Source organism: Muscardinus avellanarius (assembly GCF_963383645.1).
Source record: "Muscardinus avellanarius genome assembly, chromosome: 10".
NCBI classification, from domain to species: domain Eukaryota; kingdom Metazoa; phylum Chordata; class Mammalia; order Rodentia; family Gliridae; genus Muscardinus; species Muscardinus avellanarius.
In genome coordinates this window covers 112,807,828-112,876,191 of record NC_137796.1, presented here as the reverse complement: position 1 = coordinate 112,876,191, position 68,364 = coordinate 112,807,828, and the positions used below count along the sequence as shown (strand labels likewise).

Below are 68,364 nucleotides of genomic sequence, written 5' to 3'. Positions count from 1 at the left end.
AGCCGCTTATCGAGCTCTCCCATCCGCCCCATGAGGAATCAGACTTGAAGTTCAAGGTCCTTATGGCTCCACTGTGGCCCCTGAGCAAACTTCTGACGACTGACCCCTGGTGACCCCTGAAGGGTCAAAGGCTGACCCCAGCTGGTCCCCTCGGACAAGCATCTGGACCCTGTCTTCCAACTCCACTCTTTGGAGCACCTTTTCCCCTGGGCACTGCGTGGGCTCCAGGAGGCTGGGCTGGGCCAGGGCGTGGCATGGAGGCTTTTGCTGCCAGGAGGGCTGTGTCCACTGGTGCCCTCGGACCTGGCCCCGCCGCCACCTTCACCGCAGGGAGCCCCAAGGGCAGCCCACATGCTCACCCTGTGGCCAGGGCCCTGCTCTCCCAAGGCTCGGTTGCCTGGGGACAGAGGTGGAGGTGGACCTGGGTGGGTGAGGACATGGAGCTGGGGGCCTGCCGGGACATGGGGCACTGGGCCGTGGTCCCTCCTCGGGCCCTCACAGGACTCGGTCTGTCCTGCCTGACTCTGACAGGTGTGGTGACCTAGATGACCAAAACAGGAAACCTAGGCTCACCAGTGAGGTGCCAGCCCACACCAGGCATGGACCCAAAAGCGCCATAGATGTGTGTTTGAGAAGACACCCAAATGGTCCCAGTATCACCAGTTGGACAAACAGTGTGGAATGTTACTCAGTCATGAAAAGGAACAGAGTGCTAAACCAGGCACCACAGGGAGGAGCCTCGGGCGCGTGCTGAGCGCAGGATGACAGACACCAAAGGGCGCCGCGCACCAGGATGTCGGACAGTGGACTCCAGAGACAGGACGCGGCTCAGGGCTGGAGAGACAGCGAGGGTGACCGCCAGCGGGCACGGGTTTCCTCTGGGAACGTTCAGGAGGCGGCAGTCACAAAGCACTGGTGACAAGCGCCAGGGGAGCGAGCTTTCTAAGGGCTGGCTCCAGTGATGCGAATCTCAACCCAGGGCAACATCATCACGCCGGGGCCCAGAGGACCTGGTGGGCGGCCGCCCAGGCCACTGGCATCACCGTGGCAGAAAACCTGACCTTCCCCCAAGGGTTCAAGGCCAGGCGACGCCTGGGGAGGCTGATGGCATCCAAGGTGCCAGGTGGGTACAGCCACCAACAGCCGGGGTTCGTCCAGCCGGGTAGTGGCCGGGCCCAGGCTTCCCAGACCAGGAGCAACTTCAAGTTTAGAGACACACAAGTCCCTTGTCAGGGCCAGGCCCCTCCAGCTGGGGTCCCGGGGTCCCGAAGCCCCTTGTCAGGGCCAGGCCCCTCCGGCTGGGGCCCCGGGGTCCCGAAGCCCCTTGTCAGGGCCAGGCCCCACCGGCTGGGGCCCCGGGGTCCCGAAGCCCCTTGTCAGGGCCAGGCCCCTCCGGCTGGGGCCCCGGGGTCCCGAAGTCCCTTGTCAGGGCCAGGCCCCTCCAGCTGGGGTCCTGGGCAGGCTGGGGTGGATGAAGAGCCAGCTGGCCGCCAGCTCTGGCTTCCTGGTGCCACTGGAGAGGTGTGGATGGGCTGGCAGGGGCCGCTGGAGGGGCCCTGGATGGGGGCGGGCAGCCACCCAGGGAGCAGCCTGGGAACCCCGAGGCAGCAGCCGTGCTCGGGGCCGAGAACTGAAGCTCAGAGGTGGAGCTGACGCAGGACCCCAAGCCCCCACCTCGCTGTGTGGGCCCGTGTGGGCTTACACACCCCTGCAGGAGCATAGAACACGCTTGTCCCTGTGCACGTCTACACAGCCAGGGCTCAGGCACGCCGCCTCCAAGCCGCACGCTAGAGAGATTTTCCAGGCTCCAAAAAGCGCTGCCCAGCCAAGTGCAGGAGGGGCCCCCACCCAACCCGGCTGGGCCGGAGCCCAGACACGGCCCCGGAGGGGTCCTGGGAAAAGCCCAGAACCCCCACACCCCACGCCCCCAGACAGCCGCACCTGGACGCTGCACAGCAAACACCCCCTGGAAAGTCGGCCGCACAATGTCCCTTTTCAGCTTTGACTGACGGCTGTCAGGCCTCATTAATGGTCAGCCCGCCTGCTGGGCAGCAGCTCTGCCTCTGCTCCTGAAGCAGGTGGATCCCAGGGGGAGCCAGGGGCCTGGGCTCAGCAGGCAACGGCCCGAGCTGCCCAGGAGGGCGCAGCCACAGCACAGCCTCTCGCACAGGACGGTGGGAAAGGTGTGTTCGAGGGTGCGGGCACTGGGTCCTGAGCTGGGGGGCTCCCTCCACTGGGGCTCAAGCCAGGGGCAGCCACCATTTCTCCCCAGACATGGTTTTCTGATCTGTGCTATCACTGGTTATAATAACCACAGGTTATAACAACCACAGGTATGGAGGCTCACCTGCTCCAGACACACCTCAAGTCCAGACGCACCTGACCACAAGGTGAGGCCTCTGTGGAGCCTGTTTTGCAGGTGGTAAACTGAGGCTCGGAACTTCCTTCAGCCATGAGCTGTGCACCTGGCCAGGCACCGCTCCAGAGCCTCACGAGGCCGAGCATGTTAGAAACCCAGGATGGGCATCTCCCGCCACCTGCCAGCCCTCCGTGGGCAGGAGGCCAGGTGCCCTACACAGTGAACAAGTCTCCTCCAGGCTCCCGCCAGCTGCCAGCGCGTCCCCTGAGGTTCCCAGGAGGCCGTGGGGCGGCGTCAGCACACTGCCAGGCTCTGAGCTCCTGAAGATGACACTACTGTCACCAGCACTGGGTGATTGTCTGAGAAAGAAGCTGTCTTGGCTGATCTGGGTCCCCCGAGAGTCACTGGTGGAGTCCTGGGCCCAGGATGGCAGGACGTGGCTGTATTAGGAGCTGGGGCCTTGGAGAGGGGATGGAGGTAAAAAGGGATCTTTTACCTCTGGGAGGAACCAAGAGGACTGTGCCTCCTGCTCAGAGTCAGAGTCATGGCCCCGCGTGGGGTGGGTGGAGGGCACCCCGGACGGCACTTCTCAGCCTGCGGGTGTATTCCCAGCCCCTCCCATGGGGATGCGGCCCCTCTGAATCCTGCTGAGCCTGAGCTGAAGCACAGCAGGGACTCACGGCTGGTCCCTCCCCATCAAACCTCAGGATGCACACGAGGAAACCACACGGTGAGAAGCAGTGAGAAGCAGCCGGTGGGCAGGCTGGGCGGAGCCCCGGTGGACAGGCAGGGCAGAGCCCGGTGGGGAGGTGTGGAGGGCTCCGCCCTGGCTTGGGGCAGCCGCAGCTCCCAGAGGAGTTCAGTCCCCAGGTTTTCTCCCCTTTCTAGAAACCATTAATTAAACAAAAAACAAAATTTCCCCAAGGTAAGGGAGTGCACCTGCATGGAGCCAGGCCATTTCCAGCCCTTCACAAACACTCCGGAGCCTGCCGTGGCAGGCCGGCGTGTGTGCGGCGAGCCACGAGGCCCCACAGGCCCCTCAGAACGCTCTCAGGCTGGTCAATATTGACTCAGAAGGAAGGTGGCGCCGGCCAGGCTCATGGTTGAGGGAGCTAGGGCACCGTGGAGCTGCAGAGAGGAGCCGGAGGCTGGCCCACCCAGACACCCTGGCCAGGGCAGGACGGCCATGGGTGGAGATGGCGGTGGGCAGACGGGGCAGTGGGCAGGGGTGGGCTGTAGGCAGGGGTGACCCTGGGTGGAAGTGGCCATGGATGGAGATGGACGTGGGCAGGGATGGCAGTGGACAGACATGGGGCGGTGGGCAGAGACGGCTGTGGGTGGAGATGGGGCCATGGCGGGATGGGTTGTTTGTGGGCTTGGGTCTTGTTCCCTGCAGCATGGCGGCCAGTCCGGCCCAAGCTCAGCATCTGCTGCTTCCATTTGCCACATGGTGGGCAGATGACGACCCTCTGCTCAATTGGCAGCAGTGTGGGGGACTAGACCCGGGTCCAGAGCAGGATGGGGGAGCGAAGGCGGAGGCTGGAGGACGCCCACTTCCTTAATGAGAACATACCCCCAGTGACAGGGACTGCCCTGTTCTCAGCCCTAGTCCCTCAGCTGGCAGCGCACAGCCAAGCGTGGTGGGCACTGCAGATGCTGCCAGCCCTACTGGCCTCTGCACGCATGCTCAGGCCGCAGCTCCAGGCCTACTGGCCTCTGTATGCATTCAGGCCGCAGTTCAGATTTCCTTCTCCAGATGGGAGGTGCCTGGGCCCTCGGGGGTAGAAGGCCAGGCCTGGGGCCCAGGAAGGCCGGATCCCATGGGCAGTCCACCAAGCCAACCCCCCAGGGCTCCTCGTACCTCTGGGAGCAGCGCGCAGATCTTGATGTGGCCTGGGAGGCCGAGGGAGCATTTCTCAGCAGCTCCTAGCCTGCTTCCCTCTGAGCCCTGCGCACACGGAGGGGGCCCTCGGCTCCGGGCAGAGAAGCGGGGTCCTCGGGGGCCGCCCTCCACTCATGGTGGTATGACTCACGCTGGCAGGGAGGCCGAGCCTCAGTTTGGCAGATGACTCCGTCTCCACCAGGAGCCTGAAATAGTTCTTGGTGTCCAGCACAGGGAGGAGGGTGTGGCTCCCTGAAGGACGGACGTGCCCGGATCCGTGGCAGCCGGGCCAGGCCCAGGTAACCGGAGACCAGCCAGGGGCACGCTCAGGGTCCGTGTGCAGACAGTGGGGTGGGCCGCCGACCATGCCCACAGAGCCTCATGCCCTCTCACCCCGCCCAGTGAGCAGCCTCCTTCCCACGGTCCTGGGAGGGACCCGGGCTCTGCTGGCCCGACTCCTTGGGGTCCCCAGACCCTTCCACCAGGCCCGCATGGTCTGGCGAGACTGGGTGAAGTTGCCACTCCCATGCCAGCCTCGGGGTGCCCTCAGAAGGGCAGGGACGCACCCGTGGTGTGGGCATGAAGGGGGCACTGGGCTGCACAGTGGGAGCCCCGGCCATGCTCAAGGGGGGGCCACCCAGCTCGGTTCCAGTCCATGTGCCAGTCCTGGGGGAGGGAGAGGCGGGGGCAGAGCGCTGGGCTGCGAAGGCTGTCCTGTCCTGTGGCGGTGCCTGGGGACAGTGACCCCACATCACAAGGCGCTGCCCACCAACAAATGGAGGCATGGAGTTGACCTGGCTGAGCACCGGAATCAGGCTGCAGAGCTGGACAACAGCCATGGGGTGGGATGGGTGGCCAGAGAGTGGGACGCACGTGGGCAGGACAGCACGTCCTCCAGCCACGCAGGCTTCGTGGCTCCGTGAAACCAGCCCGGGCCAAGGCCATCTGCTCGGCAGCTGGCTGTGTATCCTCGTGGCTGGAGGAAAAGCTGGGCCGGCTCCCTGTCTGTGACAAGGCCACTGGGCTCCTTGTGTACTGCCGGTTGCAGGGCTGGTGGCAAAACAGGACCCCCGCCTCTACCAGAGAGAGCCTTGGGTTGGCAGCCCAGGGACTCTTCCCACCTGGTGGCCCCCTTCCTCAATGAGAACATACCCCAGTGACAGGGACTGCCCTGTTCTCAGCCCTAGTCCCTCAGCTGGCAGCGCACAGCCAAGTGCGGTGGGCACTTCAGATGCTGCCAGCCCTACTGGCCTCTGCACGCATGCTCAGGCCGCAGCTCCAGGCCTCCTGGCCTCCGCATGCTCAGGCCGCAGCTCCAGCCCTATTGGGCTCTGCACACACGTCAGGCCGCTGCTCCACGCCAGGCCAGGTGCAGTACGGTGCCGGCGGAGCCACATCCAGTGCCGGGCCTTTACTGCAGCACTGGCTCGCTGGCCAGGCCTCCCCAGCCAGCGCTGACCCACCTTCAGTCAACTTCTGAGCTTCACGTGCAATTTGAAAGGCTGCGTTGTTGCAGGGTGCCCTGTGGGAGGGACCCCATGGCCTCACATGCAGGAGGAAGGCCTTGGTGCTGAGGCCATCCGTCCCCCAGTCAGTAGCACCAGGAGCCCGACTGGCAGGGCTCGGGGCTGGGGGGGGGGGCAGAGCAGCCGAGGCCGGAAAGGATGGAGCAGGAATAAATCAATTGGAGAATCGGCCATGGGCGCCCATGGCCGTCCGGACCCCAGGAAGCACGGATTACCGGGCATCGCCGGCTGCTTTTCCCAGGCGATTCGATAGCTGAACAGCTGCTTTGGGTCCAGGCGAGTGGGGCTGCGGCCAGGGGCACTGCAGACCTGGGCGGGGCGGGGTCTGTGGGCGCGGAGCTTGGCCTCGTCCTAGTCACCCTGACAGGCGGTCAGCGCCGGGCCCCAGGGCAGCTGGCTGTTGCCCATGCCATGCACGCCTCTGCGAGCCGTTACTCTGGCGCAGCTAAGGGTGCTGTGTGAGATGACGAGGGGGCACGGGTCTTCCTCGGACCCCCATCCTGGGCCTTTGGTCTCAGCCAAGCTCTGCCTAGGTCCCATTGCTCATGGGGCTGGGGGCCCAGCAGCCAGGCCGGCAGCCCTGGAGCTCCACACAGCACTGGAGGGGGCGGGCAGGGGTGGGGAGGAGCTGCCGGCCCCAGGAAGCCTGTGCAGGCGGGGCCTGGTGCAGGCAGGGGCTGCCACGGTCTCAGGACCAGGTCTGCCTGCGGGCCGGCTGGGGAGTGCTGGGGGTTCAAGATGCAGGCCCACCCAGCCATGTACACTCAGGATGGGAGTGGCCTTCCGGAGCCTCCTGTCCTCCCCTTCCATTGCCTCCTCACCCATAACTAAAGGGCTCTGGTGGCAGGGCTGGCTGGGGGCCCTCAGCTCCGGCGGCCGGCAGGGCCCCAGGCCTACTGAGTGCCAGCTCCTCCCTGGACTGGGTGCAGGGTACTAGTTGTGGGCCTGGAGACCCTACGTGCACAGGAGTGGCTGCAGCCCGGATTTACGTCCCGTGTGAGGTGACTGCAGCCACCTCCCCACCTGATGAAGTGCAGTGGGGTCCCCGCCCATGGCAGGCTGGGCACAGGTGCTTCTGGGTCCCCTTCGCCCTTCCTTGTGTCCAGTTCTGTGAGCAGAGTGGATGAGCCTACCCTGTGGGTGGCCCCAGCTGAGCCTCAGTTTCCCTGTCTGTGAAGACGTGGACTCGGCCTTTGATGCAGACCATGTGGACTGTGTGGCGGCCTCAGCTGGGCCAGCAGGACAGGATGAGTGTGGTCCAGCTCTCGGCGCCCAGGCCGAGGCACCAGGCAGCAAGGACCCGAGGTGAGAGTGCAATCCAGGTCACCACCCCAGGCTAGGTGGTGGACGGCTCCCCAGGGAGGGCCGAGCCACCATGTGCAGCTGGGCCCGGCCGAGCGCCACCCAGTCTTGCTGGGCCTCACTCCACCAAAGCCCAGCGCTCAAGGCAGCTCACTGTGCCGGCTCTCTAGAGCCATGGCCATATGGCCTCATGGGCCCATTGCTGGCTCAAGGCAGAGGAATGCTCTAGAAGAGCTTCTGGGGATGAGGTCCCAGGGGTCAGGACCCCAGAGAGGCTGGAGGTAGCTGGTGTATAGAAAGGAGCCCACGCTTTGTGGCAGAGAGGGTCCGGCCCAGCGAGGGAGACGGACCCGAGGCTGGAAGCAGCTCCCTCTGGGAGGCTGCTCAGGGGCAGTGGTCGGATTGTGTGTGTTGGGGCCAGGCCCATTCTCTGTGGCCAGGCGCTGCCCGCCACCCGAGTTTGCTCAGCGCAGCAGGAAAGGCCAGCCACTCGCGAGGGGTCGGCAGAGGACAGTGGCTTCCAGGCCCCAGCGCAGGATGGCAGGCTGCCCCAGCCGGCTGGGGTTCCACAGACCCCCACAAGCCGGGTCCCCAGGCCCTGAGCCCTGCTGGACACACAAAGAGCTCTGTCCACCCCAGCACAACTAGCCTGATGAGAGGCGGGGACACAGCCCCTCCTGTCTGGAGCAGCCGGCCATCTACCACCGCAGGCGCCCACTGAGAGGTGTCCCACAGTGCTTCTCTTTTATTTATTTATTTATTTATTGATTGATTGATTGATTGATTGATGGTACTGGGGTTCCTGGAAACCCTTCTACCTCTGGGTTACACTCCCAGACCTATTTTATACTTTTATTTGGAAACAGGGTCTCTTAAACCAGCATGGCTGGCTTCAAACTGCATGATCCTGCTGTCTCCGCCTCCCAAATGCGGGATTACAAGCGTGCACCACCACGCCCGGCTTCTCTTTATTTTTTTAATGTGTGTGTGTGTGTGTGTGTGTGTGTGTGTGTGTGTGTGTGTTACTGAGGTTAGAACCCAGGGACATTCTACCTCTGACACCCTCAGCCCTATTTTTTATTCTTTATTTTGAAACAGGGTCTCACTGAGTTGTAAAAGGCCTCACTCAGTAACATGCTGTCCATGGACCGCGATCCTCCTGTCTCAGCCTCCCGAATGCTGGGATCACGAGCGTGCACCACCACGCCCGGCATTTTGGCTTTTTATTTTGAAACAAGGTCTCTCTGAGTTGCTGAGGGTCTCGATAGTCGCTGAAGCCCTGAAGGTGCCTCCTCCTGCCTCAGCCTCCCAGCTCTTCCTGGCTGTGACGAGCACTTCCGTGGCCATCAGCGAGGCTGAGCCTCCTCCCGGGTGCTTGGTCGGCTCCTTGCACAGCTCCCTCGGGGGAAGCCAGTCTGAAGCCTTGGCCTGTGGCTGGTTAGGTGGTCTGTCTTCACCGCTGAGCCGTGAGGGCTCTTGGTATTTCCTGGATACTAGTCCCTCGTCAGTAAATGACAGGTGGAAGTCTCTCCTGTCCAGTGGGTTGTCCTCACTTCCCCGACGGTGTCCTAGAAGCACGAAAGCCTTTAACCTGGGTAAGGTCCAGTTCCTCCTTTGTGGGGGGCACAGACCGTAGGTGCGGGAGCTCAGGAGGCTGGAAAGTCTGGGAGGCCTTCCCGGAGGAGGGGCCGCTCCTTCCTGACGCCGAGCATCACTCCCTTCATTGTGCTGGGGGCCCCTTGGCGTGGAGGTGGGAGCCCAAGGCCCCACACCGCAGGTTACTCCTGCCCCTGCCCTCTGAGCCCCTCCTTTCCGAGCCGGCCCAGGCAGGGAGCACACAGTGATTAATTTTGACACACGGAAGCCGTCTTACACTGGAGAGAAGCTGGTGAAATAGGATAAGGAGGGGAGCCGAGCCAAGAGCAAGCGGAGGAACCCCGGCAGCCCGCGGGCCTGGGGCGGCGCGGGAAGGGTGCTGGGCGGCCGCATCATGTCCGCAGGCGGCGGGAAGATGGGAAGGCGCTCGTGCCCTCTCGCGACAGACTGATCTGCGCTGAGCTCACTCCATTCCGAGGATTAATTTGGAAACAATTAAAATTCTGTGCAAAACAAGCGGAGGCTGGGCGGCCCGCGGGCTGGCACGCAGGCGGCCCTTTCAGCACCAACGCAGAAATCTAATTAGCGCGGGATTAAGTCGCCGCAGCCAGCGAACAGGGCAGTTCTCGGAGGGCAGAGGAAAGCCCGGAGGGGCGGGCGAGGAGGCCCAAGACAGGCCGCGCCACTGGCCCCCACGGGCAGCCCCTGGCCCCTTGGCCACTGCCCCGGCCAGGCTGCCCCTTCCCTTCTGGTGGCGCACGCTTGTAAGCCCAGCATTCGGAAGGCTGAGACCAGAGGATCCCGGTTCGCGGATAGCCTCAGCTACTTAGCAAGGTGCTTTGCAACTCAGTGAGACCCTGTTTCAAAATAAAGAATAATTAAAAAAAAAATAGGGCAGGGGGTGTAGCTCGGAGGTCGAATGCCCCTGGGTTCCATCTCTAGATTTGAAAAAAAAAAAAAAAGAATAAAAAATAGGGCTGGAGGTGTAGCTCAGAGGTAAAATGCTTCGGGTTTCATTCCCAGTACTGCAAAGAAAAAAAAAAAAGAGTAAACAACGGCAGGCCATGTGGGTCTCAGCAAGGGCGTCTGGGACCCTCACTCTGCTGGACCGCTGCACAGCTCGAGGTGTGCCTGGCATGTGGAGGGGACCAGGCTCAGTGCCCCTGGTGGCCCCCTGGCACAAGGGTGTGTCCTCAGGGCCACCTGCGGTCCGGGTGCCTGAGGGTTGTCCCGCGGGTGGGGCAGCCACACCTTGGCACCCTGCCCCTTTTGGCTTCCTCGGGTGTGGGGTACAGACCCCAGCAAGGGGGCGGGGCAGAGGCTACATTCGGCCGCGACATGGTCCCTGGGACAGGAGGTGATGAGTTTGCTCGAGTTTGGGCCCAGGGACCCCAAGCAGCTGTAGCTGCGCCACCGAGGGGCTGGGAGAAGGCAGCCACTGACCCTATTCCCAGAGAAGCGCCCCAGACTCTGGGCCTCAAATCTCCACACACCTCCTGGGTGTCCTCGGCGCAGAGCAGAGGGCGAGCAACACCAGGCCTCAGGGTGCCTCCGCCAATCTTTCTGGGCAGGACAGGTGCAGGGGAGGGCTGAGGAGGCGCAGGGGAAGACCGTCCAGGATACACGGTGAGCGGCTCACCACTCCAGGCGCCCAGAATCAGGGTGGCTGCACTTCCAGCAGAGGGGACAGGGCCTGGTGACGTCCTGGCAGCCAGGGAAGGGAGGTGGGGTGGCAGGCTGTTGAGGGGGGCTGAACCCCAGCCGGCCTCAGGTAGCCGGGGTGGGCGGCCATCCGTCTCCTTGCTAATGGGAGATGGGCGGCACCCAGGGGCAGGGCAGGTGGGTGGAGCCCCAGCCTGCCATCCGGAAGGGAGGAGGAGAGGCCGTCCCAGCAGACGTGCCCCCAGTCAGAAGAGAGATCCCGGTTCAGAAGCGGGGGCCTCAGGGGAAGCCGCTCACGCAGGGCCACGTGGTGGCCAGAGCTGGGCTGGCAATTGCTTTCTTTGGCCTCGCCCGCCACTGACCTGGTGACCCTAGCCCAGGAGGAACACCAGGAACTGGAACATCAAGGCCCCAGCAGGTGTGTTGGGGCTTCCCACGCTCCCTTGCGCGGCTGCTCCCCGGGCTCTTGGGGACCTCGCCCCATGGTGACCCTACGGGGGTTTCAAGGTAATTGAGTAAACTTCTGCTTCGGGTGAACTCCCCACCCAAGGCGGGAGCGGGGCTTTCCTGGCTGGAAAGCAGTGCTTGGTAGGAAGCTGCCAAGTGACCTACTGGGCCACTGAGGGGACAGCGGGGACAGTGGGCATCTGCCGGGGGCTTGCTGTGGAACCAGGCAGAGTGGAGGACCCGAGGGACCTGGCCTCCTTCAGGGCCTCCCGGCCCGGTGGGTCCCAGAACTTGACTTGCTGATTTGGGCCACATTCGTGGTCACTGATCTCATCAGGAGCGTGCCAGCCACTGGTTCCTGCCTCCCCTGGTGGAAAGGGGGGCCTCTGAATTCCCCCTGGGCTCCGACACCCTGAGAGCAGGGACCCACCCTGCTCCAGCCCAGCTTCCTGGGGCACTGACCACACCCCGTGAAGTTGGAGCAGGGTGGAGGGGTGCACGGCACCGCTGCACTGTGGAGACCATGAGGACCTATCCCCGGCACTGCCGGTGCTGGGCCCACTGGGTGCCCTGGCTTGTGTTGGCAAGGTGCAAACTGGCCTCTTTTCCCGGAGCGGCTTGGGGACCAAAACAGGGGTGGAGAGCCAGGGCAGTGGGTGCCGGCCCCGGGAGCGGTGGAGAGCCAGGGCGGTGGGTGCCGGCCCCGGGAGCGGGTTGTTTCCTGGTTTGCCTGGAAAACTCCCTAGGAATCCACTTGGCCAGTGGCCAAGACTCTTCTATAAGACCTTCCTTCTACTTCCAGAGAGCAAACAAGCCAAGCCCCACCCGGATAGGCCCTCGGGATTCCCTGGGTGACTCACTGTCCCCGGGCCCCGGCCTCCGGCTGCCGGGCAGGGCCACAAGCTCCAGGATAAGTCCTTCTGCCCAGGCACTTCTCCTGGGCTACAGCAAGCCCAAGCTGGGCCACAGGTTCCCGTTTCCCAGGAGGTGCAGGACGCTGGGGCCTGGGGTCCTGACCCTGGCGGGTCTGGGTGTCAGCACTGAGCCCCCATCCCCCTTGGCCCTGGGCGGCTCAGGGGTGGATGCACTGCTAGGATGGTCCTGAGCCTTGGGTGGCCACTGCAGTGCAGCCAGAGAGCTGTGCCAGGGTCCCTGGGCACCACAGCCTGAGGAACACTGGGCCCTGCCTTGTGGGGTGCACAGAGGATAAGTTGCACCCCGTTCCTCAGTGCCTGGACACACAAGTCCTCCCCTTGGGACCCTCCGCACTACCACTTGAGGTCGTCCCCCTGAACCGAGTCCATGCCCTAAACTGGGAGGCCGGGTGGAGTGATGCTCAGGGGCGGCCCTGCTGGGGTCCTTGGGAGTCCCTCATCCTCCGCCTCCGTCCCCACAGCAGGGGAGAGCACATCAGTGGGGAGAGCAGTCTGGGGGCCCTGGTCTGAGTCCAGCCCCACAGTGCCAAGCTGGGGCCACCCGCACCAGTGGCCAGGCTCCCATGCCTCAGTTTCTTCCATAATTTATAAAGAAGAAACTATAAGCTGGGCGTGGTGGCTACGCTTGTAATCCCCGTACTGGGGAGGCTGAGACGGGAGGATTGCGGTTCGAAGCCAGCCTCAGCTACTTAGTGAGGCTCTCGGCAACTTAGTGAGACCCTGTTTCAAAATTAAGAATAAAAAATATGGCTGGGGGTATATCTTGGAGGTAGAATACTCCTGGGTTCAAACCCCAGTACTGCAAAAAAGTAATTTTTTTTAAACTATGAGCTATATAAACTATAAAGACGCAGGGAAGTGGTGGGAGAAAGGCCTTTGCCCAGGCCGGGGTCAGTCACCATGTGCTGAGAGACCCAGTCACAGCCAGACACCATGACGTCTACCAAGCAAAGCCCGTCCAGGATCAGGAGGGGCCCTGAGGGAAACGGGGCTTGGGGTGCTGGCTCGCAAGCACCCGCAGTGCCCCGCTCCAGCTCTGGAGGAGGCAGTGCCGGCCTTCGGCTCCTCGGTGGGAAGTTCCCGGCAGGCCAGGGGAGGGGCGCTGCCATCCGGGAGGTAAAGCTACCCCCAGGCTTGAGGGCTTGGCTGAGGGCAGCTCTCAGGCCCGGACACCTGATGCCCCCGAGAAAGCCACCTTCATGGACGGCCTGGGAGGCCCACGGTCAGTGTTTGTTTAGACCCAAAGGGTCTGGAATCTTCCTTCCCACCTTTCCCCAAACCTGGTCTATTTAGAAAACCAATAACAGCAATGGTGCGGCGGCAGCCTCTTTCTTTTCAGATGGTCAGAACCACATCCATCCCCTGGTTCAGTGCAGCCTGTGGAGGTAGCACGGAGGGGCCGCAGAGGCGCTGGAGCCGGGGGGAGCGGGGCTCGGGCCAGGCACCCGCCCCGGGCGTTCAGCTGCCCCAGGCCCGTGCCGGCTGCGAAGTGCGGCTGGTCTCAGAGTGGACTTGAGCCCGAGCATTGTGAGGGAGGTCACGGGCAGTCGCGGGTGTGCGGCGTACATTCCCAACGCGCTTTCCAGTGAGCACGGATGCACGCTCACTTCCGAGATCGGTGCTGGCTTGGGAGGTGTCCCCTTCGCCGTGTTTTTCCTGGGGAGGGGGTCCCAAGGGGACAGATTTCTTTTTCTTTCTTTTTTCTTTTTTTGGTACTGGGGGTGGAACTCAGAGGCATTCTATCTCCGAGCTACACGCCCTGCCCTATTTTTTATTCTTTATTTTGAAACAGGGTCTCACTGAGTTGCAGAGGGCCTCACTCAGTAGCTGAGGCTGGCCGTGAACCGCGATGCTCCTGTCTCAGCCTCCCGATTGCTGGGATTGCAAGCGCGCCCGCCACGCCCGGCTGAGGGGAAGAATTTCGAAGGACGGTGGCAGTGAGGGCAGCAGGGCCGGGCTCCATCGCTGGGCACGCGGCCACAGCACAGCCAGCGAAGACCTCGCTCCTCATTGGTGCCATGCAGGCAGCGCAGTGTAATAGACATCACAGTCATCAAGTCCAAGGATATCAGCGATTGTTGACGTTTTTATGAGCAGGGAAGCCAGGGAGGTGGGGGCTTCCACCCGCCAGAGAGCAGAGGACCAAGAGCCCAGCCCACCCTCAGGAGGGGCTGGTGACGCAGGGCGGCAGGCTCCATGCCTGGGGTCCCTGGAGCAGGGGAGGGAGAGGCGGGCACAGCGCGGGCATCCCCCAAGGGCCAGTGCCACGGCCTCCACCTCCTCCTGGAGTGATGGGGCGGACGCTGGGGGAGGAGATACAGGAATGCCAAGGCGGCCGGGAGTGTGGCTGTCTGCACCCTGGGCCCGGCAGCGATGGGCTCCTGGCCTCCAGGGCTTCTCTGAGTGCGTATCCACAGAGCTTTGGACAGAATCACATGCCCGCTGTGGCTAGGGCCGCAGGGAACATGGCGCAGGAGCACCTGGGGCCTGTGCCCAGGGCCAGTGCTGCAGGCGCTCCTTCCTGGCCACGTGGGGACATCCCTGTCTGAATGGGGGCCCCACAGCTCCAAGAGGCCCCCCTCTCAGCAGAAGGGTTGAGGGCCAGGGGTGCCCTAAGTCCCCATGGGAGGTGTTGGCCTGTGGGCAGGGCTGGGGGCTGGCAGGGTGGGGTGGGGCCTGGGCAGTGGGCACCTTGCTGCCATCTGCTGTCCCCGGGCGCCCTGGACTTCTGAAAGGCTCAGCTCCTCGACTGTATCCATGGCTGCGAGGACAGCCGGGTGACTGCACAGGCAGAGCGGGTGCCATTCCTGAGCTCCGGAGGCAGGTGTCTGCTTGCAGAACATCCCACCTGCAAGCTCTGTCTGTCTGTCCACTTGACAGAAAGCAGATGGTCCCGCTTGCTTCCCAGAGCTGAGGCGGGAGCACTGGGCCGGAGGAGCCTGCACTGCATTCGGAGGCACAGGACTGTTCCCGCCCCCAGAGTGCGCTTCAGTTCCCGCGACGGGTGTCTGCACAGCCACAGTCCCTGGGACCCTCCCCGCAGGAAGCCCGCAGCCCACCAGGCGGACAGATTAATTGCTTCCACTTAACGGGCTCCTGGAGCCCGCACACCTGAGGGCAGCCGCCTGTCCCCATATCGCCTCCCTGCCCACTGGCGCAGAGCACCAGCCTCCCTACCGTGCACTCTGCTCACGGCTCCCCTGGCCGCTCACCCCCTGCTCACTGGGCCGGCCAGCTCCATGAGAGGCTGCGGGCTGGTGGGTTCTGCCCCCTCTCTTGCCCCCAGTGGTCCCAGGGCCCATCTGATGAATCCACTCTTGCTCTGGCCCAGGACCCCAGCACCACCTCCCCTAGGCCTCTGTGGGCGATTCCCCAAACCCCCAACAGCCACAGTGTGCAGACTCAGGCCCTCGGGCACCTCCTGGGATGCTGTACTGGGCTCCCCAATTCCTATCCATCCAGAACCTCAGAACATGACCTAGTGTGATCAACATCTGCAGGCCATGACACAGACACGCAGCAGGGCACAAGGGCGAGGCCCGCCTGGAGCCGGGAGGGCCGCCCTGCCCAGCCTTGGCTCTGGGCTCCTGCTCTCTAGGCGCCCACAGTCTGAGGCCTGCCCACCGGTGGCACTGGGTGACAGCAGCCCACCTCTGCCCTGTCCCCACGGCTGCTCCTGTGCACAGACCCTGGAACGGGCCCACTGGGTCGCAGAGAGAGTCATGCCACGGCTGCCTCTGTGGCCCCATGAGTTGGGCTTCTGCATCTGAAAGAGGAGGGGAGGCGGTGTCACCATCCCTGGGGCGCAAGGCTCAGGGCTGCTGCTGGGACTGGCTCAGCATCGCCCATTAGACCCCAGCCCCCAGGCCCACACAGGCCGCTCCTGGCGGAACTTGGTCCTGTGCGCAGCCGGTGCGGGCCCTTGGCTCTCCTGGCCTGGATGGGCCTGCACCCGTCCCTCCTGGAGTCAGAGGCCCTGACAGACGGTCCCCTGGCAGCCGCCAGCTGTGCCTCCTGTTTTAAATTGCAGCCTGGTTGGGTTCCTGCTGCCCCCGGCCCCGCCCGTGGCTCGGCTCCCCTCCGGCTTGGCGGCCCGGAGCGCCTGGCCCCCGAGGTGCTCCGGTGCTCTTTCCAGCAGGCGTGGGCTGGGTGGAAATGACCTCAGAGGGTGGAGCGGCCGGGCAGCCTGGGACACTTGGGGGCTGCCGAGGCCCGTAGGTTCCCACGCCTCGGGCCGCCTCCCCGCACTGTGCCCAGGTCCCCGGGCTCCATGATGAAGGGCCCTGCATCCGCAGCCCATCAGTGGCCTTGTGGTGCCATGTACCTCACATCCGGCCCGTGGCCCCTCGCTGGTGCTCAAGAGGCTGGCGTGGGCTCTGCCCCTTGACCCAGGCCCCAGCGAGCAGGAGGCTCGGTGCCCAAGTGCATGCAGGGCGCAGCGGCCACTCAGGCTGGGGGACATGGCCTCAGGAGCTGAGCTCTGGGAGGGCCGGGGCCGACTGGCTTTAGGATAATGGGCGGGTGGCAGTGCTCAAGATGGCCTCAGGAAAGGACCCTCCCCAAGGTGGAGGGGCCAGAGGGAGCGGAGAGACCAGGGCGGAGCACGCAGGAGAGGTGCGGCAGCTTACCATGCCACTCCCTTGGCCAGAGGGACGTGGGGGGGTGGGTAGGGCGGGCCCTGGCAGGACTCCCCCTCACTGGGGAGGAGCCAGAGCCTGGGTTGGGGTCCCTGCCCCCATTCCTCCTTCTCTCCCTGGGGCTGTGGGGTTGAGGGGCGCAGAAGAGGGGCTGCTGTGAGGGACCCAGTGAGGCTCCCGGGCTTCGCCTCCAGCCACAGTGCTGTGGACGAGGAGGCTCGAGGGCTCGGGTGTCCAGCCTCAGGGCCCTGCACCCTTGTTTGGGGGCAGTGTGGGGCAGACTGCCTGTCCCTACTGAGCCAGCTCCCCGAGGCTGCCCAGGTCTGGTGGGCTTCGGGGTTAGGGCTAGAACAACCCACTGATTTAAAGGGCAGGCCAGGGTGACTCGTGGATTCTGTGAGCCCCCAAGCAAGGGCCAACGGTAGGCCTCGCTCCCAGAATGGTGGTTCTGTCTGAGCGATCCTGACACCTGAGAGAAGGGAGTGGAAGACTCCATCTGCAGCCCCAAAACACTGCCACCCCGGTCTGTTAACTCCGTCCATCCATCTACCCACTCGCCAGCCCATGGCCCCTAAGACACACACATATACCTGCTCGCTCACCATCTGCGTACACCTTCACCCTCCCGTCCATCCATCCATCCATCCATCCATCCATCCATCCATCCATCCACCTATCCGTACATTCACCCACCATGCACATATACATAGATCCGTCCTCCTGCCCATCTCTATATAAAGACACACATACATACATTCACCGCCCACCTGTACATACATATGTCCACCCACCCCACCCATCCATCCACACATCCATCTATACTGATCCATCTGTCTGCCCATCCATTCATAAACACACACATACATACACCCACCCATACATACATATACCCATCCATCCGTCCATCCATCTGTCCGTCCACCCATCCCCTCACTCACACATACATACACATATATACACACCCATCTACCCACCCATCCATCCACTGGTCCATTTTTAACCCAAGAACCCATCCATCTACTGGTCTGTCCATCTGTCCTTCTCCCTGAAAGCCCGACCTTGGGCGAGTGGTGAATGGGAGGGAGCCCGGCTGGGCCCTGCCCCTCGCGGCCTGCTCCCCAGGGCCTTGGCCCCCCTGCCGGCCGCCAGGCAGGCAGCCCAGCCTGCAGCTGTGAGCTCCGGGTGGGAGTCTGGACCTTCTGGCTCCTGTTCCTACAGCTGAAAAGCATTTCCAGTTTATAGCGATGTAATTGCTCGCCCCTCCTTTGGACAGGGCAGACGTGTTGCTGGTCCAAGCTGATTCAGAACAGAGAAAAGAGGAGCTGGACACGGATGGTTTGGGCAGGGGTGTTGGGCAGGGGAGTAGTTGCGCTAGGCTGGGGGCAAGGTGGGCGGCGTCTATGCCCGCGGCGTAGGCGAGGGCTCTGATGGTCTGAGGACATGGTGCCGGCCTGGACAGGGACGTGTTGCTGAGAGGCCGGGCGCCTGGGCCTGAGCAGGGGGTGGGCTTGGCCAGACCGCTGGCCAGTGTGGTCAGGCTGCCAGAGCACTGGGAGCTAGTGGGGGGCGCTGGCCCGGGGTGAGGCTGGGTTTACAGCTCCGGGCAGGCCATCTGGGAGGGGACAGGCAAGCAGAGCCTGGCCCTGAGTGGACACTGTGTAAGGGTAGTGACTGGGCTTAATATCCACTCCCCGAGGCCTCTCGGGCCAGCAGGGCCAAAAGCGACCCTTGGGAGCCGGAGGGGCAGCCTGGGGTTTGGGAGCTGCAGGACTTGGGAAGGTAGGGACTCTTGGTGGACCTTGGACCCGGTCAACATCAGCTGCACTGTCTCGTCCACCCGTCTGGCGTCCCTGGAAGTGCAGGCGGGGAGACCAAGGCTCAGTGCCAGATGATGGACAATGGTGGGGCCACCTTCTCTGCTAACCTGGGCCACCACTGCGACAGAGCCCAATGAGGAGGTGGGCGGCCAGCCCTGGCCAGAGCCCTGTCCTGCGGGCCTGAGCTGGACACTGGCCCCGGGTGCAAGCGAGCAAGGCAGTGGCCTCTCCCACCTGGTCACGCGGCCATGCGTGCGCCGGGCGGCGGCTGGGCATCCCGCCCGAGCGTGGGCCACAGGGCACAACGGGGCCCTGTCTAGAGCTGGGTGTATGGGTGTGGGGCAGAGGAGCGCTCAGGGGTCACGGAGCGCCTCCCTACCACCCACCCGCCCACCGCCCACCCTTATGGCTGGAGGCTGGGAGCAGGCAGGGGGCAGCTCTCAGCCAGCACCTCCTGCGTGCCACCGTCCACTGGCCTCTGCATTCACGGACTCGTCCTTTCCTGGAAGAGGACTGTGTCCGGGCCCCAGCTCTGGGCTGCCCAGGCTGTGATGGACTCCCGCAGGGGACACGGCTGAGACCCCACCGTGCTCCTCTGCACTCCCAGCAGCTGCCCTGGTCTCACAGAGGCCCGGGAGCCGCTGCTCAGCAGCTCCCCAAGAGGTGCCCCGCTTCCTCCTCGCCCCTGAAGGGTGTGTTGTCTGGGGCTCACCCTGGGTGGGGACAGGGACCCCCAGGGAGCGGGACATGAGGAGGCCGTCTGCCACATCTCTGCAGGAGTGTCTGCTCTTTGCAGTCTCATGGGGGAGGCCCAGGAGGACTCGCCTTCCTCCACGGCCCACAGGCCCCTGAAAGGAGGGCGTGAGACCTGTTCTGGGGAAAGCTGACCCTGGATTCGCTCACCCCATGCCTGCCATGCACCTTTTTTTTTTTTTTTTTTTTGGTGGTACTGGGGTTCCTGGAAGCCCTTCTACCTCCGGGCTACACTCCCAGACCTATTTTATATTTTTTTATTCGGAAACAGGGTCTCTTAAGCCAGCGAGGCTGGCTCCAAACCAGCGCGCTCCTCCTGTCTCCGCCTCCCACGCGCGGGGCTCACAAGCGTGCCCACCGCGGCTGTCTGCACTCTTTAAAGTCTCGCCCTCGGGATCTGGGGGCTCAGAAGCAGCGAGGTCCCTGCAGAGGCCCCATGCCCTTCCAGGGTCACGACCTGCTCCTGGCTCCGCCTCTCACTGGCCTGCCTCTGGGTCCAGTTCTGCCGGGGCACACACCTAGGCTGTCCTCTTCCCCTAACCCTGGTGAAGGCTGGCCCAGGACGAGCGCAGCCACGCACAGCGCCATGGCGAGCCGTCGCACGGTGGCCATGGTTCCCTTCAGACTGCTTGGCCACAGTGCTGGCAGCACCAGGAGCGTGCAGTCTCCCCACTTCCCAGGCCGAGCCTTCCCTGCACACTGATAATTCGGAAGCTTCTCCTCCATCCACCCTGCCAACCTCAGCCTGTGCGCTGCAGCCCCAGACGGCTGATCCCGCCTCCGAGGGCTTCCTGGAGGGGAGCCGGGAATTCCGGAGTTGCTGGAAAGGAGGAGGGATGTGGAAAGCAGACAGTGAGCACAGAGACAGGGGTGGCGAGAGGTGCCCCTCCCGGGCATCTTGCGGGGGGCCAGGGGATCTGCGGCTGAAAGAGAGCATCTGCCTGGAGCCGCCTCCCAGCCCCCGGCCCCCTAGGGTGGCTTGGGCCCGGCCTGCTTTGGGGATTTGGGACAATTATGTACAGTGGTTTGTGGTTTTTCTTTAGTAATTGCCAGTTACCAGGCTGGGACTGCAAAGAACTGAAGCCTGAGGTGCGAAGGACAGCACCTGAGTGGGGTGGGGAGGGTCCTGCTCGGCCTGGCCCACAGCGCTCGCCGCTGCAGGCTGGCTCCGCCCGCTGCTCCTGGACCCGCCCAGCCGGCTGGGTGAACCAAGCCAGCTGCCTCTGTCTCTGGGCCCATGCCCCCCGCCCCCATCTGCAAGCCCGCCAGCTCGAGGCACCAGCCATGTCTCCCTCAGCAGGGCCGCCCTGATGGCGTCTGGTTGCTGGGAAGCTTCGTCTTCAAGGTCCAGACTCAGAAATCTCTGGGCTTCTGTGTCATTTTTTCTTTGTATAAAGTGTTAAAAATTGTTAAAACCGGACATGGTGGAGCAGGCCTGTAATCCCAGTACTTGGGAGGCTGAGACAGGAGGATCGTAGGTACTTAGTGAGACCTTCCAAAGTAAGAAATAAAAAATAGGGTTAGGGGTGTAGCTAGAAGGTAGAATGCTCCTGGTTCAATTCCCTATAACACACACACACACACACACACACACACACACACACACACAATTAAAAATGTAGGACATGCTTATTGCAAAACTCTTTTGAAAAAGCAGAGAGAAAGATTTCTGCCATCCCGGGCACCGGGCGCGTTTCCCTCCAGGTGGCCTTCCTGGGGGCGCAGGTAGGATGGCTCGGTTCCATGCTGTAAAGCAAGAATGGAATTGGCTGTCTGGGACCCCATGGAGCAGCCAGCCACCAGACAGCCCCAGTGACATGAGCTGAGAAGGGCGGCCGATGGGAATCCGCCCAGGTGACCGAGTGGAACTCCGCAGCTGGGCCCTGGACACCACCTTGGCTGGCGCCCTCCTCGCTCAGGTCACTTGCTGTGGAAGACGCCCAGGTGGAGAGCCGGGGGCCTTGGGGCCCGCCAGGAGCCTGGGAGGAGCGCTCTCTGTGAGCCGAGCAGGGCCTTAGGGAAGTAAGGCTTAGGAGAGGAGCCTGGCCCGCACCGGGACCTGGGCCTGAGCACCTTGGAGGACGCAGGAGGCTCCCAGCCCGGAGGGAAGGCCACGTGCGCGTGTTGGCCCCACGCCGCCCTGGGAGACTGGAGGGGCTTGGGTCTCCCCGGGCCCGGGGGTTGGACCTTCCCTCTGAGACGACAGCCCGGCCTGAACCGCCGCCAGGCTGGCCCCACCGCAGCCCCAGCGTGTAATTAGGGATGTGGGGCTTCACCACGAGGACCACAGGGCCCCCGCCAGATGAGCCGGCCATGAGCCCAGCTCTAGGGTAACACTGAGAGATGGTGCCGGGTGTAGAGACGCCAGCCTCTGTCCAGGGCTGAAGGGTGTCTACCCTGCACTCCAGGCCACGCCAACGGTGTGTGGGCCGGAGGGGTCTCCACTACACTCGGACCACGCCAACAGTAAGTGTGAGGGCCAGGGCATCCTCCCCTGGGCCCTCCTCGGCCCCAAGGGCCCCCACCCCCTCCCTGGGGTCCCTGGCCGTCCTCGCTGGCTCCCGGCTCTGAGGCCTCTCTTGGCCCAGTCCTTGGACAGGCCTGCGATCCCTCCTGGGGCCAGGCCTGGTCATGGTGGGCGTGTGGCTGGCTCTGGCTGGTGTCCGGGAGCATCTGCTCTTATGGAAGATGCGGGGTCTCCAGAGAGGCCTGCTATGGAGGGCGGCTGGGTTGGGGGACAGGCCTGGGGTGGCAGGAGCTGGCTCAGGAACTGGGGGCCTCAGGCAAGAGGTTGCTGAGACGCCGTCGGCACATGGTCCTGAGCGCCGTCTCTCCAGGTGATCGAAGACATTTTTTGCTGGGCCCTAGATCAAACAAATTTCGGTGACCCCGCAAAAGTTCCACCCTGGAGACTTCCAGGGCCTATTGGAAACCCAGCTGAAGTACCCAAACGGTCACCATGACACCTGCAGCTGACCCGGTGGGTCCAACGGGCACAGAGGGCCTCTATCCACGGCCCCCTCCTGGAGCCTGGCCACCCTGAGGGCGGCACGCCCAGCCCCATCTCCCCCAAGACTGTACCCACAGGGGACACAGGAAGCAGATGGGTCTGGATGAGGGACACGCACAGCTGGAAAGTCCAGAGCACACGGGGCCCTGAAGCTGTGAGGCAGAGTCACCAAAGAACCAGGCAGGGCCATGCTCGGTCGCCACAGGCTGGCAGGACTTGGCGCTATGGCCCTGCCTGGCCAGGGGCCCTGGGTCCTCCGAGGTCTCGCGGACTCTCCCGCAGATGCCCCGTGCCTCACTGGAGGTGATGTGTGCTGGTGGGCGCTCAGGAACTGACTTAGAGCTGCGGAGTGGAAGGCACTCCCTCCACCACCCCAGGATGCTCCGACGGCTGCCCCTGGCCTCCGGCCTCACCTCCACCTCAGTACAACCTGGCACATCGGGCATCTCTTTTATTTCAGGCATCCTATGTGAACAGTCCCTGATCTCCAGGACCCTAAGGTGGCGGCCGTACCCCAGCCTCAGCAGAAGCTTCCTGGGGTTTGGCTGAGTTGCCATGGCCATCAAGAACCCCCAGGACTTCCTCAAGACCCTGCCTTTCCCCGCAGGGGTGTGATGGCCTCCGAGCCTCAGCGTGAGGGATATTCATTCATCCTGAGCAGGACCCGTACTGTATTTCCTGACAACGGCCATTTAAGACGTCCCCATCCTTGGCCAGCTTCTAAGGGTCACCGGCCCAGAACCACCTTCCAGGGTAGGGCCAGCTCCTTCGGCCAGGCACACCCGCCAGCCCACCCCCGGCTAGCGCTATTTCCTACCTGGGTTGGTGCACAGTGCGCTTAAGCACTCTGAGATAGTTAATATATTTATCCACTATGTGGACTTCTTTATGGTGCTGGGAATTGAACCCAGGAGTGTTCTACCTTCGAGCTACACACCCTCCCCCAGCCCTAGTTTATTTTCTATTTTGAAACAGCATCTCAATAAGTTGTTGGAATCCTCACTAAGTTTCTGAGTCTGTGCTCAGACCTGCAGTCTTCCTGGCTCAGCCGCCCGAGCACTGGGATTATAGGCATGTTCCACCGATGCTGACAACTACACGAATCTTTTTCTTTAGGATTTCTGGTGTTAGCGTCGTGCTTAGAAAAGTTTCCCCAGCGTGATTTTATTATAATATTATCTTTCATTTTCTGTGTGCACTTAGAAACCATGTTCTGTTGTTGTGAGTGGTGTGAGGAAGGGATCACACTACCCTTGTATTTATCAAACAGACCACGTCCCCAGAGCGGTCATGTCCGGTCTGTTCCTCTCTCTCCCCGCCGAGCCGCGGTGCCCACGTGCGTGGTCTGCTTAGTGAACTCCCTGTCCGCTTCCATCAGCTCACATCAACCTACAAAAATGAACGTAATCAGCCTGGTTATGCGTGACTCCAAAGCAGCTGGCTAATTCGGTGAAGAGAATCAGGCACCAGATGTTGGGGGATCGTGTAACCCAAGGGCCGGTTCTCCGTTTTCAGTGTTAGCCGGGGATTCCAGCCATCGCTTGCTCGCTGACTCGCCCAACAAACACGTGTTTAATGCCTACCCCGAGTCGGGCGCTGGTCTGGGCTGTGGGGCCAGCGAAGCCTGGAGCTCTGGAGACCTGCACACTCTGGAAGTCAGAGGTAAACACACACATCAGGTCATTTCTTTTTTTTTTTTTTTTTTTTTTTTTTGGTGGTACTGGGGTTCCTGGAAGCCCTTCACTCCGGGCTACACTCCCAGACCTATTTTTACATTTTTATTTGGAAACAGGGTCTCCTAAGCCAGCACGCGCGGCTGGCTTCGAACCTGCGCGATCCTCCTGTCTCTGCCTCCCAAGCGCGGGGATTACAAGCGTGCGCCACCACGCCCGGCTCATCAGGTCATTTCTGTGAGGGGCAGGTGTTACGGAGAAAATGACACAGTACACATGGGCCGGTCAGGGAGGGCTTCCTGGAGGAGGCTGCCTTTTTGTTCAGGTTTGATGCCAAACTGTACCCAGCAGGGTCTTCTGTAAAACTCCAGGGACCAGCCCTGAGCTGCCAGCCCTTGCAGGCACTCTTGCAGGTGCTCCTCGGTGCAGTGTGGTCACCGGGCAGGATGTCCTGTGGGTCCGTTTACAATCACACAGAAGAAGCTCATGGGCTGGAGAATCTTCTGGAGAAGCAAGAGCTGATGTCTGGGCACAGGACAGGGCAGACCTGCAGCAGTGAGGGCCCAGCCCAGCCCTCCCCGGGGCAGCCAGGTCCCCACAGGGTCCAGCCCGCCGAGACCCCATCCCGTGCAGGAGGCTTCGCACCCAGCGGGGGCCAGGGCCGCGGGCATCAGGCTGCCCCTCCCCCAGAGCCATGGGGCTGGTTGGGAGGCTGGTAATTGGGTTCTGGCTGTGATTCGGGCCTGGGCTCCAGGGGGAGGTGGTTTGTTCGGCATTAAGCCTGGCTCCGCTCCGCCGGCTGTGGAATTCCTCGTCTGATCCGTCTCCAGATTGGCCCAGGAAGAAATTGAGGGAGAATTGATTGGTGCCAGGTTATGGCAGCACTGTCCCTCGTGACAGACGCCAGGCGACCGCGGCGAGCCCCTGGCCTGTGCCCCTCCCTCCCCTGGGGTCCTCGGCTCCGAGGCCCTGTCCCCTTCCCACCCCAGCCCCTGGACCCCCAGCCAGCCTGTTGGCGCCTGGGGAGGGTCGACCCTGGACGGTGAGTCTCGCTCCCCCAGGATCACACACACCACCAGAGGCGGGGCCCTGAGTCTCCTGGGGTGACACTCATGGGGGGGGGGGTCCTGCCTGCCAGCTCCATGCAGGCCCAGGCCCTGGATGAGGGCACCCAGTCCTGAGCCCCCGGGATGTGGCCGCAAACCCTGTTCCAGGCAGAGGAGGGGGAGGGAGGCCGACCCTCCGGGCCTCAGTCCTTGCTCGCACCCCCCAAGCCCCACCACGAGCTGCTGCAGGGAGAGGAGAAGAGGGCTTCCCAGGGAAGGTGGCCCCAAGCTGTGCCCAGGAGGCCAGGCAGGAGGGGACAGGCGAGGCCCGCAGGTCCCTCCCTGGGCTCCCTGTCCTCTCCAGGCCCTGCTAGACAGGCAGCCCGGGGCCAGGCACGGAGGACAGCGCCCCCACCTGACCGGGAGCCCAGCTCCCCTCAGTAAGTTCCGGGTGCCGGCCGGGCCCTGCCTCACTCCGCAGGTCCCTCAGTCACGGACGCTGGCTCCCCCTGAGCGCGGGCGGCAGTCAGCCCAACAGGCCAGAATTGTGCAGGGCGCCGCTCCGGAGCCGCCGGCCCCAGGGTGGCCTCCTGGCAGGCGCAGGCCCAGGGGCCGCGGGGAGGCCTGGCCCAGATGCCAGGAGGGAAGAGCGCTGGCGGTTTCCCACTCGAAGCCAAGCCTTGGCCCGCTCCCCAGGCTGGCGGGCAGGGGCGCTGCGGAGACCCCACCCAGGGCAGGCGGCGCGGGAGGAACCTCGGAGGGGCAGTGTGGGTCCCCAGGAGTGTCTTCCTGGAAGGGAGGTGACAGCAGGCTGGGCCCATGGCCGGGCGTCCACACACAGCCCTTGGGCGTCCACACACAGCCCTTGGGCGTCCGTGGTCCCAGCCTGTCTTCTAGACTGCTAACCGGGCCGGTGGGCTTTGCTCAGCTCCTGAGGCCGCGGTGCCCGGCTCTCGTGGGGCAGGGATGCTGCCATCATGGCCTCACATCGAGGGCAGGCGCTGGGGTCAGCGTCATGCGCTCTGGTCCCAGGGAGCGTCAGCCCAGGCCTGGCTGTGCGGCCTGCGGTCCTGGCGTCGGGCCAACAATCCTCTCACTCCCTGGGTCCCACCCTGTGCGTCAGCGGCCCTTGGGCCAGAAGCCCCTTTCTGGGGATCAAGGGCGCAGCCTGCAGGGAGCCCTCCTGCCGGGCAGGGACCCCCGTGAACCTGGCCAGCCTCTGGCTGCCGCCCATGTCACCCCGCTGGCTCCAGCTGTCCTCACCTGGTGCTGCCCCCGCCTGCACCCCCGCCAGGGTGGGGTCAGGAGAGGAGGCAGGGCCAGCCCCTCCCAGAGCCCCTGCCCCACAGCTGCCAGAAGGGAAGACTGCGTGGACTGGCTGGCTGGGCAGGGGTCTTGGAGGAAGCCGGCTGCCATGGAGATCGGGGAGGGCAGGCTTGGGCAGCAGGGCACTTTTCAGTCACGCGGTGACTCGGCCCCAAGGGGAGAGCAGCGGCCACGCAGCGCCTCCATCTCCCCGGCACCCACAGGCCCGCAGGCCTCCACAGACGGGAGGCCGAGGCGCGGAGAGGATGCCTGCTGTCCATGGCTGCAGGCGCCCCATGGCGGCTAACCTGGGCTGGCCCTGTCCACCTCCTCACTCCAGGGCTGCCCTGGCCTCTGGGGGCCCCTGGCCAGCCACTGCCCAGGCCGCTGCTCTGGCGCCCACGTCCAGGCGTGGCCGGGCCTGGCCAGGGGCCGCCTCACCGCATGCAGTCCAGCCTGTGGCCCTGACCACGCCGGCCGGGCGGGCGGGCTGGGGAGAATAGGCGCCTTCATGCCTCAGCCTGGCTGCGCTGCCCGCCCGCCGTGCCCGCCGTGCCCTCCTCCGCTCGCGCGGCTGGCGGCAGGCCTCCCCGTGCGGGACCGGCCAGCCACCTGCTGCCCACAGCCGCAGCCGGACAATGGGGCCCTTGTGAGCGGGCGGCGGGCAGCGCCCCCAGCCACCCCGGGCTCTGAGCCCCGTTGTGTGGGGTGGCCGCCCTAGCTGGGCAGCACGGAGCCAGCCCGGCTGGCCCCGCCTGGCCTGGGCCAGAGATGCAGGCTCTGCCCCCCAGAGCAGCCCCTGCCCCTTGGGAGGAGGCACCGCCTGCCTGGGCCCGGGTTCCCTGGACCAGCAGCCTGGAACTGACCTGAGCAGTGGCTGGCGGGGCCTGGGCACCACCACGCCTCCTGGCTTCACTAGGGACCCCAGGAGGGTCCCAGGAGACTAGACCCTGCCCCATCCTGGCAAGCCTGGAGCTGCCGACCCAGGGACCAAGCCCCGGCTGCTGGTACCCTGCGCCAAAGTGGGGGGCTGTAGCGAAATGTTCTGGGGGTCTCCCCAAACCCAGCTCATCACTCAGAGTGATGCCCACCCCAGGGCTCCAGCGAGTTGGCATGCCCGCCCACGGCTCAGCTCGGCTTCTGGGGTCCTGGAGGAACACAGCCCGCTTCCCCTACCACCGGGCTACTCAGCGTGGGGGGATGTCATCAGTGTCCCCCTCCACCTCGGGACATGGGCTGTGATCCTACAGGGTCAACCTGAGCCGTCCCTGAGTCAGAGAAAAGAGGGACAGAAGCCAGGCACACGCTGGTAATCCTAGTACCTGGGAGGCTGAGACTGGAGGACCGTAGGTTTGAGGCCAGCCTCAGCAACTAATGGAGGCCTTCTGCAACTCAGTGAGACCCTGTTTCACAGAAAAGAATAAAATTAAAATAGGGCTGGAGGGGCTGCTCAGAGGTAGAATGCCCCAGGGTTCTATCCCCAGTAACACACACGTCTATGTGCGGCCTCCTGTCCTCTGAGGGCTTATTGCCTGCAGGAGGCTGCTGTCTTCCTGGGAGAGTGAGGGCGGAAGGGCTGAGCAGAGCAGTGAGATGGGAAGAAAGATGAACACCTGATTCAGCCTGAAGCCATTTCCCACTTTATGACCCAGAAATGTGTGCTTCTCATTGAAGTCAGACAGATTTTGTTGTTGTTGTTGTTGTTGTTTTGGTGGTACTGGGGTTCCTGGAAACCCTTCTATCTCCGGGATACACTCCCAGACCTATTTTTGTTTGTTTGTTTGTTTTAATTTAGAAACAGGGTCTTTTAAGCCAGCGCGGCTGGCTTCGAACCTGCGCGATCCTCCTGTCTCCACCTCCCAAGCGCGGGGATCACAAGCCTGTGCCACCACGCCCGCCCAGATTTGGTGTTTCTTTACTTTGCCCCAGAGGTCTTTGGGTGATGAGTCGATTCTGGGTGGGGGCAGGAAGAGCTCGGGTGCTCCGTCCCCTTCCCTCAGGGACCAAGTTTTAGGACTCGGGCGACCCCCAACTCCTGTGGTCTCCGTGCACACACTTGGGGTCACCGGGCCCTTCCTCCAAAAGGACCTGGAGGTGAGGCCCTGTCCCCAGGGCAGCCGGCCCTGCGGCAGGGGCTGGCGAGTCTCTGGGAATGGCATCCTGCAGCCGGGCCGCCCAGGTTGGTCCAGCAGGGTCTTGGTTTCCGCCCTGAGGCCCCCAGGTGGCCCAAGATTTCTGTCAGAGCTGACCACAGCCTCGGACCCAGAGGACAGAGCAGGCAGCGGGGCAGGGGCCCCAGGCAGCAGGCTTCCCGAGGAAGGGTGGGCCACCTCCTGAGACAGGCACTGAGGGGCACAACCGCTGCTTTCCAAGAATGACACGCTCTGTGGCCCGTGGGCGCAGGCGGGGGTCTGGAAGAGGAGCGGCCCAGAGAAACAACAGCCCCGCATGGGCCACTGCGAACCTGCGGCTGAATTATTAAATCCTGCAATAAAATACATGTGTTTGGGACCATGCAGAGCGCCGTGCACTCGGCAAGGTAAAGCCGTCAGGTGTGGGGGCCCCAGGAGAACCAAGGGCCAGAGGGCCCCTGCCTGCCTCGGCGCGCCCTGCGCAGCTGCCCGGGAGGCTGCAGGGGGACTTGGTGCACGCAGGAGGAGCTGCCCAGAGGGAGGCAGTGGACCAGACCTTGGACTCTACCGGGCCGAGCAGGCTCCGTGTGGCCTGGGGACGCGTCTGCCTGTCCTTCAGCTCTGAGCGCAGGGGAGGACCACGGTGGGGAGCCCGGGCGGCCACGTTTCTCCTCGCCCCGCCAGCCAGCCGAGGCACACACTGTGAGACTGGTACACAGCCTTGGTACACAGCGGGGCCGTCACCACTAATCACTACAGATGGCCTCACAACCACCAGGCAGCAGGGCTGTTCACAAGTAAACCCCGCCCGCGCTCGGCCCGTACAAGGTCTTTCCTCCTCCCAGAATGCCCAGCTATGGCCCTACACCTACTGCCCAGAAGGCCCGGCATGCCCACCTCACTGTGCCGTCCCGGAGGTGAGCCTCTGTGCGGGGGCCCGTCCAGGCCTCGGCGTGGCTGGGTCTGCGCCGCACGAGTGCCGGGACTGAGGCCTCCTCAGCCTCTTGCATAGTGTAAGAGAGGCACGACCAGCAGCCCACGGAGACTGAGACAGGAGGACCACAGGTTTGAGGCCAGCCTCAGCAATGTGGCAAGACCCTCTTTCTTTCTTCCTTCCTTCCTTCCTTGCTTGCTTTCTTTTTCTTTTCAGTACTGGGAATGGAACCGAAGGCATTCTATCTCCGAGCTGCACCCCTGCCCTATCTTTTATTTATTCTGAAACAAAGTCTCACTGAGTTGCAAAAGGCCTCACTAAGTAGCTGAGGCTGTCTGCAAACCGTGATCCTCCTGTCTCAGCCTCCCGAATGCTGGATTACAAGCATGTGCCACCATGCCTGGCAAGACCCTATTTTATATAAATATAAATAGGGCTGGAAATGTCGTTCAGAGGTAGAATGCCCCTAGGCTCAATCCCCAATACCAAAGAAAAAAAGAGGCAGGACCAGGACCCCGACTCCCCCAGGCCCCAGCTCCCCACCCCGGCCCAGCCCTGCTGCCCCAGCTGTGGTCTGGGTGATGCACCTTGCTGACCCTTGGGGTCAGGATGGAAGCCGAAGGCCGCGGCCAGAGCAGGGGTCGGGGGTGGAGCCGAGGCCGGCACAGCTGGTGTGGGAGGGCCACTGGGTGTCCAGGCTGGGCTTCCCGGGTGCCACCAATGGGCCTGCATTGCTGGGACGAGTGACCCCAGGCTGGGCAGTGTGGACGCCAGGCCGCGCCCCCTCCTGGGCCTTCAGTACCATCCCAGGGCCCAGGGCTGTGGTCCTCGCGTACCATCCCAGGGCCCAGGGCCCTGCCTCTGCCTGCCGTCACATGCTGGACTCCGCACCTCGCCATGATGCCAGGTGCTGGGTTTAGGGCCGCCCCGGGACCCAGCGACCTCAGCTTGACTCAGTGATTCTGCAGACCCATTTCTAAGGCCGTGCTCTGGGCTCAAGGTGGAGCCAAATGGTGGGGGACTCCATCACCCCAGTGGGAGGCAGCTTCATGGGGGACCCCGGTGCCCCGATCCATCCTCTGAGCGGGGTCTCAGGCCATAGCCCTGCCAGGGCTCCTGGCCCCTCCAGGCAGCTGGGAGCTATGCAGGGAGCGGGCGTTGCTGTGGCGGGGCCTGGGGACCGGCAGGGGCTCTGGGGAAGGCCCATAGCCAGGCTGCAATGGCCACCCGCCAGGCTGAGGCTGCCTTAGGAGCAGGAAGCTCTGGGCTGGGGAAGGTGGGCACAGAGGCCGGGAGGAGGCCAGGGGAGGGGGCCAGGGAAGCTGGGAGAGGGCAGGAGGCCAGGAGGAGGCTAGGAGGGGTGGAGGCACCTAGGAGCTCAGGGGCTGCGGGAGCCTGCGGGGAGGGCAGCAGCCCCCCAGCGACAGACATGCGCAGATGGCTCGAATGGCTCCTCCTGGCCATGGCTGGAAACGGGTGAACTGTGGCCACAGCCAGAGGGCCAGTGAGGACAGCGACCTCAAGGTATCACCCCAGGAGGGTGGCGTGGGGCAAGACGGCCTGCCTGGCCATGCGCTGCGGCCACGTGGGCTCCTGGTGGCCGGGGCGAGGACACTGCTGCCTGGGGGATTCCAGGGCAAGGCATCCTGTCCCGGCTCTCTGCTGGCTTCCCAGGGGGAGCTGGAGCAGCCCCAGCCCAGGCTGCCCACAGGATCGACCTCAGCTGCCCCCGGCCCAAGGACCCCAAAGCCAGTCCTGGCCCAGCCCCACTAGGGATAGACAGATGAGGCGGGTCCTCGTATCCCTGGACCAGGCCTTGGCTGGCTGGCCGGGCGGTGGGGGGGCGCACCTGCTCTGGGCAGGGGGGGGCTTCCGGGCCTGCAGCTGTTGGTTCTGAGAACAGACGTGGCCCCCCCACAACAGCTGGGCCGGAGGCTCAGAGGCCAGGAGAGCCCAGGCCCAGGCTGCCGCCCCACAGGGGATGGTCACAGCAGCTGCAGATGCTCGGGGGATGGGGATGAGGAGGGACGTGGGGTGGATAGGGCCGGGGTCCCCCCCAGCCAGGCAGTGGATGTGCCCCTCTCCTGCATGGCCCCAGTCACGCTGTGCACAGACCTGCCCCCCAGGACTGCCCATCGTGTGACCACACCCACCCACCCTTCCAAATCTCTGCTTAGCAAGCACCACCCCGGCCCTGTGCAGAAGCCCCTACCCCACGCCTCTGCACCACACCCTGCCAGCAGGAGCGTGCAGGGGCCCAGGGGGGCGAGGGGCCCCTCGCGGCACCAGGTTGACTCAGCACCCAGCAGGGTTGGGCTGAGAAGGAGCCTAATGCCTGGACAAAGCACAGTCACCATGGCCCCTTAGCGGGTCCATCCCGGAGACAAGGACACAACAGCATACAGCCGGTGCTCAGCACCTGTCCCAGCGCATCAGCACGGCAAAACATGGCTACCCTGCCTCCTGTGGCCTGAGCTTGGGAAGGCGGGCAGCACCCTCCCCGGGGCCCTGAGGGGCGGCGGCGCCCCCGCCCAGGCTCTGGCCACAGCAAGGCAGGGCTGACCCCGACCGCAGCAGCCGACACACAGGCAGCAAATTCAGCCCAGATATTGGGTGCTGGCCAAGCGGCTCCCGCAGAAACGGATCCCCCCAGGGCCCCCGCGCCCCTGAGGGCTCCACGGGGGGTTGGACAGTCCAGGCCTCTCTAGGGGCCACCTGACCTCAGGGAGGGACATAAGAAAGGTTACCACCTGCAGCGGCCAGCAGGGCCCGACTCTAGCACTCTTTCCCCTCAGAACCGTTCGAAGTCGGGCGTGGTGGCGCACACCCTCAACTTGGGAGGCCGAGACAGGGGGGTCGCAGGTTTGCAGCCCATCTCAGTAACTTGGAGATCTTGTTTCAAAATTAAAAAATACAAAGGGCTGAGGGGGTAGCTCAGAGGCAGAAACCTGGGGCTCAATCTCCAGTGACAAAAGAAAGCCCATCTGAAGAGGCCCCACACCGCTGGGCGGTGCTCAGGAGGGGACAGGATCGCCCACACAGGGCCTGGGTGCCAGGCGCTGTCCGCCTGCCCACCTGGCCACAGTCCCTGACAGCCGGTTCAGCGAGGGACAGGCTTGCCACTGGGCCAAGGACGCCCTGGCCGGCGACGCGGGGCCAAGTGGCCGGTTTGCCGGGATTTGGAGATTGTGAGCCAGCTGCTGTGGCAGGTGTAGCCGCCGAGCTGCAGGCCCCCGGGCTGCGGGTGGGCGGCTGTAGGCTCGGGCAGCAAAGCCAGTGGAGGGCGGGCGAGCTGGAGAGGCAGGAGGGTCTCTGGGCCATACCCGCACCCCAGACGCAGACTCAGGTCAGTGGCCACTGCTGGGCCCTGGGTTTGGCCTGAAAACCCAGGGTTTCTCTTCTCAACATAGAGAGCAGGAGAGGAGAGGGAGAGAAACCCCCTCTCCTGATTTGGGGTATGAGCCAGGCCCACACCAGGCAAGGGCCCGGATCTGTGCACAGAGCATTTTTGAACAGCGCGGGCGCCCCCCAGTGGCCAGTGCCAGCTTGCTCTTGGCCGTCACGAGAGCTGACAGCCCGGGGATTAGGAGCTGCACAGGGGTCCTCAGAGTGGACCTCAGAGGCGATTCCGAACACTCCCTTGATGGGTGAAGTCTGGGAGCTGGGGTTGGGGGCTGGGGAGTCTGTCCAGGCTGAGCCCCACACTTTGGCCTAGTGAGGATCTAAGTGCCCGGAGCGGGAAGGAGACCACGTGGGCGCCTGGGCTGGAGTAGGAGCTGGTACCGGCATTGGCGGCCACACCAAGACAGGAGTGCCCTGGCCCTCAACGACCAGCCGCCATGAAGGCGTCCAGCCTGAGGCTGGGGCTAGGGAGCGCTCGTCGGACCAGTAGATATAGTTCCATATCCCTGGCCCCTCGCCCGCCCACCTGAAGGCCCCTGCTGGGCAGGCCCTGAGAAACGGAGAACGGAGCACACCGAAGGCCCACGGAGCTGAGGACACAGGTTCCCAAGAAGACCTAGTGTGGGCCTTGGCTGGCTAGAGCCACGGGTGCCCATACGTCCTGGACCGTAGGCATGGCCAGTGCTGTGGGGCTCAGAGCCGGAATGACCAGCAGAAGCCACACAGCAGCAACCTCGGACCCCTGGATCTCAAAGCCTCTGCCCTCGAGGAATGACCGTGACTGGAGGAGACATGGCCCATCCAGCCCCAGACCCCATGTCATCGGCCAGAGGTCCTCCTCCTCGAACGGCCCTTGACCTTCCTCTCAGGCTGATCTCCCCTTCCCATCCAGGCTGCATGCAGTGACTGCAGTGGACACCAGATGGCGCCAGAGGCCGGCGGGTGCCTGCGCTCTGCCCCTCCGGAGCGATCCTGACCCTGGAGGGCCTGTCCTCTTCAGGACCCCAGAGGCGGGCCCTGCACCTCAGGCCTCGTGCCCCTTTGCTGCAGGCAGGTCTTTTCAGGCTATTGTTGGGTTTTATCTCCACATTTATCTCATCGTCTGTCCAATTGTTCTGTGACTACCATCTCTAGGTCACGGGCCACTGTCTGTGGCTGCCCTCACGGGGTGGGCTCCTCCAGGGTCCGGCATCCCTGGCGGCCAGGCGCGTGTGCCCTGGGGACCTGGTGTCCCGGTCTGGACCTCACCCGCACTGACTTGCCAGACCCGCGGTGTAGTGGTGCGAAGCTGCAGACCCTGCCGCTTCTCAGCTGCGTTGCTGCAGGGAGGCTTGTACCTGCCCTGAGCCTGCCCACACCCGGCCAGGGTCCTTATCAGAAGGCCACCAACAACGGCATCAGGGTAGAGCCAGGCCCCGAGTGGGCACGGTGACGGAGGCCATAGTAGAGAGCCCCAAGGGCTGCGGCAGTGCCCAGGCTGGGAGCAGAAGGGCCCGCCCAGAGCCTTAGAGAGCGCAGACACCCACCTCGGTGCCAGAGCCAACAGGCCGGGCACCAGCCCGCGAGGCCCTCGGAACTCGGCCCCTCTGTCCTGGAACCTGTGATCCTCCTGTCTCGGCCTCCCCGATCCTGGGGTTACAGCCGTGCGCCACCAGGCCCGGCTCTTTTCACGATCCTTTAAAGTCTCATTTTAGGGGCAGGGGGCGTGGCGGGAAGTTTGAAACTCCTTGCTTCGGGGAGTTGAGGCTCGAGCTGGTGTACGTACTCCTAAAGCTGGAGTTGGGCCCGGCATCCTCCTCTCAATCTTTGCCGGGCCCTGCCCCCGCCCCTACTGGACATGGGCTCAGCTAAGAGCGTCCCACTCACTCCCGCGCGGCCACCGCCACACAAGCATCTGGCTCGAGTAGCGGACCCTCGTTCTCCTAGTGCCGGTATCCAGCGCACTCCCATCCAGGTGGAGAGCTCGCCACAGCTAAGCCTACCAGCAGGAGAACAGCTGGAGGGTCCTAAACAGGCCCAGGACTCGGATCCCCGCTCCCCTACCCTTGGCATTGCGCGGACGCCTATGAAGACAAGCAGCGCAGACCTTCAGAGTCTACTGGTGAAACAGCTCAAAGAAGTATTTGAGACAGAAGCCGCCAAATCAAATCTTCCCCCAGAGCCTGTTGTGCCCCTAGCACCAGCTTCATCATCTGACCTGGACTTGCCTCTGGATACTCAGCTATCCCGTGAGGACCAGAGGCCACCTTGGAACCAGACTGAGGTCCCCTCCAAACAGGTATTTTGCAAGGAGGAAGCAAGACACCCCACAGAAATCCCTGTGGCCAGCCAGAGCTCAGACAAACCGTCGAGAGATCTTGAAACTCCCCGATCATCAGGTTCTAAGTGCAATAGACGGAAACCAAACAGCAAGGTACTAGGAAGATCTCCCCTTACCATCCTCCAGGATGACAACTCCCCCGGGACCCTGACACTGCGGCAGGGTAAGCGACCTTCTCCCCTAAGCGAAAATGTTAGGGAACTAAAGGAAGGAGCCGTTCTTGGAACTGGACAACTTCTGAAAACTGGAGGACAAGCGTGGGATCGCGGCCAGGACCACGACAAGGAGAATCAACACTTTGCTGTGGTCGAGAGCTCGGCCCTGCCCGGGCCCCTGGACTCACCAGGGCCTGTGCTGTTCTGTGTCTTCTCGCCCCTTTTTTCCTAGGGAGACCGAGGAAAGGCTTGTTTTCTTTACTGCCTCCTAAACTACCAATGCTGGGACTTGGAGCTTTCTTTGCTAGGCTATCTTTGTGTCTTGTGTATTATATATTAAAGGAAGTGATTTTAAATAAAAAAAAAAGTCTCATTTTACAGATGAGGCCACGGAGGCAACCTGGTGACCCTGCTGGAGGCCACAGCTGGCCAGGTAGGGCCAGGCCCCTGCCGCACGCCTGGCCTGGAGCCGCCCATGTGTATCCTGGGCTGCCCACAACCCGCCAACCCCCGGACAGCAGAGCAAAGCGGGGCCAGACACACAGCGTGGTCTGCCTGGCCTGGGACCCGGATCTTGTCTTTGATCCCCGGGGGGGCCCGGTGTCCCGCCACAGTCCCCGTGGGCAGCAGGGGGCTGGCGTGTGGAGGGCTCGCGGTGCCCTGGGGGCAGTGGACCTGGCGTGACTGGCCATAGGCAGCACAGGTGCCTGTCTGGGCGCCTCCACCTCCTCCCCACGGTCACTGCGGACGGTGAGGCCAGGCAGCCACGCGCTGCTCCGCGTTTGCAGCTGACTTGCTCTCTGACCGGGAATTCGGTCTCCAAATGCCCCGAGACTTCCGGATGGAAAATTAAACAAGCCACTACGCCATGAATTGTAATGCATTAGAAGGGACAGCACTCCACCTACGTCCTGCGGGTGAGACGTAAGGACAGCACTCCAACTACGTCCTGCGGGTGAGATGACTTCTGTGATTGCTGTAACAGTTGACTGATGTGAGCTCATCAAGGAAAATGCGCTCTTTTGATTTGCCTCTGGGGGAGATATTAGTGGCTTAAGTGAGTTTTGAGTGAGTGGACGTGGAAACACGTCCCAGTGGCCCAGCAGCCCTGAGCGGCGCTCTGCTGGGGAGACCAGGGCCCCCAAAAGCACAGGCTTCCAGATGGGGCCAGCCCCTTCTGAGCCCACCTGCCCCTTGGGACCCCCGAGCCACGAGATGCGCTGGTGGGCCTGGAGGTTGCCCTGGCCAGGGAGGCTGTGCTGGGCAGGGGTGGGGCCCGGGCCCGACGCCCCAGGAGAGGCCACCTGGGTCCTGACGGCGGGTAGGGGGCAGAGAGAGAATGGCTCCGGGCTCCCCTGGGCAGGAGCAGCAGAGGGACCTCTAACAGGAAGGCATCGGGTTCCGGTGGGCTGCTGGCACTCCACAGATCTTCTCTGAATGCTGTACAAACTTGCAGATGGAGTTCGTGGTCTGGGATGGAAATGGGCTTCCAGGGCCAGGCCTCCATGGGCAATTTCCTGAATGCAGGGGACAGATAGCCCTGGGTGGGTCTGGCCGGCCGCGATGACCCCCTGGCGGCTCCAGGTCGATGTGAGGCTGTGGACACGGAACCCACGCAGTCTTCCCCTCAGCTGCCTCTGACATCACTCGGGGCTCTCACAGACGCAGGCGCTCCCTGACCGGGCCCTGGTGAGGCCTCACTGTCTCCATTGTCCTTCTCTGGTCCCTCGGGGCACTTGGAGAGGAGGTGCTGCAGGGAACCCAAGGGTCCCAAGGCCCACCACCCCAGGGTGGCCCAAACCATGCCTTCCTTCCTAAAGCCTGGGTAGTCGGGTAAGCTGCAGTTAAACGTGACTCCCATTTTAACACGGGAGGCGCACCCACGGAGCCAGCGCGCACCTCTATCAACCAGGGCGGGCCCCACAGAGGCACGGTCTTCAGAAGGCTCTGGAGCCTTCCTCAAGCAGGATGGTGGGCAGAGACGCAGAGTGGGCCCTGCTCCCCTATCAGCCAAGGTGTTTAGTCCACTGAGCCTAAAAATGTAGTGAAAATCAAGGTTATTTTTTTGTGTGTATGTGGTACTGGGTATGGAACCCAGGGACATTCTACCTCCCAGCTACACCCAGCCCTATTTTTTATTCTTTATGTTGAAACAAGGTCTCACTAAGTCGCAGAGGGCCTCACTAAGTAGCTGAGGCTGGCCGCAAACCCTGATCCTCCTTTCTCAGCCTCCCAAGTACTGGGATTATAAACATGCCCCACCACACCTGGCTAAAAGCTAAGGTTTTTAAAGCTACATTCAGTGAGAATTAGGCTAAAAAGCCAGCAGCTGAGCCTGGGCGCCAGTTCAGGGAGCACTGGCTAACCAGTCCCCAGGCTGGAGTCTGCAGGGCTGCAGTCTCTGTTGGAAGCCATTAAGGTTTTCCCTAAAAGAATATTTCTGACTCAGCTGACTGTCCTTTGCCCAGAGTCAACAAGGTTTGGGGTCATGGAAGGTTCAAAGTAAAAGGTCTGGGAGACGATCAGGTGGTGATGGCAGGAGGGTGCTGGCTAACCTACCTGTAATGTATGTGCTTTGGATTGGCCTCTATTGTATTCCGGTGGTGACAGCACGGGGATGCTGATTGACCCGTAGCTTTATAAATACCCCAGGAGTAGGGGTCGGCCCAAGAGAGATCGTATTGACCTAGAAGTAGGCGTCGGTCAGTAGGTCAGCCCGATAGAGAATACTGACCCTGGAGCAGGGGTCAGCCAGTAGAGATAGTAGGCTGGCAAACCCCCCCCCCCACGTTAGAATTAAAAATTCCTTCATCCTCACGCCTCTCTTTGGAACTCGTACTTTTGCCGGCTGGCTCCGGCAAGTCTCCTCTGCTCCTGGGGATACTGGGACCCCACAGGGCTTAGACACCCACGTCCTCCAGCCGGCCCTGAGAGGCGCCCGGTGTGACCATCCTCCTACTGAGAGGCGGGATGCCAGCCGGGCAGCGCTGACCCTGCAGAACACTGAGCTCCTCTGACCGCCCCTCCCCGCAGGCCAGCACGCTGCTGACCGCACCCACTGAGACAGCTATGCACCAGACTCGGAGAAAGATGCCACAGGGCAGCGGGGACCGCGGCCCGACTGAGCTGTGCGTGGATTTACAGGAGGAAGAGATGCATGGGGACTGGCCAGGGAGAGGGTGGTGGGAGGAGGGCGAGACCCCCAGGGCCACCCAGTCGGGGTGTTCCAGGTGAGAGGCGCCAGCCTGTTGCTGGTGAATAATCACAGGAAGACTGATTGGCTGGAGGGAGGTGGGAGCCTCTGCAGGCAGGGTGGGGGCAAGGCTGGGCCCCGCAGTCCCCAGAAGGAGGCGTCATGGCCACTGTGTGGGCCAGCTCAAGCGGGGGTCCCCACGGGAGGGGTCTGGGGCTCGTCCCTGGGAGCCCACGGACTGCTGTCCCGTTGCCATGGCTCCCGGCAGCCGCTAATCCTCGCGGTGCTGGCCTGGACCTCCGCGGTGTCCCCTGGCCGCTTCACCTCGCTTGATCCCCGGGGCGCGGGTGAGGCAGGACGGCGGGCAGAGACAGCCAGGCCTCCTCTCTGGCCATCAGGGGCACAGGAGACCTCTGTGGCCCAGGCGTCCTGCCCGGCCCAGGGCTGTCCCCTACTGTGCGCGGGACCAACCCTCTCACAGGACCTGCACCCAGGGCACCAGAATCTCTGGCCCTCTTGGGAGCCAGAGACAGGTGGGGTCTGGGCAGCGGGGAGGAGGGCCGAGGGAGCCGGAGCCCCAGCAGGGGGATGGGCAGGAGGAGGTGGGGCCGAGTGGGTTCTGGAAGGATCCTTCTGAGGGAGCAGCTACTGTGGGGGACCGGGTGCCCAGGCATTTCCAGAGGGTCTGAAGGGGATGTCCTGGGAGGCACCCTGATCCATCCCCCAGCCTCCCAAGCACCCGACCCAGCCCAAGGCTGCCCCCTAAGGAGGGCAGGGCTGGGAGCCTGGGCTGGTGGGAGGGCGGGCCAGGGCCTGCTCTTGGGGCACGCTTCTCCCTACGGACCTACCCCTGCAGCCCAAGGCTGGGCTGGAAGGGCCTGGGGGGCCCTGGCTGCCCAGAGATTGAGGGTCTCCCCAGGAGAGAGAGGAGGAGGACGCAGCTTCCCGACAACTTAGCCAGCGGGTCCCTTGCCTCGGTTTCCAGCTGTACGGTGGGGCACTGGGCTGGCCTCTGTCCCCTGGTCTAGACATGGCGGTGAAGAGGTGTGGAGGGACCTGCGTAGCCTCTGTGGTCCCCAGAGCCCGTGGGCTGGGCTGGGGCCCAGGTGCCCTGTCTCCCATGCTGGAGTCAGGGGCCCCCCAGGTGGAGAGGGCCTGAGTCCCTGTGCCGGCTCCGTCCCTGAGGTCCCAGCTCCTGAAGACCCTGCCCCATGGGCATCGAGACAATTGCCAGGTGAGAATTAAGACAGCCAGGCAGGCTGAGGCCCACGGAGGCCTCCAGAGGGCGTGCCCCCCCCAACAGCCGCTCTCCTGCAGCTCTGCCGGCAGCTCTCTTCTGGTCTGATGGGGCTGAGGGGCCACCTACGGGCGGAAGGGCTGTGAGCAGGGCAGTAGAGGGCTGCAACGGAGCTGGCCCATGACAGCGAGAGGCGCCCTGCTGGGGCTGGCCAGGGCCACCAACTGCCGCGTGGCTCCCTGGCCCAGCCACGTGGCTTCTCTGCCCCAGAGCTCTTGCGCTTGCTGTGGTCTGCCTGGGTACCCTCCTGGAGTCGGCCTCGCCTATGCCTGCTCCTGTCTCACTGCCTGCTTCTCTGTGACTGTATTTATCACAACCTAAAGTCTCCTACAGTAAAGACATTTGATTTCTGGCCTCCACTGTGCGCTGAGCCTGTAGGACAGGTACTGCTTTCACCTTGCCAGAGGTGTGTCTGTAACTCGGTGCAGCTAGCTCCCGGAGTGCTAGGAACAGCGTCTCCTGCCTAACTGCAGAGAGGGTTCAAACCTGCCGGTGTGTGGGTCAATCAGACCGGGCTGGTGCTCCCTCAGGCCTGGGAGGCCACGGGGCTCCTGGGAGCTAGCTGCAGAGTCCGGCTGGTTTTCCCAATTCCTAACTCTGTCTGGCCTCCCACCAGAATGAGGGGAGGGTCTATGCAGCCCCTTGGGGTTGCTGGCCTGGGGCTGGGAGGAGGGACACTGGGAGCCTTTCTGAATACAGTGTGGCTGGGAGGGGTGCTGGGGTAGCAGGGACCCCACTCGGGGCCTCAGGGAAACAACGGGCTTTGAGGCTGGGCCTGGCGGTTCTGAAGCTCCTTTTCTCCATTATAACACAATCCAGCTGGGCGTGGTGGCGCACACTTGTAATCCTCTCACTTGGGAGGCAGAGACAGCAGGATCATGCAGGTTCGAAGTCAGCCTTGCTGGTTTAAGAGACCCTGTTTCCAAATAAAAGTATAAAAATGGGTCTGGGAGTATAGCCTGGAGGTAGAAGGGCTTCCAGGAACCCCAGTACCACCAAACACACACACACACACACACACACACACACACACACACTCACACACACACTCACACACACACTCACACACACACTCACACACTCACACACACACTCACACACACACACACACACACACACACACTCACACACACACTCACACACACACACTCACACACACACTACACACACACACTCACACACACACACACACACACACACTCACACACCACACACACACACACTCACACACACACACACCACCACACACACACACACTCACACACCTCACACACACACACTCACTCACACACACTCCATATTCCCTGTAGGAAATGCAGAATCACATACGAGCAGCCCCAGCCCGCACCCTCAGGCCTGCGGTGGGCTCCAGCCTCCTGTGCACAGGTGGCAGGCGACGCCCCTACACCTGGGCGAGGGCCTTGGTGACCCCCAACCATCTGCAGACACCTCCATTCTTCCAGACAGTGACTGGGTTCCAGGAGCTGGTAAGAGCTTTGGGGTGAAAGACCTCACCCGGCTGCCTGCCCCGCAGATGAACCCCAGTCCTGTTAGAATCAGGGCTCCCGGTGCATTCTTCAGGCCCTGGGAACCTTCGGGCTCAGAGGGGAGAAATTGCTAAAGCCAGACCCGCGAGGAGGAGAGACAGCGGCCAGCCACCTGGGTCCCCAACACCCCAGCCGGCCCTCCACCCACCTCCCCACTCTCCTGCAAAGCCCACCCCATCTCGGGGTCCCTCCACCACCCCGAGGTTCTCCTTGGAGCGAAGACCCAGTCCTCAGACTTGGGGGCTCTACCGGGACCCCTTGGGCTCAACCTGGACAGCCAGAAGATGGGGTGGGGGCACGGACAGTCATCGGAGGCCCCAGCGCAGAGGTCCCAAAAAGGACCAAGGAACAGGGCCTGGGCCCGCGGGAGTGGGGCAGGTGAAGCTGCGGACACAGCATCTACCCACCCCTCCGGGCCCGTTGCCCGCCGACTGCACAGAGCCCCGCCCCCAGACAGAGCCACGCCCATCCCTGCCTAGCTCCGCCCCGCCCCGCCTCCCCGCTGGCGGAGAGCGCCCCGAGCCAGCGCCCGCACACAGCAGCGGAGCCTGGGGGCGCCGCGGGCCAGGTGAGTGCCGCCGCCCTGCCCTCCGCCTCCCGCGCCCGCGCCCCGGCCCTGCGCGCCGGCCCCACGCACCCGCTGGGCACCCGCGGGACTCACCTGCGGCTGCCTCGGATCCCCTTCTGCCTGCTCCCCGGCTGGCTGCGGCGCCCCTTTCTCTCCTGGGCCCCCTCCCTCGCTGGCCGCAGGCCTCTGCCACCCGAAGGTCCGCCCAGGTGTCCGGGTGCCGGAGTCAGGGCAGCAGCCACAAGGGACCCAGAGGGTCAGCTCTGCCGCCCCGGCCACCACAGCGGGCCCCCGGAGCTGGGAGAGATGGCAGGGAAGGTTCAGAGGCAGGAAGCAGGTATGAAGGCAGCAGGCCAGTGGGGGTAGGAGGGGCACAGGGGTGCCTATGAGGGTGTCGGGCTCCTGGGGAGCTGCCGGGGCCCAGCCTGCCCTGGGTGGGCGAGCTCCTGGGGGCAGCGGCAGAGGCGAGCCAGCTCTCGCCTGCAGCCCTGCACACACAGGCAGGGGCGCAGGGTCCCTGGAGGCTGGGGTGCGCCCCTCCCACTGGAAGCAGAGCCTGTGCCTGCCGCGCAGGACATCGTGCCCTGGACCCCGCTGACCTCCAGGCATACCTGGCCCTCTGGGGAGGGAGATCGCCCCAGAAGGTTCACTGGGGTGCATGAGGCCCATGGGCCTCCCCACTGCCAAGTGCCCTCCCAGGACCAGGAGGGCAGCTGACTTGGCTCTGGCTGTCCCAGTGTCTTCTAAAGAGAGCTTCCCCCAGGCAGCTGGGGTGGGGCTGGACAGGAGCCTCTGGGTGCAGAGGCTCAGGGTACCAGTGACCACGGCCCAGCTTTGGTCCTGGTGACAGAGATCTCTGAAGCAGGATGGAGTGGAGGTGGTCTTGAAACATCTCGACAGACTGCACACCCACCTGAGCCCGGCTTCTCTGGCTGTGCCAGGCCAGCCCACCCCTGCCTCAGTTTCCCCCTCATGGGGAGGACGCTGCCTCTGACCCCTAGGCTGCCCTTGGACAGGGAGCATGTGGGGAAGGGCAGGAGGGGGGCGAGCCACTGGTTTGACTCAGAGCATGGGGGCGGGGGACTCAACAAAGGGGAAACAGGTGAGAGGCCTGGCCTGGCCGGGGTGGGCAGAGCACCCCAGGCCTGCCTGGGCCGCACAGAGGAGGGCCTGGGTGCCCCACCTGCAGGTGCCTGCTGGGTGCCAGCTGTTGCTGCCCCTAGGTGGGGCTGCTCTGGACTCACAGGGCCCTGTCCCTGTGCCCCTGGGCAGCCCCACAAGCCCAGGGCAGGCGCCTTCCATGATGCTGGTGTTTGGATGACTGCCGGGCGAAGCCAGGGCTCAGCGAAGTGGCAGGGCCTATCAGAGATGGGGCTGGCATAGGGTAGGGCGGGTGGGGCCAGAGCCGGTTCCGGTGCCCTGGCAGCCCTGCTGAGCAGATCCTTCTTGGTGGGGGCTCTGGGTACAGCAGGCTCCAGGGCTGGCCCCTGCCTCATGGAACGCTCCCCCAGTTAAAGGGCCCTGGGGGTATTTTTCCATGAGTAATTTTTGTGACTAAGATTGCTGCGTCCAAATAATGGCTGTTGCAGAATTATACTCCAAGTGGCTGGTGCAGCACCGGGAGCCTCTTGGTTCTTTGTGCCCTGAAGAGTAATTGGGGAGTTGAAGTGTTTACAGACAGCAGAGGGGGGTCTGGCTCCTGCTGAGCCCTTCTTGGGTTCAGAGTGCGGGCACCTGGGAGCAGCCTCGGAGGCCAGGCCGCTGAGAGCCTCATGCAGGATGAGGGGCTTTTTAAATCTAAGAGCAAACATGCGTTCAGAGCCCATGATAGGGAGGCTTGGCCCCGTTGCCCCCCAGGAGTGGACGGGCCATCTTCAGAGGCTGCTCTCCCTCCCCAGCCCCCTTGGGTTGCAGGCACCAGGGGCTGCAAGCCCCTTCTTGGTACTGTGGGGAGGGAGCGACCACAGGCCCTGTGGCTGGTCCTGCTCCTGGGGGATCTAATGCTGCCCCCGACCCCCCAGACCACAGCCTTCTAGGATGCGCTCTCCCCAGGCCACCCATGGCCGCTGTGAACACTAAATATCGATTTCCTCTAAAAAGTGTGGAGGCCCCTTGGAGCCAGGCCCTGGGAACAGACCAGCAACCCTCAGACCAGCTGTCCTCCAGGACCAGGCCAGGCGCCCTCCTCAGTCTCCCAGGAGACACTCCTGAAGACACCATCTGCAGCCATGGGTGACTGGGCTCAGACTGGAGACACCAGCCCCCTACACAGGGACACCCCTCCCCAGCCCACCTGCCTCCCTCGCCCAGGGAGCACCCCTCCCAAACCCACCTGCGTCCCCTCCACAGGGGCACCCCTGAGGCGCTCACCACCTCTCCCTCCCAGGGACGCCCCTATGGAGCGTCCCCACCTCCCCCGCCCCAGGACCTGCTACCAAGGCTTCCAACACCCCTCCCCGGCCCGCCCACCTCCCCTGCTCACGAATACCTCTCCAGAGCCCTTGCACTTTCCCAAGCCCTCCAGACCAGAGGGCCGGAACTCTGCCAGAGGAGCTCCCGGCAGGGCCTCAAAATACAGACACCTCCCAACACCCCATCTGGACATACACTTATTTATTTTATTATTTATTTTGTGTTGGGGGCATTGGGAGTAGAACCTAGGGGCATTCTACCTCGGAGCAACACCCCCAGCCCTATTTTTATTCCTTACTTTGAAACTGGGTCTCCCTAAGTTGCAGAGGGCCTTGCTAAGTTGCAGAGGCTGACGGCGAGCCCACGATCCTCCTGTCTCAGCCTCCCAAGCACCGGGATGACAGGTGGAGGTTCTGTTACCCACCTCACACAGCATCCCAACACAGCCGCAGCCCTTGGCACCCAGCCAGGCACAGCGCGGGGTGGGACCAGGAGGCACCCTTTCCCTCCCCTCCTGCCGGCCTCCACACTGGTGGGAGGGGTGGTCCTTGGTGTCCCCCTGCGGGCTTACATTCTGTCTGGCTGGCAGGGATTTTGTTTTGCTTTTTGTGTTGTGGTAATAGGGGTTGAACCCAGGAACATTCTTCCTCGGGGCCCTCCCAACTCTATATCATTTTTTATTTTGAAACAGGTTCTCACTAAGTTATCACGCACGAAGCGGGAACCTGCGATCCTCCCATGTCAGCCTCCCAAGTACTGGGGCTACAGGTGTGCACCACTGCGCCAGGCTTGGGGTGTTCTTTAGGATTTCTCCTTGCCCTGGGGCTCTGCTCCTCGGGGGCCATGCTAGTCTGCTGTGACTCATCCTGCTTATGACACAGCTGTGCAGGTTCCCAGGGCCCGGCAAACTCTGAAAGATGCGTCCCCTCCCTCCTGTCAGGCCTCCAGGCCAGCCTGACCCCCTTGTCTCTGGGGCTGTGTTGGGTGCTTTGACCTCTTCCGGTTCACCGATTACCTCTTTGACGCTGTCCAGACTGGAGTTGATCCTGACTCTGACAGGCTTAGGGTGTTTTGTTACTTTAAATGACTGTATTTTTCACTCCAGCGATCTGTGATTTTAAAAGTAGGCACCTGTTCCTTTTCCTTCTTAAAAACCAAACTTACTTGACGCTGTGTAATCCACGCCTCGGCGAGGACCCTAGGCAGGCTGAAACCCGTCCTCGGCGTGCTGGTCCGAGTCCGCCGGCCCCATCAGCTGAAGGACCCCGTGGGGCTTCCCGCCGCTCTCCAGACCCTGCTTCTCAGCAGCGCCAGGTCTGGTGCCTGCAGTGGAGGTGCTGGCGAGGAGGTTTCCTCTATCTTCCGTGGTGGTGGTGTTGGTTCTGGGCTCCCCCAAGCCGCTTTCCTGGCCTTCTGCGTTCATCTGCTCAGCCGCTGGTGTCGCCAGGACTGGGTCCAGCCTGTTCCCTGTCGGAGGCCACCGGCCCCTCTCGGCGGAGACTCTTTTTTTCTCTTGAGCACGTCGTCTTTATCAAAGAGTTCATGCACGCAGAGCAATGAGACGTAACGCACGTGTGCATGCATGCCAGTTGACCTGATGTGTGGGCATCCTGTCTCGGGAGCCCAGCAGCCTGCCCGGGCCCAGCCCACCCCGGCCCTGTGCGCCTCCTCTGGTGAAACCCTTCTGTGCTGTCGTTTGCCCCTCCTCCATGGGGAGGCCCGGGGTCTGGCTCACGGTGTCCTCTGCCTGGGGCTTGGCAGTCTCTGCCATCGCTGTGGAGGGAACCCCCCCCCAGGCCATAGAGCGGCCAAGGGAGCCAGTCCCCCAGAAGTGGAAGTGGACCCAGCCTGTGTCCCTCAGAGCTGTGTTGACACCCTGGCCAGTGCTCCTGAGCACATCAACCTAGAGTGGGCGGGCTGGCCACTGACCAGGTACAGGACCTCTGGGGCATTACTGCTGCACTGACTCAAGACAGGCTCTGCAAGGAGGCGGACGCTGCCTGCCAGGGCCCCGCCATCCCCAGAGCCAGCGACACTGGCCTTGCTCCCGCAGGAGGAGGGTCCAAGGCCCCCGGAGCCCCGCGCTGGACTCCCCAGCAGAGCCAGACAGGGTCACAGCAGGTCCTGCCCTGGCTGGGGCGGACGTGTCCTCCTCCCATACCCTCTCCCGACCTTCCCTCTGCTCCGGGGCCGCAGGAGGTGATGCACGCCCGGCCCCCCATGCTGGCACTCCGAGAGGCCCGGGCACCATGTCATCCCCAGGCTGGGAACCGTGTGGGTGAGCCGGGGAGCTGAGGGGCGGGAGGTCACCGGCTGCCACCACACGCTATCACAGTATCGACAGATGAGGTCTGCCTCGGCTCCCCGGGACGCCTGCCCCGCTGCCCTCACGGCGGCCGCTCCTTCCTCTCTGGGCTTGTTTTCCAAACAATTTGCTTAATGTGATTCCCGGCTGAGTTGAACATGACTAATCGTGTTTACCCGTGCCGTCGGGCAGGTGGGGCCGGGCAGGCGGGGAGGGATGCTGGAGGGCCCGCTCACCGTGTCCTCTCTTCTCTTGCAGACGGCCGCCGCCATGGAGCCCCTGTTCCCGGCCTCCACGCCCAGCTGGAACGCCTCGGCCGGCACCGGAGGCAGCCGCAACGGGACGCTGGCGGGGCCGGCGCCCTCGGTGGGGGCCAGGGCAGTGCTGGTGCCCGTGCTCTACCTGCTGGTGTGCGCCGTGGGGCTGGGCGGCAACGCGCTGGTCATCTACGTGGTGCTGCGTCACGCCAAGATGAAGACGGTCACCAACGTGTACATCCTCAACCTGGCGGTGGCCGACGTGCTACTCATGCTGGGCCTGCCCTTCCTGGCCACGCAGAACGCTGTCTCCTACTGGCCCTTCGGCCCCTTCCTGTGCCGCCTCGTCATGACCCTGGACGGCATCAACCAGTTCACCAGCATCTTCTGCCTGATGGTCATGAGCGTGGACCGCTACCTGGCTGTGGTGCACCCGCTGCGCTCCGCGCGCTGGCGCCGTCCGCGGGTGGCCAAGCTGGCCAGCGCGGCCGTCTGGGCCTTCTCGCTGCTCATGTCGCTGCCGCTCCTGGTCTTCGCTGATGTGCAGGAGGGCTGGGGCACCTGCAACCTCAGCTGGCCGGAGCCCGTGGGGCTGTGGGGCGCGGCCTTCATCACCTACACGTCCGTGCTGGGCTTCTTCGGGCCTCTGCTGGTCATCTGCCTCTGCTACCTGCTCATCGTGGTGAAGGTGAAGGCCTCGGGCGTGCGCGTGGGCTCCGCGCGGCGGCGGCGGTCGGAGCGCAAGGTGACCCGCATGGTGGTGGTGGTGGTGCTGGTGTTTGTGGGCTGCTGGCTGCCCTTCTTCATAGTCAACATCGTCAACCTGGCCTTCACGCTGCCCGAGGAGCCCACCTCGGCCGGCCTCTACTTCTTCGTGGTGGTCCTGTCCTACGCCAACAGCTGCGCCAATCCCCTGCTCTACGGCTTCCTCTCTGACAACTTTCGCCAGAGCTTCCGGAAAGTTCTGTGCCTCCGCAGGGGCTACGGCACGGAGGACGCAGACACCACGGAACCGCGGCTGGACAAGAGCGGGCGGCTGCAGGAGGCGGTGCGGCTGGCGGGCAGCCGTGAGGCCAACGGGCGCATGCAGACCAGCACGCTGTGAGGCGCCGTGTCCGGCTTGGCAGGCCTGGCATCGGCTGGAGGCAGGGGCGCGTGGAGCCCGTGCTCCTCCGTGTCCGCGTGAGGGTGGGCCGCCGGCCAGGTGCAGTGGACGCAGCACGGTGGGCTGTGCCGTGGCCAGCCGTCGCTCCCGCCCTCCTGTCCTGCACTGGCCGAGCTCTGAGCAGCTGGGGCCAGGCCACGCCCCAGAGAAGGCGGGGGCATCGCCCCTCCTGCCCCCGCTGAGCCTGCCTCAGTCTCCCTGGGTCCCCCAGGAGCCTGCTGGGGGTAGACGCCCCTGACAGTCCGGGGGAGCTGGTAACTGTCCACCCTGCAGCCATGCTGGGCTGCCCAGCTGCCGGCCACCACAGGAGCCTCCTCACGGCAGTCTCAAGCACTGCCCCATGGAATCAAAGCTGCCCGAGGCCTCTGCTTCCCCAGCTCCCAGGGCCAGGCAGCTGTCTGGCTCCTCGCCGCCCAGACTCTGTGGATCTTGGGGGCAGGAGGTGCAGAGTTATGCTGGCCGTGGGTAGCCAGGGCCACTGGGACCCCGGAGGCAGCACGCCCTGGGCGCCCGCCACCTAATGGACCCGCATCTGTCCCAGAGCAGGCAGCAGGGACCCACCTGGCCCCATGGCCTGGCCTCGCGGGACTGGGCCTATCCGGAGGGCCCAGGAGGGTGGCTGGGGAGGCACCGAGGCTTGGCTGTGCGGGTACTGAGCATCTTGTGCCTGGAGGGGCCCCCGCCAGACGGGAGAGGGGAGCACACAGCGGGGGAGCTGCCACCCAGCACAAACAGTCTGGAGGGCTTCCCGGTGTGGGTGAACGCAAATGCCAACCAGGGTCGCCCTGAGGGCTCTGCGCTCCCTTCCCAGCCAAAGCGCCGGCCACGCCTCACCTGGGTCCCGGGCCTCGGGCCTCTCTAGGCCTGAGCAGTCGGGCCCACGGGTGCCTCTGCTCTGGGGCAGCCTGCCTGACACCACCCAGGCCCCCAGGAGAGCGCGGGGCCAGGCAGCCAGGACTGGGGAGCGAGGCGGTGCTGTGGGTCAGACACAGCCAGAGACGCAGGCCAAGCTGCAGACATGGTCTGCCTGCTGCGGGCACTTGTGTTTGACAACTGCTCCCTGAATAAATTAGAGAATAAATGTTTGATTCTTTTCCAAAGCAAATATTGTCCCCAGAGCAGAGTGAAACTGGCCCAAAGCAAAGCACTCTGAAGGTGCAAGGCTGCCGGCCCCGGTGGAGCTGAGCCCAGAGGCGCAGGCCGGCGTGACCATCCCCCTCCGGGAAGGGGAGCGGGGCAGGGTAAAGGAGGATCAGGCTCACGGAGGCGGAAAGTGTGGGCCCCTCCTGGGCAGCAGCCCTTGGAGGGGGTATTCTCCATAGGGGTCCCATAGAACTCTGCTGGAGTTACCTTGGTGACACCCAGCCCCGTTCCTGAGGCAGGCACCCCAAGGGATGTCGGGGGGCTGAGGCCCATTCGCACTGAAGCTCCCGCCCGTCCTCCCTGGGATGGAGGCACAGCGGGCTGGGAAACCTCTCCCCAGGTCAGCTTCTCCTGCCCTGAAGGGTGCAGCAATGGCCGGGACCCACTGCTGAGGACCGGGGTCATCCAGAGGTGTCTCCGCACCCCGTCTGTCCACCTGAGGCCCCAGAGCCCCTTCCTTACCCCACAGCCCGCCTCGCGGCCTGCCGGACCCAGGCCCTGGTTGCCTGGCCGCGCACACTCACCTGCACAGCTGGTTCGGCCTTGCACTCCTGGCGCACGCCCCTCCCCCCCAGCCTGAGTAGCACATGGCCTCCCTGGTCCTGCTGGCCCCCACCACACAGGCCCCGAGGGGGGGCAGGGAGCTCCCAATGGCGGGCGCCCCAACAGCTGGACCTATCCTCTTACTCCCCTGAGCACCTGTGTGGGGGTCCTGGAAGTGTGTTCCAGGCAGAGGGAACAGCGTGTCGAGGGCGCAGCACAGAGGGCCGCGGGACGTGAGCTCCACCACCGCGGATGGGCGCTAGGGCAGGCGGGCAGGGGAGAGGCGCAGGTGAGCCCTAGCCCTGCCCAGGGCTTCACCACAGCTGCAGCAACAGCTCGAGAGTCCGGGCGCCTGAGCGCACGCCTGTATCAGTGCTTGGGAGGCTGAGACAGAAGGATTGCAGATTCGAGGCCAGCCTCAGCAACGTAGTGGGAGCCTCAGCAATTTAGAGAGAACCTGTTTCAAAATAAAAACTTAAAAAGGGCTGGGGGTATAACTTAGAGGTAGAATGCCCCTGGGCTCGATCAGAAAAAGAGAGGGGGAGAGGGAGAGGAGAGCAGGGGTGAGGCTGGACGGGGGACAGCACCCCAAACCAGTGGACACACGGGTGGGTGGTGTAGAGGCAGATGGTCCCTGGCATGGCTGGGAGCCGGGAGCGTGTGGCCGGAAAGGAGAGACCCCAGCCTGCGAGCGGAGGGGCCTGAGGAGCCCGTGGAGATGTTCTGGAAGCTTCCATGTAGCCTGTGGGTCCTGGACAGCAGGCTTGGCCACTGTGGATGGGGCAGGAGACCAGGATGGACACCCCCAGGGCACCTCATTGGAGTCCTGACCGGCCTCCCTAAGCCTGGACAGCAGGGGCCGCCACGGGACAGGGCGAGGGGCTGTGGGTCCACGGGTGAGTCAGGGGAGCCGGGCGGGGGTGGCGCAGAGCAAACATCCTGGGGCCGAGCGGCGGCCCGCTTTATGGGCGCACTGTCTGCATCGATGGGTTTTATTGGCCGCCGGGCTCCAGCAGTCCCCAGCGACCTTGCTCAGGAGATCCGGCCTTCGGGGCCTGGACGAGGAGGGGACAGGAGGTGTCTGTTTGCCCAGCAGGGCGAGCAGTGGGGAGGGCCGCACAGGAAGAGCAGATGCCACTCCCCGCACGGCAAGGGAAACCGAGGCTCTGCTGGCCCGGGTGCGCGGTGCCGGGGTATCTGGGTGAGGTGGCGGGGACGGATGGGGATGGCTCCTGTCGGGCCCTGCCCTCGGTGTCCTGGGGACGGAGCAGCAGGTGGGGTAAGGCCCAGCCAAGGTCCCCGAGCAGGAACCGAGGGGGAGACGTGGGTCCCAGGGAGCGGGGCGGGGGCCGGAGTGCTCTGAGGGCCCGCTGAAAGGACACTGGCAGCCCCGGGCTCTTCCACCCGGGCGCTCGTGCAGAGGCTGATGAGGCTGAGGCCTCCAGCCCTCCCCACGCCCTGCGGGGCTGCGGCCAGCCGGGCACCACTGCGAGCTGCCTCTGGGTGGGTCAGGGTGGCCGGCCTGCGCAGGGCGGTGGGGAGACCAGGTGGCGGCGGCTGACACCTGGCCGTTGTGTCTCGGTGGCCCCAGGTGTGAGTGGCGTCCAGGAAGGAGGACGCCAGGAGCTGTGCCGTGCGGCTGGGGATGCGGCTTCTCCCTCCGCCGGGCCCTGGGCTGCCTTCCTCCCACAGGCTTGGCACTCCAGCCCGCCCAGGGGCTGCGCCAGGGCTCCCCGGGACGAGGGTGGCGCCGCGTCTCCTCGCAGCCCCTGAAAACCACTGTCAGGCTTTCTGCCTGTGGACGGGCTTCTGAGGGACCTGGTGAGATTGTAAGGTATTTGCCCTTTTGTGACAGAGTCATTTCACCCAGCAGAGGGTTCCTAGCTGCAGCAGGTGTTGGAACCTTCTGAATAAAGTCCACAGTATCTGGGTGCCGCCTGCATGGTCGATGGACATTGGGGTTGTGTCTACTTTGTAACAATTTGTAAAGAGTGAAAGTTAGAGGCTGAGACAGAAAGTTCGTAGGTTCAAGGCCAGCTTCGCAACTTAGAGAAGCCCTCTGCAACTTAGCAAAACTCTGTTTCCAAAAAATATATACGTATGGGTGTCCATGCGAGCGTCCCTGTGACTCCCTGCCCCAGCCCCCACTCACCCCCCCCCCGCAGCTCTGGGTTGCTGGGTCCCTGCTCCTGTCCCTGTGTGGTGGACATTAGGACTGAGCCTTCCCTGCTGCTGGGGTAGAGGGACCCAGCCTGCCTCACAGCTCTGAAGCTGCCTGCCCACCATGGCTATGTTCCCCACCACCGCGGGGATGCCGCCAGGAGCTGTCCCCATGTTCGTGAAAGACATCGTTCACCGAGCTTGGCGCCTATGGCTTCCCCTGGACCGTCCAAGATCAACAAGCCGAGGGCAGCTCCACAGGGCCCTCTGCCCACTGCCCGCCCGCCCACCCTCGGCTGCCCGTCCCGGGGTCTGCAGCCTGCACGGCTCCAGCCCTCCTGCTCACGTGCAGGTCTGGGCTGGGTGGCTCGACGGTGGGGCGTAATCATCATGAAGATGATCTTCTCCCACTGGAGCCGAGCCTGCCGCCCCATTCACGTGGAGCCACGTGATGGCAGAGCCCGGGAGGGGTTAAAAGTTAGGATGGGTGCCCAGGCGAGTAACGGGGCCACTGGCCACAAGGGCCAGCTCGACTGCACCCCTTGAGCCAAGGACTGTGTCCCTGGGTGGCCCCAGAGCAGCCTGGCCCCCCAGGCAATGGCGGTGGGGGCTGGGCACACCACCCCTGGAAGGCGAGCCCACCAGGGCCTGGCAGGGAGGCCTGAGCACGCGCCTCCCAGGGAAGCTCCCTGAGCCAGACTGTGGGGGGTTTGGGGCAGCCTGGCCGTCTGCTGGTGCTGCCTGCCCAGAGTCCAGCCCCAGCCCAGCTGCCCCAGCCTGCACTTCTGCTGTCTACACCAGCGACCAGTGGGAGGGAAGGCGGCCGGGGGCTGAGCAGGCGCATCTGTGGGCTGTGCGGGGGCTGCTGGCCTGAGCTGACAGCTTGCGCCCAGCTTGACACCGCAGAGCCCCTCTGGGGACAGCTGTCTTTGCCCGCTGTGGCTGCGGCTGCGGGTGGGTGGCAGGGGTGTCAGGTCTTGACGCCCCGCCCTTGCTGCAGCCCCAGAGGTTTCAGCAGGGAGCGTGCAGACCAGCCGGCTCCACCGGCCCCGGGCACCACGTCCCCGCACGAGCTGGGCAGGCAGGAGCTTCTCTGTGGCTGCCCCAGAATTGTTCCTGGCACGCCTGTGCCTCCCAGAGAAGGATGGGTTCCTGGGTCCAAGTTTTGGTTTACCCCTGTAAAGTGGGTGCCAGGCAGCTCAGAAGCGGCTGGAGGGTTCCAGGTAGTGGACAAGACAGCAGAGCCAGGCCACGGGGGTCCTGCAGGCCTCAGCCACGCCAGGACCCGGAGCCCCTCTCCCGCCACCCCATGGTGCTCCCCATACCCGCAGGGCTGCCCCAGGGAGAGCCCGGCCTTCACCATGTACGGTACCTGTGCGGCTGGCTGGACCCTCCCAGAGCTGGGGGGCTCTGCAAGGGGGGAAAATTGTCTGAGAAGGACCTGGGAGGGGCCAGTCCCCCAGGATCCTGCCCTGATCAGTGCAGGGAGGCATCTCAGCAAGGGGCAGATGATAGGTCCTGGGGCAGAAATCAGACAGAGCCACAGCGTCTCTGCGAGGCGGGAGAGCAAGGCGGGGCCTCACGGAGGGCCCGTGCGTCCCCACAGCCCCCACGCCCTCACAGAGGGGCGCCCGTGCGTCCCCACAGCCCCCACGCCCTCACGGAGGGGCGCCCGTGCGTCCCCACAGCCCCCACGCCTCATCTGCGGGGAGGGGCTTGTGCCTGCAGGGGAGCCTGTCAACACCGAGGGGCTCAGGCTCTTCCTCTGCTGGGGGGCAGTGAGGCTCCTCGGGGGCTGGACAGGAGGAGGACTCGGCTGGTGCCCAGGGGCCAGAGGACCTGCTGACTGTGGCCTGTGGCCCAGGGGTTGGTCTGAGTGGGGTTCTGGCTGTCGGAAGGGGTCTGGAATCTCTGAGCAAAGACAGATATGGTCAAGGCTGGCCAGAGGGAAGGTCAGACTCCGTAGCCGGAGGCCCGGGGTCCCTCAGCTCCACAGACGGGGCGGCTGGGGTGTGCACGGGAAGAAGCCAGGGCTACCCCGTTGTGTCAGACTTGGCTGGTGGGTGGAGCACGGCTGACTTCAGGGCTTGGGGTCACAGGGGTGACGGGGTCCTGCAGAGCTGGGGGGAGGGTGACATGCCATGGCTGGAAGTGGCTCTGCCCCATACCAGCCCCGAGGGAGGCTGGGAGGCAGGGAGGCCAGAGAGAGCTGGCTGCCTTATCTGTCCTGTGCCTCCAGCCCAAGGAGATGGGACATGGCCACCGTGGGCAGAGCACCCGCAGTCAGCCGCTGAACCTCAACCCTGCCACCGGCTGTGGTGGCCTGAATCATCCCGGTTATTCTGTGAGCCGCGGCTGAGGGTTTTTCCTGGAGCAAGCTGCACCTGATCTCCAGGCGGCTGGGTACGCCATAGAGGGACCTCTGGGTTAGAGGAGCCGTGTGAGTCCAGAAGGTCTCGGGGCTGGACAGGGTGGGAGTAGAGCCAGGGACCCCAGGGTTCTGGCCAGGCAGCTCGGCGTGGGATTCTGGGGCTCCGGTGGGGAAAGCCATCCTTGCCTGCACAGGGTCATCGCCTGCAGAGCCAGGCCCTGCAGACGCGGCTCATCTGCCCATGGGAGCCCAGCGCCTGGGGGCACAGGTGGGAGGGTCTTTTGACTGTCCTCACACCTGGAGCGTTGGAACATGCTGAGGGCTCAGAATAGCACCCGCCGCCCCGCCCGTCACCCGCCCAGGTCACCCCCTCGTGGCCCAGGACGAGGGGCTCTTAGAGCTGCGGAGGGCACGGTGTGTGCAGAGCCTGCTCAGCTCAAGCGAGCGCTAATGGGCTGAGAGGGAGGCCCAGGGAGAGCTATTATCTCCAGCCTCTTCACGGATGCCTCCCCGCCCCAGCTCTGATGGAGAGCCGCGGGGGGCAGGGCACAGCCAGGGGACCCAGGCCAGCACGGGCAGCAGCGCCACCCTGCCCTGGACACTGGATGGGGACCGTGGCCAGACAATTCACCCTTCCCCATTGGGCAGGGGGCTCTGCAGCGGCGCCCACCATGCCCCAGCTCCCCTCCTTCCTGGACGACAGCGGTGGTGTCTGGAAGTGCAGCCCGCCGGCCCTGCAGGGCAGGCCCAGAGCCAGGTGGGGCTGAGAAGCAAGTCCGTGGGCTGAGGGCCCTGGGGCCAGCCGTGTGTCCTGCAGCCTCTGCTCCCAGCTCCCAGATGAAACGCAGAGGCTCAGGCCGTCCACACTGCGAGCAGCCCCCTGGCGCACGGTGCCGCGGCCTCTGCTGCCGGACGGAACCAGCCGGCCATCCCGCTGCGGGTACTTGCGTGGCAGAAGCCAAGGCGGATCTTAATGGCGCACCAAAGAGCAAGGGCAGGGCTCCAGCTGTTGCTGTGGCGACCAACATCTGCGACAAGTGGTCTGGTTTCCGTGGGGACGGGAGGTGACGTTTGGTCTGAGCAATTGCACTCTCGCCCTCCCCCGTGTGGCAGCCAGGGCTGCGGAAGGGCAGGCGCCCTGACCAGGCCCAGGGCTGGGGCCGCAGACGGCACAGGCTGGTCTTCTATCCGCAGCACGGGCTTAAGTTCTCCTCCCTTGGGGTCACCGGGGTCGGGCAGCTGCATGGAGCAACCCCATGGGAGTGGGACCAACAAGACCCCCACCCATACCTTGGCCTCGCTTGCAGCACCAGAGGCAGCGAGAGCCGGGGCAGAGGGCCGGGCCTGGCGAGCTCCGGGAAGGCCAGGGGCCTTCTCTGCCACCTTCTCTGCTGGCTTGGCCCGTGCCTTGGAGGGGCACCGTGGCAGCCAGGCTGCCTGCCGCAGGGGCTCCACCCTGCCTGCTCAGGGCCTGCTGCGTCCCCTGCCCATGCGGGGACAACTCCCTGAAGGGTGTCAGCAAGTGGGGGCAGGCCTGGGCTCGGGGTCCCGGTGCAGACAGCGAGGGAGGCCTGCGCCGGGCCCTTGGGGTAGCAGGTCAGCAGCAGGAGTTGGGCGGCTGTCTTCTGAGGCATGGGGACTGCGGGCCCCGACTCTGAGCCCTCCCCTTCCCAAGCTGAAATGATGGGGTCCACAGGCAAAGCCTGGGTGCACAAGGCCGGGACGCCGGCCCAGAGGATGGTGGCTGTGCCCCCCTCAGGCGCACGGCCACGCGGAAACTCTGGCGCTCTTTATTGGGGCTGTGTCACTGGTAGCCAGCCAGCTGCAGGATGGTGGGGTAGTGGGCACGGTGGGTCATGCACTTCTGGCGGTCGATGAAGAGGCTGTTGGTCTTGACAGCGATGTCCTTCTCCAGGCTGAGGCGCGTGTCCTCCAGGTTGCGCAGCGCCTGCTCCGCCTCCCCCAGCTTCTCCCGCAGCACAGCGAGGGACATGTTGAGCTCCTCCACCTCGCTCAGCAGCCTGGGGGGCCGAGAGGTGGCGAGCTGGGCTCAGGGCCAAGTCGGCTGCCCAGAGAACCTGCCTTTCAGGCTGGGGCGAGGAGGGATGGGCCCTCGAGATCAAAGGCGGGACCCCAAGAGTCCCAGTGGAACCCACCAGAAAAGCGGCCCCACAGGATTTTAGGACAGCCATGGGTCGTGCCCTCAAATGGACCCCAGGGAGTCCACCAGCTGCACCCAGAGGGGAAGGAGCCTATGGCTGGGATGCAAGGAACCCAGGCCACAGCGCCACCTAGTGGCAGGCTCCCTGAGGTTCCCATGCAGGACCACCATGGGACAGAGAAGGCCCCCAGCTCCTTAAACAAACTGACGGGCAGGGAAAGAGGAAGAGGCTCCTGTGCTTAGGACAGCTGGACATTCAACGGATCAGGAAAACTGAAGACGTGGTCCCTCTAGGCCTCAGCAGGGATGCAGGCCACACCGTTTACACCAGGCACAGGGCCGGGCAAACCAGTCCCAGACGACAGCCCGGGGTGACCCAGGACCCCGACACTCTCGCCCCTCCCAGGACCCAGTCCGCGTGCACTGTGTGTGCACAAGGAAAAGGCAGCCAGACACCTGAACTGGGCCGTGTCGCGGCACAGCTCCACGTTGGGCCGGTGTGAGCGCTGGTACAGGCGGGTCTGGGCCACGCGCAGCGGGGCCTCCTTGCCCTTGATGGCCTGCTTCAGCTCCGCCACCTGGTGCTCCTGGTCCGTGATCTCCCGAAGCGTCTGCAGAGGACAGCGCCGTCCGTGCCAGGCCGGGCTCCCCGGCACCGGCAGGCAGCCCATCCAAGGGCACCCAGAGGCCTCAGGGCATCCCTGCAGCCTGTTGTCCTGGCCCTGGTCAAGAACTCAGGGGACTTGGGGGCAGCAGAGGCCACACTGAGAACCGGGAGTGAGCCACCGGTGGCCAGGCTGGTGGGGAGCCCAGGAGTCGAGGGCCCACAGCTCCTCCTCCTTGCCCACCTGCTGCCCACATCAGCCCCTCCTGGTCAGCTGCACAGGTGGAAACACCTGCAGCCCACCTCCAGACGGACCCTGAGTTTACACCAGAGTGATGTGGCCGCCTGCTTTGGAGTTTCCCAGTGAGCAGGGCTGAGGGAGAGGAGGCCATGACCGGCAGAATGGTCAGGAGTCACTGGGCCAGGGGGCTCCCTGTCTCTAGTTGAGGTGTGTTGGGGCGTGTCCCAGCGCTGATGGACGCCAGTGGGCAGCTTCCTATGGGTGTGTCTGGGGGGGGGGTCCCGGGTGGGCGTGTCCCAGCGCTGATGGACGGCCAGTGGGCAGCTTCCTATGGGTGTGTCTGCGGAGGTGTGTCCCGGGGGGCGTGTCCCGCCCCTCGCCGTGCCCCATGGGGTCGGGTGGCCCCACCTTGCGCAGATGGTTCTGCAGCTTGTGCAGCGCGTCCTCCAGCTCCTCACAGCGCTGCCCGAAGGCCAGGTTGACCGCGTCGCACTGCAGCCGCAGGTCCTCGGAGGTGTCCCGCAGGATGGCGTCGATGAGCGTGCGCAGGTTGGCCGAGCCCAGGCGCTCGCGCTCGGCGCGGAGCAGGTCCTCCTGAGTGAACTTGGCCCACGTCTCGGGTGTGGAGGCGCTGCGGGGCGTCGGGTGGGCCTCGTGGACGGCTGTGTCGCTGCCCGCGCCCCGCCCCCTGTGCCCGCGTGGACCCTCCGCACCCGCCTTCCCGTCTCCGCGTGGACCCTACCCCTCCCTGCGCCGCACGGACCTGCCATCCTGCTGGACCAGCGCCCCGTGGGCACGCCCCCACGGCCCTGCGGCCCCTCCACGGCCCCCCAAGTCCTTCGCGCGCGGTGCCCCCCGCCCGGCCGCGCGCCCCCTGCCGGCCGCCTGCGGAAGCGCAGCGCGCGGAGCGCCGCGGGGCAGGAACCGGGCTGCGGGGGTCGGTGGCCCCGCCAGGAGCGCACGGCTGCGAGCTCACCGGGCGGCGGGCCGGCCTAGGAGGGGTCCGCGGGCGGGGGGCCCACCTCTCCTCGAACTTGGCCGAGTGCGGGTGGAACTGCACCTGGGTGCTCTCGTTGCTGTAGCGCGCGCAGGTCTCGTCGATGTTGTAGGCCTCCACCTTGTCGGACCAGTCCATCTCGCAGGTCTCCTTGAGCTCGCGGTTGAGCCTGGGGAGGCGCAGGCTCCGCTGGGCCCGGCCGCGAGCAGGGAACCCTTCCCAGGCCTGCATGCCGGCGGCCCCGGTGCCTGCCCGGCCTGGCCCGGCTGGGGAGGGCCCTGGGCCCCCGCGAATGCTCAGCCGCCCCCTCCTGCGGGGGCCCTGCAGCCCCGCCCTCTCTGGGCAGCCAGGCAGTGCGTCCGGCCAGAGCCAGCCTGGTGTGGCACGGGGCGCCATCCCTGGGGCCGCTGGGGGCCGCTCCACCCACCGTATCTGGTTCACAGCTTGGAGGATGGTCCTCTTCAGGAGCTCCTGAACGTTCCGGATGAGCTCGGCTTCCTGGGGAGAGGAGGCCCCGCCTGAGCCTGAGCGGCCCGCCCTCAGCCTGGCGCAGTGGGCCGGCATCAGCCCCTTGCCTGAACTGCAGCGGGAGCTGGGCTTTGGGCCCACCCCAGACCCCCGGCATGAGCCCGGGCTCTCCCTGGGTTGTCCCAGGCTCTCAGGCATTCTGTTGGTAGACTCTTCTCTTCTGGGAGCTGCTGGGAAGGCCACCCGACAGACCCTCCCAGGCTCCAGGGTAGGGGCTGGCCTTGCCACGGTCCCTGGACCACCTCCAAAGACCCCAGCCCCTGGGGAAGACGCCCTCCCTGAGCTGCCTGCACCCCACTCCGGGAATACAAGGGAGCCCTTGCATTCCCTTAGTGCTGTGAAGGTTCTTTTCTGTGTGGAGGACCCTCTCCTGTGGTGCCAGTCTTCCTCCACCGGGTACAGCCCGTGGCCAGTTTCCACCCCCAGGCCCCTCTGGTGGCCTGTCTCCCTGCTCCTGTCAGACTCTCCCCGATGGAGCCCTGGCTCAGGGCAGGGGGCCTTGGGGGCCACAGGGAGGAGGGGACTCGAGTTCTTTCACTCAAGCTCAGGTGGGGACTCCCGAGGCCCCTGGGCTGGCTGTCTCCCCGAATCTCTACCGTTGCTCACAGGCTCACAGCCTGTTCATAGGAAGACCCAGCTCTAAGCAGGAATTCTGGAGAGCCAGGAGTGTGGCCAGGCCTGGAGAGCTCCCCTGTCCTGGGGCCCCCAAGGGCCAGGCACGCTGGGCTCCAGGGGACCTCTGGGGAGAAGTGAACTTGAGGGAGGAGGGCATCTTTGGGGCCTCGGCTTCGAGTGGCGTTAGCTGGTGAGACTAGCTCCCAGCCCCCACCTCCACACCCCAGCGCTGGCCATGCCTGACTCCCCGCAAAAGCCCTGGGACTGGGGGAGCCCGCGCTCGGCCCCACAGGGAGCTTGGGTCAGCTTCGATCCCCACAGGGGCTCGGTGGGAGCGGGGGTCGGCGTGGCCAGGCCCCCGTGGCCGCACCTTCAGCAGCTCCACCTCCACGCGGTCGCGCACGAGGTCGGGGTGCTGGCGGCGCTCACGGCACTGCAGGTTGTCCGTGGCGATGGAGAAGGGCATGGCGGTGGCGTCCAGGGCGCGCTCCAGCCGCCGCTTCTGGGCCAGCAACAGCTCGGTCTCGGCGGCCAGCTCCTCCACCTCATGCTGCAGCTCTGACTTCCAGCAGTGTATGTCCTGCAGGCGCTCGCCCACCTTGCGCGTGGAGTCCTGCTGCGTGCGCCGCGCCAGCGCCTCCGTCTCGGCCACCAGCTGCCGACTCCCGTGTCGCTGCTGCTCCGAGTGGTCGCGGTCCGCAAAGGCCTGGTGGTAGCGGGCATAGCAGTTCTGGAACCACTCGTCCACCAGGTACTTGGCGGTGCGGAAGCCGGCGGTGGCCAGGCCCGAGGACGTGTGTGCGCCCGTGTTGCAGGCCACCTCGTACACCTTGGGTGGCAGCTCGCAGGGCTGCACCGTCTGCGGGATAGGCTCCTTGGTCAGGAGCACCTCCGTCTGTGCCATGGTGCCGGCCGCCCGGCCTGGGCCGGGTGGGGGACGAGGGGAAGTCGCCGGGCAGTCAGCAGGGCAGCACCAACCACTCTGTCCCCAGGAAGACACGCTCCTGGTCGCCCCAGCGACGCTGCACACACCAAGGGCCTCCTGTTGCTGGGCAGCCTCGGGGGAGGGGCACTCAGGGCCAGAGAACTGCCATCTTAAAGGGCCAGCCAGGCTCCAGCCCACCCTCCTGTGCCCAGAGACGGGCAGGGAGCGGGCCGCAGGACCTGCCCGCCCAATCTTTTCTACGGTGGTTCTCTGGAACTTTCCCTGTGGTTGGCTCTGCTCAGCTGCCCACAGGGGGCCTCCCTTGGGGAGAGGCGGTATTCGGAGTGGACCTGGGGGTGGGTGACGCCCACAGCAGTCCTCCAGCAGCCCTTTCCCCGCCCCATGGCCCCAGGAGCAGCCCCCTACCCACACCTGTGGTCCCGCTATCCCACTGACCTGCTGTGACAGCCAGAGCCCCGCACTGTATCCCCCCAAGGCCGGAGCCTCAAGCCCACCTAGGCCCCCAGTCCCCACTTGGGGTCTAGGCCCAGGGCGGTGCCCATCGGGACCCAGGACATGTCCACTTTTGGGAACCCCGCTGCCGGGGTCCAGCCCTAGTAAGAGTCGAGGTTCGTGTGTTGGTGAGAGAAAGCCGAGGTGGATGAGAGAAGAACTGCCACACGAGAGCAGATTTAAGCTTCTCCATTTTATTCAGGATCTGCTACAATTTTTATACTTTCTGTTTTGGCAGAAAAGCAAGGGCATGGCCATGCAGGCAGGAACTCCAAGGACGGGGAAAGTTTTATTCTTTATAGACTTCAGGGCAGGGTGCCAGACATTTAAATGATCATAGTGTGCTTCGTCTCACTTCACAAGGCTGACTCGAACTCAATCTTATACAGTGGCCCAAACTAAGGTCAGTTTGAACTTAATGTTTGGCCCAAACTTTATTCTCGGGAAAAAGTCTTTGCTGCCTGAGTCTCTCACAAGCCGCTGCCCATCAGTTTTAGTTATAATACTTATACATAAAATTCCAATTATGCATATTAATCCAAATAATCCTAAAATAATTTTATGAAGAAAGGAATGCCAGACACACTTCATGGGGATCTGCGCCGTGGCGGACCCCTGACCGAGCTTTCTCAAGGTCTGCATGAGACGCTGTAGCACCCTCCTCAGGCCCAGCCAAGGGCCAGGGCCTCCCTGCGGGTGCGCTCATGGGGGTTGAGTTCGGCCCCTGGTGTGGCCTACGTCATACAGCTGAGTGCATCCGCAGGGAGGAGCCAAGTCCTGTCCGGCGGCAGCTGCCCAAGGCCACTCGGGGCTGGGAAGTGCCCAACAAGACCAGCAGAGGGTGCCATTGGCCGTGGAATGCCTCCAGCTGCCCGCCTGGCAGCCCTGGGTAGCCCATGGCCCCTGGGGCCTGGGCTTCGGTGCAGACACCCACACACCAGCCTCTTAGAGGAAAATCCTTGCCTCCACTCAACACAGATCCTGTGATCGCAGCCCCTTCCCCACCTCTGCTGTCATGGCACGCACCCAGGCCCAAGGACTCCAGGCCCTTCCTGGGCGAGCCAGCCTGGCGGTGGGTCTCTGCTCCCCATGCCCCTCCCCGCCCTCGCCCCACCCTGCGGTCCACCTGGCTCCGGGACCGTGGCCCAGGAGCACCCCAGCCCCGGTGAGCCTGAGCCCATGTTATCTTTTGTGTGTGTGTGTGTGTGTGTGTGGTGCTGGGGGTGGAATCTGGGGGCTACACTCCCAGACATATTTTATATTCTTATTTGGAAACAGGGTCTCATTGAGTTGCCGAGAGCCTCACTAGGTAGCTGAGGCTGGCTTCGAAGCTGTGCGATCCTCCCGTCTCAGCCTCCAAGCGTGGGGATTACAAGCGTGCCCACCACACCCGCTCCATGTTATTCTTTGATGGTAGGAGGTCAGGACCTCTTCAAGCACTCTGTGACTCAGTTTACCCAGGTGGAAACAAACAGGCAAAGGCCACCAAGCCCGGGAGGCCGGCTCCTCCTGTCACACAAGGCCAGCCCTTAGCCTGCGTGGAAGGGAGCTGTGGCGTCCAGCCCTGGCCTGCAGGCCTGGGGACTTCCAAGGAGACCCTGGCGACCTCGGCCCAGCGCCCAGAGGCTGGGGACATGCGGGTGGGTCCTGCTCCCATGGGGCCATAGGCTAGTGGGGATGCCGAGTTCCAGCATAGACCGTGAGACAGGTGGAGTAGGGCTGCCACGCACCTGCAGGCATGGGCTGGCCTGGCCCCAGCCCAGAGGCGAGAGGCACTGATAGGGTGAGGTCCCCGGGAAGAGCTCCTGCCCCATCCTGCCTGTGGCCACACAGGAGCTCCTCCTGCCTTGGTTTCCCCAACCACTGTGCAGAGCGGCTGTGGGCCTGGCCAAGCGGAGGTGGGCAAGTGGTGGCCCTTTGCTGCCTTGGGCCACCCTCCTGACGACCCCTCCCAGCAGCATGTGGGGCCCACCCAGACTCTGCCTGCACCCCCAGGGCGGCCCTGGGGGCACCCCAGCGAGGTTCCCTCGCGCCCCTCTATTCGGGCGCACATGTCCTGCCTGTCTCACCTCACAGACCCCAGAGCTGGCAGCCCCAAGCAGGGGCAAGGTGTCCGCCAATGGCCCAGGGTGAGAACGCGTGGTGCAACCCGATCCCTGTGAGGCACCGAGATGGATGGGGCTCCTTGGGGGCTGGAGGACAGCTGGAGGCTCCCTGGTCCCATCTGCCCACCCTGCCAGTGTCCTGCTGACCCTAGGCCTTGGGGCGGCCCGGGTGGCTACAGAGGCCACCTGGCGCTGGTCCTCTCTGTCGCGCCCCCAGCACCTCCCAGGGCCACACCTCAGTCCTCGCCGGAACCGATGTGACCACCGTGACTTCCTGGACCCCCTGGGCTGGATGCAGTGAGGTCAGCCCGGCACAGCAAGGACAGCATCCCATCCCCAGGCACTGCCTGACACCCGCCCAGGGTGGGTGAAAGGAGCCCGTCCTGCTGCGTCCGGCAGCCAGCCCTCACTCTGTCCCCAGCCCTGAGGCGGCGGGTGGGAGCTTAGCCCTTTGCTCAGCCTCACAGCCTCCACCTGCCGGGAGCGCCATCCCGGGGCCCCAGCTCACACAGGTACCAGGGGTTGGGGGAGGAGGGACGGCCATCGTCAGGCACCCCTGGCCAGCCGCGAGGCCCAGCCCTCCTGGGCGCCATGGGCAGAATGCCGGCTCGAGGAGTGTCCCTGCCTTGAGCAGGAGCACCTGCCAGGAGTGGCAGGTGGCACGTCCTGATTCTCCCCGGGGCCAGGGGAGCGTTTTAATAATAAACAAGATGCTCTGGAGCAGCTCGGCAGAGGCCTGTGCTGCGCCGCGGTACCTGGACACCAGTGGTCACCGCGGCTACAGGGAGCGAGGGAGGGCTTCCTGGAGGAAGTTCCCAGCCACGCAGTCTGCACATGATGTCACACGAGCCACGCCCGTGCGTCTTGTGTGCCCACCCAGAGAAGACCCAGACAGCGGGGGTGAGCTGGACGCTGTCCCTGACCCTCACCCCACACCCCCAAGAGTTTGCAGAGGGAGCCGGAGACCTCCAAATGAGATGAAGTGGAGCGGCCGCAGCGGTGATGGTGGAGAAGCCACCAGCTGTTAAAGGAGCCGGAGCCAGGCGTGGTGGCGCGCGCTCGTAATCCCAGTACTTCAGGGGCTGAGACAGGAGGATCTCAGGTTCAAGGCCAGCCTCAGCTACTTAGTGAGGCCACCTGCAAATTAGACCCTGTTCCCAAATAAAGAATTAAAAATAGGAGGCCGGGCGTGGTGGCGCACGCTTGTAATCCCAGCATTCGGGAGGCTGAGACCTGGAGGATCATGGTTCATGGACAGCCTCAGCTACTTAGTGAGGTCCTCCGCAACTCAGTGAGACCCTGTTTCAAAATAAAGAATAAAAAATTGGGCAGGGGGTGTAGCTCGGAAGTCAAATGCCTCAGGGTTCCATTCCCAGACCCCCCCCTCCAAAAAAACAGGGCTAGGGGCCAGGCGTGGTGGCACACGCTTGTAATCCCCACGCTTGGGAGGCGGAGACAGGAGGATTGCACAGGTTCAAAGCCAGCCTTGCTGGCTTAAGAGACCCTGTTTCCAAAATTTAAAAATATATAAAACAGGTCTGGGAGCGTAGCCCAGAGGTAGAAGGGCTTCCAGGAACCCCAGTACCACCATATATATATATATATATATATATATATATATATATATATATATATGGCTAGGGGTATAGCTCATAGGTAGAATGCCCCGGGGTTCAGTCCCCAGTACTGAAAAAATAAAAATAAGTAAAGGAACCGGAGGCCGTCCAGGCTGGAAAGCAGCTGTCAAGGGGCCTACCCCGTGAGGCGCGGCGGCTGGAGAGCTGGGCAGAGCAGGAGCCGCCAGGAGGTACTCACTGCTCTCCCACCCACCGTTACCGTCCGCATGGCTGCAGCGATGGCGGCATGGCCACGCGAGTCAGCCGAGGGAGCGCTCAGAGCGTGACCGCTGCGTGGCGGATCACGGAGCCCGCTACTACCATCGCTGCCCGTCTATCACGGTGTAAATCGCGTCACAGGAGCCTGACCGGCCAGTGCGTGATTCAGTGGTGTTGAGTGTGTCCACAACCTTGTGGACCGGCCCTCTGTCTAGTTCTAGAACATTCTCATCACCCCGAAGGACAGCCTAAGCCCATGAGCCCATGGCTGTCCACCCCGCCCCAGCCCTCGGTTCCTGCGTCTGCCCGGCTGGAGGTTTCGCACAGTGGAATTTGCACGTGACCTTTCTGTCGGGGCACTCTCACTGTGTCAAGCCTTACAGGTTCCTGGAGTCGTAGCCTGTGTGCGGGCACCATCCCTCTTCCTGGCTGAGTAATGTTCCACTGTGAGGACACCCGTGCTGTTTATCTGTGCACCTGCTCCCAGACACTCTCCTGTTTCTGCCTCTTGGCTCTTGTGAAGACGCCTGCACGCGTGTTTGTTTGGTGCCTGTTTTCAATACTTCGGGGAGGGGTTACCTTTTGGTCTGTTTGGTTTTGAAGTGCTGGGTGGAACCCAAGGCCTTGAGCTGGCTGGACAGGTGTTCTGCCGCTGGGCCGCTCCCCAGCCTGGGTTTGCCATTCTTACTAAGGAGTCAGGCACCACTTGAAAACTCCGAGAGCCTCACTGAACACAGGGGTGTGAAAGTGTTGCGGCTCCGGCGAGGAGCCTCCGGTTACATCCTCCTGGTGCCTGAAGATCAGGAGCCCAGCCGGGCGCGGGGCGCAGCTTGTGATCCCAGGACCTGGGAGGCAGGGGCTGCAGCCAGCCTCAGCTACTTAGTGCGGCCCTCGCGACTTAATGAGACCCTGTTTCAAAATAAAGAACAGGGCTGGGGTGTAGCTCGGGCAGAATGCCCCTGGATTCAATCCCCAGTAGCACAGGCATGTGCGCGCGCACACACACACACACACACACACACTCACTAACCCAACTCTGAACCCTACCACCCTGAACCCTCCCCACAGCAGGGAGAAACAGGAAGGCCCTGTGCGCGGCGTGGCAGGGCTGCGGGAACCCGCGGCTCGCCCGGCCGGCTCTCGCAGCCAGTCAGCTTTTTAGGAAACACCTCTGTGTAGTGCCGCCCAGAGACGCCCTGGCAGTCCCAGCCTTTGCAATCCAACTGTACGCATTGCCTGCAAAGAGGGGTGGCGGTCAGAAAGGAAAGCAAGCCGCAGTTTTCCCCAGCTGTAGCACAGCGGGAAGCAGCCGTGGAAAAAAGTGGAAAGAAGCCAAATTCCCAGCAGATAAAGCCCCACGGAGAGCCCGCCGGCCCCGCCCGGCACCCGGATCCGACACACAGCCCGAGACGTGTGCAGAAGCACCTGGAGATGCGTTGGCGCAGACAGAGCCGAGCCAGGCGCGGGCGCACACCTGGAATCCCAGCACCTGGGAGGCTGAGACAGGAGGACCACAGGTTCAAGACCAGCTTCGGCTACTTAGCAAGTCCTCAGCAACTTAGCCAGACCCTGTTGAAAAAGAAAAAAGACTGGGAGTGTAGCTCAGAAGTAGAACACTCCTGGGTTCAGCCCGCAAATCCACACATAGAAAAGAAAAGGAAAAGAAAAGAGAAGAGGGCAGAAAGCCGCGTGGGGCTCGGGGGTGCGGGCTGTGCTTCTGCAGGGAGTTAACCACCATCTGTGGGGAGTCCAGGCAGGTGCTTTTCAGGACATGCTAGGTGTCCCAGAACAGGACAGAGGGACACAGTCGCAGGAGACACACAGAGCCCGAGCTCCCGGCAGGAGCAGGTGGCCCGTGAGGACCCGGCAGTCCCAGCAGGAGGTGAAGCCAGGACTGTGCTGTCTCCGCCAGACGGGCCCCGGCCACACGGGCCAGGGGGCTGCTCGGGGCGGAGCGCAGTGCCCCTGGCCCCGCTACCCACTGTCCACCCAGCCCAGGGGAGCTGCCCAGGGCGCCCTGAGGTGCGACCTTGCATGTCCTCACCAAGGCCGGGAGGCAGGGCGGCTGAGTCCCTGCTGACTCAGCTGCTGCAGACTCCCTGGGCCCGCGGAGTGGGGGTGCCAGGGGGGTGTCCTGGGCCAGCCGCCTGCAAGAATGGTAAAATCCCTGGTTTATCAGCTCAGCTTTATCTCCAGAGCCTCCTACAATTTTCCAGAGAAGAAAATTAAATAGAGGATTTAGCAGAGATTTCTCGTCTGCCCGAGCGGGGGCAGGATGGGCTGGCTCGGTGGGGGCTGTGCAGGCAGTGGGGGCGCCCAGTCCAGACCCCTCCACCAAGGGCACAGCCAGCGGCAGGGGCCACGAGGCCCGCATCCGTGCCTCCCTCTCCACACCCAGCATCTAGATGGGGAAACGAGGCTCGAGGAGGCCACGTGGTTCCCCGACACCCCAGGCAGGCAGGGCTGCGCTGTGACCTCACCCAGCTCCCCCCAGGAAGGTGACCCGAGTGCCCGAGCTTGGTTATTCTCCCAGGGACTGTGGGACCCATCCCTGGGCATAGGCAGGGGCAGCCCAGGGAGAGGGGCCGCAAGACAAACCCAGTGCCCGAGGCTAGGGGGCCCCTGGTCCCCACCAAACCCCAGACGCCGAGCTCCCAGCCCCTCTGCCATGGGCGAAGGTTGATGGACATCAGTGGCCAGCAGCACTGTCCACAGGGAAGCCTGCCCTGCAGGCTGGGCTCTGCTCCTAATCTGAGCCTTCCCCGAGTCCAGGTCCTGGGCCTCTACCCTGGCATCCCGTGGAGATTGACAAGTGCGGGGTGCTCTGGCGCGGCCCGCTCCCAGGGCCCAGCCTCCCCAGCGGCCCGGGCCTCACCCCGCGCAACCCACGGTGTCTGTTCCCTTTGCCATGTTGAGTGACTGAGGGGCCTCCTCACCCCACTCGTAGTCCCTGCTCCCCAACCCCGCACCCTCTGTGGCCCCAGGAAGACCCGCCTTCAGGGAGGCCCCGACCACCCTCCACAGGACTTGGCACACACCCCATGTACCACTGATGGAAGCCAGGCTCAGTCCTGAGCTGCAGACCCTGAGCTCCGGGACACAGGACCCCCGGCCCACCCGCCTCCCTCCCAGGAGGCCTCCAGATGACCACTGCCCCGGCCCCTGCTCCCTGGCTCCCCAGCTGTGTCGGCGCCCTGCGACCTTGGACTGTCCCAGCGGAGGCCTGGGGAGGGGCAGTGCAGGCGCTCTGCGAGGCTCGTGAGTCTGGAAGGTTCCAGCAGCATCTTCTCAGCAGAGCCGATTAGGGGTGTGCTGGGACAGATAAGGCCGCAGAGTGGCTTGGAGGGCAGCTGACGAGTGCCCGGAGGCTGCGGGTGGGATGGAGGCAACCGGCACCCTCGATCCTGCCCCACAGCCCTGCCCTGCAGCCAGGACCCCCAAAAGCCTGCGCAGGGTATGGGGGCCCGGGGCCCAGGCCAGCCCGCCTGCCCACCACCTCTGGATGAAAATAGATGAGAGGGTCTGGCTCCACCCAGCACTTAGTCCAAAGAGCCCTTGAAAATAGACTCGGAGAAAGTGGGCCGGCCCCAGAAGGTCCTCTGGGAAGCAGTGGACGTGGCCGGAGCCACTTAGCTGATGGAGTCAGGGCACTCAGAGTTCATGCCTCCTCCCTGGAGAGGGCTCCGCACCAAGTGCTGGGAGGAGAAGCCAAGGTCACGGCCCCCTCCACCCTCCCCATCTGCCCCCACTCATGGCCTGACTGCCTCCCTGTTCCCACTTCTCGCTCAGGACCTGGGCGGATGTCCAGCCCCCTTCCTTCCCACAAAGCCAGCCTCATCCCCGGGCCCACCAACCATCTGCCCTGCTCCTCTCGGGGGGCTGGGGCCTCCACGTTCTCGACACCCCAGGGCCCAGGCGCCGAGAACGCCTGGCTACAGAGTGGTCTGGGCTGTGGAGCCCGTCCCCAGCCTCGCCGGCTGGTGTCC

At 64.1% G+C, this 68,364-nt stretch overlaps 3 protein-coding genes across 4 annotated transcripts; 2 read left to right on the top strand and 1 right to left on the bottom strand.

The window, feature by feature from the left end:
• Positions 1-34,255: 34,255 nt before the first annotated feature.
• LOC308268915 (cell division cycle-associated protein 3-like) lies at positions 34,256-35,125 on the top strand (the record flags this gene model as incomplete). The annotated part of the gene is made up of 1 exon (XM_080704017.1): positions 34,256-35,125. One exon carries the CDS (start codon positions 34,256-34,258, stop codon positions 35,123-35,125), a length of 870 nt encoding a protein of 289 aa, XP_080560143.1.
• An 11,360-nt stretch (positions 35,126-46,485) lies between these two features.
• On the top strand, positions 46,486-47,577 carry SSTR5 (somatostatin receptor 5; the record flags this gene model as incomplete). The annotated part of the gene is made up of 1 exon (XM_080704747.1): positions 46,486-47,577. One exon carries the CDS (start codon positions 46,486-46,488, stop codon positions 47,575-47,577), a length of 1,092 nt encoding a protein of 363 aa, XP_080560873.1.
• Positions 47,578-55,658: 8,081 nt separating this feature from the next.
• Positions 55,659-59,904, bottom strand: TEKT4 (tektin 4; the record flags this gene model as incomplete). Of its 2 annotated transcripts, none has more annotated exons than XM_080704646.1 (6): positions 55,659-55,875; positions 56,472-56,626; positions 57,269-57,491; positions 57,883-58,026; positions 58,285-58,355; positions 59,371-59,904. In XM_080704646.1, 6 exons carry the CDS (start codon positions 59,902-59,904, stop codon positions 55,659-55,661), a joined length of 1,344 nt encoding a protein of 447 aa, XP_080560772.1. The 2 variants fall into 2 exon arrangements, with proteins under 2 accessions (XP_080560772.1, XP_080560773.1); XM_080704647.1 differs by having other exon boundaries at positions 59,386-59,904.
• Positions 59,905-68,364: the final 8,460 nt, after the last annotated feature.